Below are 72089 nucleotides of genomic sequence, written 5' to 3' on the forward strand. Positions count from 1 at the left end.
GGACGCCAACGCTCTGTCTTTGACGAGCACCGCTAGGAATGAAGCTGCCACTTCACTGCCGTAGTTCAACCTGTTCACCGTCAGACGTTCGATGACCCGTGACTCCTGCTTTAAAGGGAGGGCACTCAAGAAGGGCTGTCGATTCCCCGACACGAACGCCGAGTTCCTCGACACCTCTCGACGATCCTTGGCTCCTGCCTTAAAGGGAGTCACTCAAGAAGGATCGGTCGACGCATCGTCTGAGAACTCTACTCCACCAGGTACATTGGGGGGTAAAACCTTAATAGGAGGAAGTAAGACTATTGAACATTATATGGACTGGGCTTGTGCTATATATCTTTATTTACAGGTTGCCCAGGTGGGGGGATCTCCGCACAGAACTGTGCCTAGTGGTAGGGGTCAGCATTCTGCCTACTGTTTCAAACATCTTGCGTTCCTTCCTATCTCTATTGCTGGTTTCCTCGTTATTAATCTGTGTGACATTTTAACCGTACAGTTGATGCACTTTAATGAGATTCGATAACATTGGTGGTACCACTTTAGAATTGTATATATTTATCATTATTGACTTCCGAGTACAAAGTGCGTTATTGTGATCGTGTACATACTTTTGAATATTAATTATATAAAGACTGTGTTTTCAGTAATACAGTGTGTGGACATTCCTTTGTGGGGGCTCGGGGACTACACTGTACTTAAGAACCAGCCTGCATCACCTCCTGAGAAGCTAGGCCTTGATTGCTCGACCACGTACCAATAATAGAGAATCTTGGCTAGGGAGACTCTGTGCCTCTCCTCTACCATATAGAGAGCGGAAGTACAGACACCCCCTACCAGTCTTTACACCCTCATTGATAATGGTTGCTACGGATTTGTTGTGTTTACCACTGCGAGCGTTGCTCGCCATTTTGAATAGGACGATGTTTAGCCCTGTGTATATAAATTATGAGTAAATTGCAACCATATACTGATATGTGTGTTTGGAGACAAAAAGAATATACAAAAGAATTGTCACCACTGAATCTTACTGTAAATGCTAATGGGTTACGTTGTACTCCTGGTACGCCCACAACATCAGGTAATACAACATTACAACGGTAAATATCAACAATGTGATTTATCTGCTCATACTTTTAGTGGTAGTGACTCCAGAACTTAGATGATAGCTCTCACACTTACCGTGCATTAAGCACGCAATTCCTTATCACAGACCTGTTTGTTGGGATTGCGAAACAACTCACACGCCATTAGTTTGTAAGCACGGGAATGGAATTACGGGCGTGCTGCTCAGCTGCGCTGTGAGCAGCGGACAGCAGACAGCCCACTTCCGGCCCACTTTCTCGGGGCGCGCACGCAGGAGTGCGCGCTCTGATCAATTTAAAAGTTTTTTCGCAAAGGGGCGTGGCCTAAGAAAAAATTATATGAAAACAGTGTGTTTAGAACCTATAATTCGTAAATAGACCAGTTAATTATATGACAAGTGTTCTGTGATCCATACTCAAAGTCCATGAAGAAATAATCCCTGATTCAAGATCCAAAATTCAGACGAGCAGCGTTCCACAGCAGACAGACCACTTCCGGCCCACTTCCTTGGAGTGTGAGCGCAGGAGCGCGCGCTCTGATCAATTTAAACGTTTTCTTCACAAAGGGGCGTGGCTCAAAGTCTGTGCAGAAATAATCCCTGATTCAAGATCCAAAATTCAGACGACCAGTGTTCCACAGCAGACAGCCCACTTCCGGCCCATTTCCTCGGAGCGCGCCAAGGGATTGATTTCACCATTGAGCACAGGTCAGGATGTCACCACCAAAATGCTGATGGTCTCTCTAGGATGTTTATAACCGACTAGAGTGAAGAGATTCATCCAGGAGTGGATTAAATCCTCCTGTCCCTTAGTCTGGTGGGGGGGGCGAGTGTTAGGGAGAATTCTCCAGAACGGCTAATTTCCCTTACCTACTGAGTACCTCAGCAGCTTTGCTGGATTTATAGGATTTATTTTTTCACCTGGTAAGAGTGTGAGCCTTTTTTCCCACTCTTACATGTGTTTTGCTGTGTGTTTAACCTTTTTGTGTTCATAGACTCTGGAGCTTCACCTACTCGATAGGCATCATCTTTTTACTGTGGGTCACACAGCACCTTTACTGCAGTGACACAGGGTTGTCTTTTTCAGACTTCCCACTCTAAACTCCATTTTCTGGGGCTGACTACTGTCTCCCAGAACATGTAAAGTTGCCATTGACTTTATTAGTCTTTTTAAATTCACAGACCCAGTACAACCTATCTTACATAGAGTACTGGAAAGGGTTAATAGTTATCCCTTTTTGTCTGTCTCTAATGGAACATTATTTCGTTAACCTTTCTTTAAGATTTGGCTTGTGGCAGTGGTATCTACCATATTTTTCCTACCGCGGTTTATTTAAATAGCCTTGGTACTGTTTTAGACTAAGTTAGTAGCCGGCTGGGTTTATTCACCATTTCTTTTTGTAAAGGTCTTTCTCGTGTTTTACTCTGCGTGCCAAACCAGGTTTGGTTCCTTTGTTCGCCCTCCTTTGGCGGGTTTCTACACAGAAGCCCTCCTTAGGCACCTGAATGTCTGAGGGGGACAGGGTGTGAGGGAGGGGTTTGAGACTCCCTGCACATGGTCTCCTTGGAGACCCATGTCGCACTCGGTATGATTAGCTGTGGTGATTGTCCCACCAGGACCGCCACCCTGCTGTGTGATTGACAGCCAGGCTGTGTAAATGGGGGAAAACTGCATAAAAAGCAGCTCTCTGGGACTAGGAAGGCAGAGTCGCCACTGGATTGGGAGAACCTAGAGAAGCTGAAAGAAGAGGACCACTACCACGACTGAACCTCCTGATGAAGCCCTGCTGCGGGTCCGAGTCTCCAAACTTCGACGACAGAGAAGATCTGCAAGGAATCTTCTTCCCTTGATCTGGTGGGACCAACCAGTTCATCAAACACCAATCAAGGCCTACTTACGTGTTGGTGCTTCTTAATTTTGTATAACTTTGTCTTTCCCTCCCTTTTAAATTGCTGGAGTGCCATTTTGCTCACAATTCATTTTGAGCTTAAATTGTCCAGAATGCATTGGGTGTGGTGTAGTTTATTAAGAGTGTCATTTTTCTGTTGCTTTACTTAGTGAACTGTTTTACAACTGATGTGTAAATAAATGTATATTCTTTTAATCAGAAACCTTGAGTCAGTGTTTGTTTGAACCATAGTAATTTGCTGTCCTTTGTGTAACTATTGATATTGCTCACTTTACTCTTGAGATAAGTCTGGCTGCTCAGCCATCGCTACCACTTTACTGTGTAGTACAGGCTTGTATCAAAGGTGAATTTGTACTTGCACTTGTAGTCTTAATTGTGTGTGGTGTTCCCAAAGGGTACTGCACATGATTCTGCCTAACAACCCTAAGGATTCCCTATTTGTTTCAGTGCAAAGGGGGGTGTGAATGAAGATCTGGAATTGTAATAATTTTGTTTAGGAAAATAAATGTCTAAATTCATAGATGGTGCACAATTTAATGCCTTTATGGTTTTTATTGTCTTTGTCTAATGATGTCTGAGGATGACAACTAGTGTACATACAGAAAATGTTAATGTGTCTAGTTTTGTGAAATAGAGGAAATAAAAGCAAGAGATCAAATACATGCTGATAATGACCTTTTTGATAATGTTGATGATCTAGATCCCACAGCAAATGCAAATGGTTTTGCTGCAGATAACATATGATATAGCCATATGAGGATGCTGGGGAAAGGGAGAGATCTGTAGGATATTGCTACATCTGCTCTCTCATCCCCCATGTTTCTGGTGAACCTAGCGTGTTTATCCTGAGTGAGGTAGAGGTAGCAGAAGAGCCATGTCTAGTGCACCTGGCCCTGTGCAGTGTCCAAAGGCAGTTTAAAGGCAGTCAATTACAACATCAGTTGCACTAATTGATGAAGACTGTTCAGTTACTGAGAGTAAAGAGCAGAAAAACATACAGTGGGCCTCATTACGACCCTTGCGGAAATGGAAAAATGATGGCGGAAATGCAATACCGCCATCGAACACCGCTCGTTGCGATCATGACCCGTCACCGTAAAGTACGATGCCATTAGCGACACCGCAGTGAACGGCAACGCTAACTGCACCAAGTACGCGCACGCGCGCCTTGCAAAACCGGAATCACCGCCATGGCGCAACGGTACGCGAATTCTGACCCTAGCGGACATGTACTGAACGCCATCAAGCACGTCGTAAAGTACCATTCCGCCATGGCGAGAAATACGGCAACGCGAACCAACCGTAAATGGCCCACTGAGTGCCTGTACTCCACTCCCTGGCCTCATTGCACAACTCCTGGCAGGCGCAATGTACTCACACTATGCAACCAGTGAAATCCACGATTCACCCATGCATGCCAACGTAGAAAAGCATGCAGGGGCTCAAAGCGCCCCGTGAGTGGGCATCCATGTACGGCATGTCACCATAGCCGTACTGACGCAGCACAGGCATGTGAAGGTACAACACATCAAAATGAAAATCAAGAACACATGACACAAAACAACAGTAGTCCCCCATCGCTTGCCACCAGCGCAAGGCAACATCCACAACAGCATCCTGAGGGGGATTGCACCAGCCCTGTACTCATGCCAGTAAACAAACCAACCATCAGCAGAAGCATGTACCACACAAGTCGGCAGAGTGACTGAGCAGCCAGGCTCATCCCAAGAGGGGCCGATGGGAGCTGCAGGGCACAGATGGCATCAATACAGAAGCTATTCCAATGGACATGACCCCAGTCCCCCTCCAACAAACGCACGCAAACACAGTCACCTGTGACCAGCCACATTCTGAACAACCCATCATTCCACCAATCGACCTGGCTGACAGGCACCAGTCGGCCAAAAGCCAATCCCCCGCCCCTGAACAGCACATCATGTAAACAGACACAATGGCAGCCTCTATCCGTGACCATACTGTGCTACGTAGGCAAACGCGGCCAGTACTGTACCACACAACTCAACTCAGAAGGCGGAACACAAAGCAGATCAACACGCAATACATACCGCCACAAAGCGAAAATCGCCACATCACCTTCAAAGAACAACGCAACACGACAAATATCGGAATACAATTTAAATGCACATCCAAATGACAAAGGCCCCACATCAATTTGCAAAATCCCACCAAAACAACCATCATCACCGAGGGCTGCATCTGCAATAATTGACCGGCTTCCACTTGTGTGACGCCCTGTACCATCATGGCACACAGGGCTTACATCAACGTTCCAAAAGGCAACATGGAAGCGGCAAGAACCGCAGGTCCGTCCCATGAGGCAGGCACTAGTCGAGCTGAAAGGCCGAAATGTTGCACCTAGCCACCAGTACAGCGTAAGGGCATGTGGCCCATTGGCGATCGTCCCATATGATCGAAATGGTGCTCCACTGATTCACCCGAAGCTGCAGGAGTCGAGAGTAAAAACCATCTGGAGGAGTGGCGTAGAGATGGCATCTGCAATAGGGCAGGAGATACCTGTCACCCAAAAGAAACACAAATCAACCGATTGCATTACGGGACTCATGATGCATTACAATCTTCATTCAACACACCAAATCCACACCCATATGCATGCTAGCCCACTCCAAAGGAATATACACACCCCTAATCCAGTATCGAATCACAACGAAACCAATCGAGCTAAATACACCATTGGCAACGTCGGTTACTGTGCATGCGTCCGTCAAGATAGAACCCATGACATGGGATTAGTAACGTGCCTAGACACAAGTGTATGAAGGCGCGTCGAGACAGGGAGGATCCGACAAGGGCAGAGAGACGTATGTCCCACTATGGCAGCCTTGCATCACATAACGCAGGGCAAGGGGAGTGAACCAAAAAACCCATGTACATGGCAGACCCTAAACGGATTCATCAGTCCATGCATCCACACATCATTCCCTCATCCCGCAATGAAAACGCATGAATATTCACTCACATAATATGTGAAACTTCCATCGCGTCTGTGCGTAATGCAGTCCGCAAAAACCACTGTGCCCCTGGCCGGATCTGTAGTGTTGTGAAGCAAGATGGATTTGGGAACGTCCTGCCTCATCGTCCACTACGCTATTGCGCATCCCCTTCAATTCATATCATTCATTGCCTGCTCGTTATGGGCCATGTCCCAAGGACATTCTACAATAGAACGTTACATTTCCAGCCAGACCTGTGGGCGTATCCTCGCCGCTACTTCAAAACCCAAAATGCTGGCCTTCGAATTCCTCACTTGCAACATTACGTCGAAAAGGCTTCTGTGAACGCTTGCATTCACAATTACATCAATGTAGTGCGGCTGTGTGTCATGATGCTAACTGGCTGCAATCACAAATGGGACGCCACGCCCGTCGGTGAAGTACGTTACTGTGCTGCATGAGGGTCGGCCATCGATCGAGCCCTACATACCACTGACTCTTCACAGGTATGTAAGCGGCTGCAATCATAGCATGTGTAACAATGGGAGCATAGCATGAAAATCAGTCAAAGTACATCACACTGCCATCGGGATTTGATACATGATTCCAATCCCAAGATGCCATGCGGCCAAATGCAGCCTTACGTGCGGGTCGTGGTCGACCAGAAGGGATTGCATCTGCCACAGATTCATTCAATCAGCACAGGTGGAGGCCATACAGGCCGACAGCACATATATTGCAGACCCAAACCCCTCCCACAACCACTCCCACTCCAAAATGCTACCGGCAGGACTAGCGATGTTGGGCCTGGGGTACCAGATAGCACTGCAAGTGCTACAACTACAAGAAGACGACGAACAACAACAGGTACAACAACCGGGCGCACAGGGGAGACGGAGGAGGAGGAGGAGGAGGAGGGCAAGGCAGGGTCAGCAAGGCCCACAAGCACTGCCACTACCACCACGCAGGCGGCCCGCAATCCCACGCCTCCGAGCCGATCCGTTCAACCTCACTGCTGAGCAGATCCACACCCTCTACCGTTTGGACCGGGACACCATAATCGCCATTGTGGACATGACACATGCTGACCTCGTGAGCATGATAGATAGCCCAACCGCCATCCCACCCCTACTGAAGGTGGTGTCTGCACTCCACTTCCTGGCCACAGGCACCTACCAGCACACAGTGGGACAGTTGCATGGCATTTCACAGCCACTGTTCTCACGGACACTCTTCCAAGTGCACGATGCCCTCCTGAAGCACGCCGACGACCACATCACACTACCACGCACGTACCAGGAGATTACCAACGCTAAAGTGGGATTCCATGCACTTGGCGGCATCCCGGGTTGCATTGGTGCCATCGACTGCACCCATGTTGAATTGGTTGTCCCACATGCCATGGAGGTCCAGTACCGCAACCGGAAACAATTTCATTCAATCAATGTGCAAATGGTGTGTGACTCCAACAAGATATTTACGCATTGTTGTGCCAGATTTCCAGGATCTACCCATGATTCTATGGTCCTGAGGAACACAAGAATACCACGCTACATGGAGCGACACGCAGGGCACAGATCCTGGCTACTCGGTGAGTCTCATTCCATGCATGACATCGTGGCCCATTTGATGCGTCAATGACCTTGCAGGGGGGGGGGGGGCTACTTAGCACTATCATTCCACTGACACCCTTTATTCGTCTCATACAGGTGATGCCGGGTATCCACTGAAGAGATGGCTCCTTACACCAATCCGGAACCCACAGGACGAGCATGAGGAGGACTACAACCATGCCCACTCACGTACCCGTGTGGTCATTGAACAGGCATTCGGCCTACTGAAGGCTCGTTTCCGCAGCCTCAGCAGGTCTGGCGGGGCACTCATATACAGCCATGAGAAGGTTTCTAAGATGGTCATGGCATGTGTCATGCTGCACAACATGTGCATACGTAGGAATGTGCCCATGCCCCCTGACGCTGTACTGCATGCACCTGAAGATGATGATGATGATGAGGGTGGGGATGTGGAGGCACCTCAAGGAGTCCATGAGGCACAGGATGCACGTGCAATCCGACAGAGCATCATAGATGCATGCTTCTAGCAACCACGCATGGTGCCTATTACACGGAAAGGGGACCTGTGGCACTGTGTGTGTGTAGTACAGGCACATTGTGGACTGTACGCCTATGAAGGCCTCGTACGCAAATATCAATGTCCACACATGTCATTGGATGATAATGAGGTGCTGTATTGTTGATGTGATTTGATTTATACACCCTATGGACCCGCCACCCAGTGAAGCCCAACACACCCCCTCCACCCTACTACCTCCCCCCCCAACACCAGTGTCCAAATATGCATGCTGTCCGTGGGTAGACGCTATTGCAAGCCCCCTCTACGGGTATCAGGGGCACCCCTGCCCGTGGAGCGCAGGTTCCTGCCAGATCTGCGTTGGGGGCTGCCCTGGACGGAACTTGCCACGGATGAGGTCTCTGCCTGCTCGCGTCCATGCATGTCTCTGAGGGTTTGTGAGAGCTCCGAGAGCACACGGCGCACAGCAGCAAGTTCAGCACAGACGTCTTTGGACGTCGCATGCAGTTCCCCCCTCAGGCTCTCGGTGCTTTTCTCCATTTGTGCTCTCAGGCTCTCGGTGCTTCTCTCCATTTCTCCCCTGAGGCTCTCACTACTTTTCTCTATTTGTGCCCTGAGTGTCTCGGTGGATGTTTCCATGGCTGCCCTGGAACCCCCGCATTCATTTGCATGGTCCTTGAGTAGCGTGGACGCTTCCTGCTGTTGCTCGATCAGCAGGTCGAGGGACTGTTGCCTCTGCTGGGCCATGGACATTTGCGGTGGTGTGACAGGGGGGCTGCTCAACACATGTTGCCTTGGCACAGGACTTGTGGGGGTTGGCCAGTCGTCGTCTTCAGGGTGCCCCTGCGTGGTTTCGTCATGGTGTAGGGGATGGAACATGCAGGGGGATTGGGAAAGGTCATGGATGGTACCTACGTCGCCAGCACTGTTTTCCGTGTCGGAGCATGCTGGCATGACAGCTGTGTCACCTATGGTGCTGCTACCACCAGAGGCAGTGCCATCAGATACGTTCTTTGGGGGGACCTGTGGTGCTGGGGTTGTGGACTTGCTGGCTGCTGGGGTGCCTGTTGCAGTCCCCTCCAGTGTGCTGCCACTTGATTCCTGCTGCTGCCGTGTCTTGATCCTTGCACCTGAGGTGGAGGCTCTTGGGACGTTGGTCCTGGCCCTCTTTGCAGGCGTGCTGGTAGGGGTGTCCTGCAGCTCGTCGTTGGTATCGGACCCTGTGGTGGAGTAAAGAGGGGCGAGCGTTAGTTATGGGTCTGTCGGATTCGGAATGGCAACGTATCAAATGCATTGGGGTGGTACATGAGGCTGATTTGGGACTGGGCCTTGGAGGTGGTCTCATTTTCGTGTGGATTGAGGATGCATTCATTTGGCTGCCTGCAGTTAGGGGGTGCATGCTGCACATGTAGGGGTTGTTTATGGCTTCTTGATTGATTTGTTTGTTCATTCTGACTTTTAGAGGGCGCTGTCAGGGCTAAGTATGTATTGCACTATGGGGTCACATGGTACTGCACATGTTCGTGGTTTGTGGATTTCGCATTGTTTCTCTTGGCCAACCTACCTGATTCTCCGGATGTCGGCACTCCTTTCTCCATCCCTCCGACTCCCTCTATGCTCTCCATTCCTATGGTGGAGGCGCAGATTTCCTCCCAGGGGGTCAACTTGATGGGCGACTCTGAACCCCCCCCGGTAGCTGTGGCGATGTTCCTGTTCGCAGAAAGTATGCTGCGTACGCGGATCCGCAGGTCGTCCCACCGCTTGCGACATTGCTGTGGCGTGCGGGGTGTTGTCCCCACCGCACTTACGCGCTGTGCCACCAGGACCCATATGGCCTTCTTGTTGGCAAGGGCCGTCCTGGTCATTTGACTGGAGAAGACGACGGCGGAATTTTCCTGTAGGGTCTCGGTGAGCACGGTCAGTTCCTCTCGGGAGAAGTGTACCTGCCGCTTGCGGTCACACGCTTTCTTGGCTACCTTTCCCATATTTATTTTTTTAACTGGGGTTGCTAACGGGTTGGGATGTGTGTCAGGGTCGGATTTTTTATGGTTGTGTTGGGATTCGGATTTTATAGTTGTGCGGCGTGCTGTTTCCCGTTCCGGCCACATGCTTTTACTTCCGTTTCCGTATATTTACGGTGGCCGTAATTTGCGGTGCACGCTCGTTACGGTGACCGCTCATTACGGTGACCGCTAAGATGGGTGGCGGTATTGCACCTGGTGCAGCGTACGGCGGCGGTAAGGGCCGTTTTGGGGTCATTTCCGCCATCGCAGCCTTTCGGATTCCGCCATGGCGTAATGCTCGTGCCCGATGGGTCGTGATTGGCCGCACTTTGCTCCTTCGTGCTATGGCGGAAACGCTATTTACGCTGTTGCGGTCCGGTCAGTCAATTTCCGCCAGGGTCGTAATGAGGGCCAGTGTATTCAAAGAGACCAATTGACTGTGGGAGGGGCTATTTTTTCTAAACAATGGATAATAGCAAAAGGTGAAGAGTTGCAGAGCTGGAGTAATGAGGGGTTTCTCTGAAGAAGGGGTCACACAAATAAATCAAGAGTGTGGGGAAGTGTGGAGAAATCACTTGCAGCATCTGACGTGGCTCAAGGAGACAGAAAAACATGTTAAGATACAGACACTCACCCAATTCTCTCTATCTTTTAAGGGTGCTGGAATAGTGCCCATTGGCACAAATGTAAACTTAAGTCACATGCTTTGCATCACAGATCTGGCTGGAGGTACGGCTACTTTTCAAGGTAACTTCTGGACCTTTGGACAAAATGCATACAGGCAGTTGCCTCAAGCCTTGTGAGGTGTGTGCAGTCTCTCTACCTTTATCCCAGAGGAACATTTAGTTTTGGCATGTCCCCTGTGCCTCTTGCATCCCTTGCATCACCTTATATGGACAAACCAAAGGCTATATTTGATGGTGAAAATCAGGAACAATTGCAATGTAGGAGGTGATCTAACTACCGTTCAGCAGCATCACCAAAGGCTTTAGCTGACATTTCCAAACAATGGTGGCTGTTTAGCTAGAGCAAGACTTTCTTCGCCTCCCTTCTGGCACCTGGCGCCCAAGCAGCAGCCAATGGCAAATGGCTCCAGATTACTAGATATGAACTTTTGCTTTTCATGAACACTTCTGAGTCAGCTTTAGTGCCATCAGGGAAGAGTTGCGGGCATTAAGGCTCATGACTTTGCATACCTGGTACATACTCAACTTCCTGACAGCAATGGAGATCAGAATATGCCAGAAAATCTGGAGTACTTGCTGCATATTTGTGCCTCTTAATGACACAGAGAACGGCACCCTATGCGAACCATCGCTGCCCTGCATAAACCCAAAGTGTTCTTAGAGACTGAGGCTGGAATCACCAACGAGTCGTGGTTAGACTCTCTGTTTTCTTGGGGACCTTCTTGGTTGAGCCTCACTGTGAAAATTCTGTTCCCTTTTTTTGTCTTTTTTCTTGCCCTTTTCTATTCCTGTCAATTGCTTTTATGATGTTGCTCTGCCCCGGTACCAATAGCTGCTGCCATGGTGACTGTAACCCTGTACAAGGCTAGGGCCACCACCATGTCATCCCATATGGGTACTCAAACTGAAGTTGTCTTGTGTCCTCCACCAAATTGGCATGATTGTTTGGAGCAGTGGGTAGATTGCAGAAATGGTGGGGGGACGAGTTGAGAATATTTGGTGGAGGAGTAAGCCCATATTGGGATGGTTATGGGGGATAGTTCTAGGGTAGTTCGCCAAGAAGATGATTAGGATTGGTCAGTTAAAATATTAACTAAAAGGGGGAATGTTGGAGTGGTCAGGAAGGGTCCCCATGATTACAAAGGGTTCATGTTGCGCATGCCGTATTGATGACTACGAGTGTGGTGAACTGAGCACGATGTTGCAATTTTTCATATATCGAGTGCATTTAATTGTGGATAGGATATGTTACTTTTTAGTGTTACTTTTGTTTAGAACTGATGCATATTAGCTTGCATGTGCGCAGAAAGATAACATGTTAAAACCACCAAATGTAACATAAACACGATTCACAGATGGGGTACTTTGAAGTACATGGAAACTAAGAGACTGGGAACGGTTGTAATGTACATGCAAGGAAGAGGACTGGGTATAGAAACAGGTATTAAACATACATGCACATTGATACAAATACATGGGGAATTCATGAATCTCAATATAGTGGGTGTTTTACAAATGAATAAAAACACAGTAGTTACGGATGTTTGCAAAGTCAACTTTGACTGTTGAGAAACTGATTCTGTGAGGTTTCAGAGGCCAGGGAACAGGTGAATAAGTAACTTCACAATCGTCGCGGTCAGCTCAACTGCAGAAACTAGCCATGAGTTGTATAGTCTGATCAATACCACAGACCACATAGGTAATCTCTTGATGCAGGGGAGTGGGACAGAAGGGGTTTCACTATTTGTTTTGACTAGCAGTAAAACACAGGGTGAGGTAATGCCCAAGGCCTATGTAATGGGAAACAAGGAGTTTCAGTTGTATTTTCAGATGTACTTGTACTACATGCTATGTGACATGGGGAATGAGATAGTATTGCTAGCTCAAAGAGAACTTATTTACCCTGCCTTCCTCATATCGCTTGAAATAAGTTTGCAAACTATGTGCAATTAAAAATTAAGGTTAAAAAGGCTTAGGCCAGTTATTGCTAGTAATGAATTATGTTTTGTTTAACTGAATAATGATGTCATGACTCACCACAAACGAATCCTAAGAAGAGGTGTGTTCTACACATGAGCTGAAGATGGTAGGTAAGATAAGAGCTGCAAATGAGAATGTAGGAATTGGAGAAAGATGGGATTTCTTTGAAGAGGTTTTTGTCCGATCATGCGTGGGGGTGGATTGTAATAAAGTATCGGAGAGTGTTTTAACTGTTGCACAAATGTATATAAAATGTCAACTGATGTGGTTTGTTGAGATTTGGGTTAGTTTGGTCCACCAGTACCATCTAACTGCTCTCTGTACAGTAAACTTGATTTATGTAATAAACATGCACTCGTTCTTCAAGTGGTGGGCCCGCTTGGGTTGAGGTGATTCAGGGGCCCACCCTTACAATAATAAATGTGTTCAAATGCTTTCCAAGAAAGAAGACTGCACAGTATTCCCCTGGCTTTGCCCACTGAGACACCTTCTATTTTGAACCCTAGAAATGACGCTCCCTAGCACTACTGCATGCTCTATCATACTGCTTCTTTGTCTCTCTGATAGGGAAAGTGCTTTTATGCCATAAACTATGTCAGGAGGCACTAAATAAATGCAGGATAACATAACATCAAGGCATCTGCTGATCCTCACTGGCTTGAATACTTGTGAGTGATGTGCTGGAGATGAATTACCAGGGTGGTGAAAGCAAAGGTCTAAGTGGGATGGAACTAAATGGTACGACGTTCCCTTACTTCTCAAGGAAACCTGCCATTGTTCACTTACTTCATGTAATGTGGGGTATAGGAGAGTAGGAAAGGAACAAAAAGAAACAAAATTACTTTTCCCCTGCTGGGGATTGAAACCTGAGCTCTGCCAGTAAAAGTCTATTGCCATATCTCATTACTGGGCGGCTTTGTTTATTTCAACAGACTGCTGAGGACCTAAATCCCATTCCTAAGAAGTCAAAAAGACCAGCTTGGCAGCGATCTGCGAATTGGTGTAGGTGCAGTGGTGTTTGCAGGTAATGGGAGGTAGTGTGTCAGTGGCTTTAGTCCTGGGTATGTCCCTCCAGTGAGGTGAGGTGCGAATGGTGGGTAATTGGAAGGAGACGCTGAGTAAGGCTGCATGCAGAGGAGGACAATGACACCTTAATGATGGTCATTTGTATGAATATTCTTTCACAATGTCTTGCTAGAACTGTTGTAAAATACTGCTTGTGAGGTACAGTGGAGTAAATGAAGAACCCATGTATGTGGTATGAATTGGGGGCAGTGGCGTAGGAGAGTGACAGTAAGTATGATAGAGTGGAGGGAGCAGAAAAGGGGGGAGCAGAAAAGGGGTCAGGGAGGAGGGAAAATTGTTCTACTACTTTTTTTTTACACGTGACCAGTGGCTGAAAGTGAAGGTAGGGGTAAATACAGCGGCAGATGTAAGGCAAAAGGCGCTGTCAGTCAAAATGACAAAGGGCCTCAGGTGGGTGGCTCATGGAGGCGTAGCCTAGAGTGACCGGAGTTGTGCAACAATGAACTTAAAGGATACATGCATCTTTATTTTAGAGTTGTGTTTTTCTTTTACATTTGTCTGTGTTTGGGGGTCTGACTCTAGCTCGAGACAGATGGGCCTCCTCGCCAGGTTTTGTTGTCAATGGTTATAATATTGAAAGATCACGCCTGAAGCTAATGTTGGAAATAATAGGGTTCAAGGCAATGGGCAATAACATGGGCAATGGGAGGGGACATTACAAGAGGTGATATCACAGGATCATTCCTACAGCATGTAGTACCATTTTGTACATGTCCCCTGTGTTCTAACTCCACACACATAAAATGTCATTGAACATCACAGACCTAAAGGACTTCACCTTTTAATCTCAAAACATACACTCGGTTACCTTTTTATGTGGGTGCTACTTGTGGCACTTAAAAGACTCCTTAACTCCAACCGACCACCCCCATATGTCCTCCAGCTCCACAGGGGCCCTGATGCAGGGCACTGAATGGAAATGGAGAGGGAATAGGGGCAGGATAGTGAAGAAGAACATTAGAGAATGAACAGGTAAAATGAACACAGATGGGGCTGTAGAGTGGAGAATGACGGAGGGCGGGAGCATGAAGGAGCGATTGGAAGTGAGGGAAGGCAGCAGAATAGGTGATTGAAGGGAGCCAGGTGAGGGTAAAAGGGTGAACGGGAACAGAGAATGAACGAGGGCAGGAGCATGGGGGAATAGTTAATGAGGCACAAGAGTGAGGGGAAATGCAGGGTAAAGAGGATTAAAGGAAGGGGAAATAGAGTGCAGGGGGTTCAGGAGTGTAAGGAGAATGGGGAAAAATGGAGGTCTAAAGAGTCAGGGAGAAATGAAGAGTGAGGGAGGGCAGGAGAAGGGGGGAGAAGGGAGACACGTGAGTGAGGAATGGGAGTGTAGGTGGAGCAATGTAAAGGCAAATAGTGTGGCGTGGGTATACGAGGGAGGGTAAACTGAGTGAAGGAAAGCAGGTGAGTATTCGAATAGCAGCAAAATGAGGAAGCGAGCGGTATCTTTATAACAAAGAACTTTTGGCAGAAATGGATAAAGGAAGAGGCAGGATAATTAAGGGAATGAGGCAAGAACAGGGGACAACCTAATGTTCAAAAAGAGCTTGAAATAGTAGGATAGAAGAGGGGAAATTGCTGGTCAGGAAAAAAGAGCGGGGGCAAAAAGAATGTTGTCTGGAAGAAAAGGGAAGCAGGAGGGAAAGGAGTAAAGGGAAGCATATTTGTGATGCAAGGGGAGCAGGTGCTTGCCCCAGCTGTCCACCTATACGCAGTCACAGCTGCAATAGATAAATGAGCAGGTGAACAATTAAAATGCAGTCACTTAGATAAGGTTGTATTGAAATGGGCCAAACAGATCCACATAGATGATAAAAATCCCCTTTGTGTGAGTTCTCCGTGTTCACCTTATACCAAGTTGGCAGCTAAACAAGCCCAGGTAAAACCCAAGGTCGAGGAACAAGTCTGGGTGTGTCTGTAGGGTGGCCAGCCATCCTGCATTTTGCAGGACCTTCCCAATGTCATGTCCCGTGTCTGGCACACAGCCCACTTGGGACAGTAATAAGGACTGACTTTTCTCCTCTGAAGCAGGATCAGCTGTCCAAAGTCTTCCCAGCTCACACTTTTTGTGTGACAGTTGAAAGCTCAGGGAAGCACAGAGCCTTTCTCAAAGCTCCCCCAGCAGCCCCAGGCTCAGCTTTGTATCAACCTCAATTCAATAAACCTATTAGAAGTTGATGACCCCGACACATGGGCACCTGGGTAAGGACTGTTGTCCCTTCGAAGGTGCAATTGGTGGGTGATAATAAACAGGAGGGGAGTATAACGCCGTATGCTGTGTAAAATAATGGCTCAAGCATAATACCTTATATTGAATTTTCTTTCACTGTGAACACCTTTTTTAAAACCAAATGATATTGTGTTTAGGTCCACGTTGCTTTGCAGGCTGCTACTGCAATCGTGCATTCAGGGAGGTGAAAATAAAGCTATACATGTCTTTTTGCTTGACCTATTTCTATAACAATGTATATAACATCAGGTTGGTTTCTTATAGGATATGTGTACTTTTCAAGGCATTGATAGAAAAACGAATTATTTCATTTTTGTAATCCCAACCTTAATAAATGTGTGTGACCTATCACTAGGAAAATATGTAGACAAGTACTTAAATCAATGCCTGGGTCAAAATACTGATTTCATCCCTTGAACAAAATGTCTGATCCTGGGCAAATCATTTAATGTCACTGTGCTTGATCAGCTGGCATTGGGTGCCACTAGAAGTGATTTAGTTTACAATTTTTCCTATGAAGAAAACCCTCATGGTTTACTTAACTATTGAGTTGATTAATAATAGTGAATATTTATATATTACACAACACATTATTCCCTTGGCTTACATGTGAAAACGTCTTTTAATGTATTTACCAATGGTGTCCTAGAGTACTGAAGACTGATGCCACTGCTTGTAACGTTATTTACTGTGATGTTCTTCTGATCATGTCAATCCATATTGTGTAAATTAGGGTTCTGCATTTCTTATTCTGGACAGGTCCAAAAGACAAATTAGAACATAACAGTGCCTTGTATGACTAACAGTGACACAGTGTTGTGATTTGCTTGTTCTGGGAAGGGCAGGGTGGGTGGGGGGGAGGTGCCCAAACAGCTGTCCATATCGGGACTACTACACAGCAACATATTTCTTTCATGGCATTAAATGTGCACTTTGCCTTGTGTGCATGTTACATGCTGCCCTTTGCTGGCTGCTATCGCCTTAACTGAGGACTTTAAATGTGTGCTTTGCAGCAGGTTACAAACTGGCTCTAATAGCATCCAGCAGTGTTATCACCTCTTTGCCTTTATTCTGGTTTCATCTGCGTTAGCACCTTGCTGACAGAGCAATTGCTAATTTTTAGTGGCAGTTTAGTGTTTCAGCTCCCCTCAGGCTGTCTGCCACAAAAGATTAAAGAGCATTCCTTTGTATCCATCCAATCTTATTTAAGCAACACAAGGGGGTCCACCCCTCCTTTGTAGGCAAAGGGGTGCCCAATCATGTTGAAATGGGCCACCACAAACTTTGTCAAATGTTTAGCCGGGCACTGTGAACCAGCGCTAAGACTGCTCTTTCGTATTCCAATGTTCCTGACTGCCAGCAAGGAGGCATGAGGGTGTGTGTGTGTTGTGGATAGTGTGAAGAGAATGGGAAGGTGTCGGACACGTCAGATCCCCCTCGTTATTTGTCCATCATCCAAGTGCTAAATCTGCCTCTGGGTAAATACATCGAACTGTATTCCTGGACAGGCAACGGTAGAAGGTGCAGGAAAGCATTGAGACTGCATTGAGGGACACCTTATGAAAGTGGCATCTAACAGAGTGCAATGACGAGCTTCTCTGAAACATCAAGTGCTTAAAATGTAGCCATCCGTTTTTGTCAGAATGGACCAGGGTAAACTGTGTATGTGTCATTGGGACAAAGGGCCTCCTTAAGAGTTTGCCGGTATTCTGCTGGTAAATCTGCCAGAATACCACCCAATGGAATTACTGTCACCGCCACTTAATCCGCCAGATTTACCGCTGGATTACCAGTGGTTGTGGCAGTGTCAGTCCCCATTAATTTGATGTCCATTGTACTCCATGCAGGATTGCTGCGGAATTACTGCAGCAGTAATTCCACCAGCCTTAATTTCCGCAGATTTTTACCGATTTTTCATGGGAAGGTCCGGGGCCAAACTCGTAGTAAGGCGGAGCAGGAAAAGTGGCAGAAATGTTGTTACTACAACTTTTTACCCCCCGCCATACTCGTAAGCAGCCCAATATCTTTTAGATATATTTCGGTAGTGTGCTGAGAAGGATCAGCCTGGGGAGAGACGAATTACATGATTTCATACCTCCTTCACTGGGAGTGATTCTGTACCTGCCAAATGTCAGTATGAGTGATTGCATACCTAATGCAAGTGTTCACATATCTATTACGTGAACTAATGTTGGTAATTCTGTACCCTTTAATTGATACTTACAACGAGCGATGCCATTGCTGTCAAATTGTACCTGCTGTGGCTCATTCCCCACCTGCGAAGTGTCCCTGTCTATGAGTGATTCTATGTATTCCAAGTGTCACTGCTGTAAGGTTTACCAAATCTGCCCTTTGTGACACCAAGGAATCCAATGCTTGCCACTGGTCACTCATGGTGAGTAACCGGTACCTTCTCGTTTTGAATGGTTCCTAATTCACAGAAGCGTTTCATATTGACAAAACCCCATTGGAAAACGTTCTGTGAATTAGGCCCTTAGCATCCCTCAATGGGAGCAATTCCATACCTTTTCACTTATTGCGAGTATAAATGTTGTTCACTATAAATGATGCTACGTTATGTTAATGTGATTTATACCGCGCACCGCTGCCATTTTCATGGTCTGCAGGTGCTCTGGAATTAAATAAGGGCTGTGGCTGCACACAAAGTGCAACAGTGCCACTCAAGTCTGAAGGGCCTGCCTGAGTTCAGCTTCATAGGCACTTCCACCGACACAGCTACGGCACTTTCAAAAACGGACCCACTTACCACACTTCCAGAGGTACAGATAAACCCACACAGAAAGAAAGTGAGCGAAGACAAAGTTTACAAAAATACATAACATCCATTTATTTCATGTTAAAAAAAACAATTTACCCATATAAATAAATAAATATATCAGTCACACTGTTGTAAAATGATATTTAAAAAATCTCCTTCACAGATAAGAGTGGGGCAGTAAGCACTTCAGTTTGTTCCTTTCATTGACCGCACGCATTCTAGTGAAAGGACTTCCCTCCTGGTTTCCCATCATTAAATTGTACAAGTGCAGCAAGGGATTTCTTTGGCTAAGGACTAAACAACATTATTTGATGACGTCAACCCGGCTTTTTAAAACCATGACCTGAAATTGGCATTCGGCCCCAGTCTTCTTTCCTATGGAAGGTTTAAACACTGGGCCGTCCTTGGAAGTAGCACAGTAAAATAGGAAGTAGGGCGACCCACGCGGTTCTAATGCAAACCTCTGGAGTGCGTGTTAAAAAGCAACACACGTGGCCCTGCTTGTGATCTTGGACTAACACGTCATGTAATGAAGCAATAGCACAGACACAAGTAAAGTATGAAGTGAGCACCGCCTCGTTTTTGGTCTACTTCCGGGCTGCAGCCTCTAAACATGCCGTCCTGTTGTTCCTGTCAACGCTTTGGCCTATTGAAAGAGTCAGGGCCCGTGGGAGATAGACAAGAAGCCCTGCTATGGCTTTAGCTGGCTCCTGCTACACATCACGGGGTAGGAGGGCGAAGATTCTGAGACATCTAGTCTGGTCATGGAGTCGCAAAGTCGTCGCTGCCACAATATGTCAAGTTAATCCACAAAATACAAGTCTTCTGTTGGATGTGCGCTATCTTTTGTGTATTCCTGGCACTATTTACACCTGTACACCTATTGATTTATTATTATTATTATTATTATTATTATTATTATTATTATTAGTAGTAGTTTTTATAATTATTATGAATATACTTATTAATAGTAGAATAAATATCATTCTTGGTAGTCGTACAAATAATTACTAACCCTGATGTCACCTGAGTGGCGGAGCAGCTGCTTCCGTCTGCTTGCGCGCACACACACGAAGACAGACTGCCTCCTTACTTTGGTTTCTCAATGGCGAAAGTCCCAGGTTTTGCAATATTTGGCACCGCTATTCGCTCTCCATCCAGCACGTCTCTTGAGTAATACATCCAACAGAGGTGCAGGTTTCTCTGGAAGGCGAGGGCGGCTGAAAGCGTTGCACTGGCAGCAATAGTTACTGGCAGGCGCAGCTTTGCTCTTTCTGCCCAGCCTATTTCCAGAAAAACCGACACAGCTCATAGCTCAACAGTCCTTAGGAATTCTATCCTGACAAGGGGCCAAGATGTTTTTGTAAATGCACTGTCATGATGATACCGTTAGTAGCTGGTGAAACAGCTCAGTAGGAGCATTACATGTCTTTATAACGCATTCATTAAAAACGAATGAACATACAATGAAAAATAAATAACAAATATTTTTCTTTTTTTTTGGGAGGGGGCGCAAACCCCGTTTGCCCTGGCTGAAAACCCACCCAACCGCTTCCCCACAAGATGTAACCCTTGAGCCCACCCCACATACATTTTCATCATTTTTTTTTCATTATTTATTTTTCGTTATAAAGACTGTATACCAGTGGGAGAATAAACTCTCTTGGGCATCACCTGCCAACCAGAAAGCTGCGGGTTCCAAATTCTACCCAATTCATGCAAATTGTCCATCGTCCTTGTGTTTATAAAACGAGAACGGATTGGCAGGTTAATAACAGCTCTTGCCTGCAAACTCCAGATATCTATCTATGAATCTGCGGTTCCCACTGCTCCAGATAACATTTTGAAGTGGGAGTGTTTTGCTGCCACGTTTTAAAGTTGGGAGTTAAATGATTTTTTTAGGGAGTAAAAATGTAAGTCCGATTCCCAATGGGGGTATTTTATAAACGAGTAAAAATATGTTTTAACTGGAAAACTGAAATGTTTTTGTAATAATTATTCCTTTGCACCTAAAAGATGGATGTTTATTTCTTCTGGTCAGGCAGTAATTTTAGTAGTTTCTTCTTGTGGTACACAACATGCACTACTGGTCCAAACATATCCATGGAGCTGTGTGGGTGAAAACAGGGGCGCAATGTCCTACATTTCATATTTTTTGTTGGGGGTATTTTTTTACTCCCTATTTTTATTTGTTGGCAGTATTTGCCTATTTTCAGGCAGTAAACGTGGCGATACACCCCTTTTCTGTAGGGCTGGCTGCTCTGTTCGCCAGTACTCAGTCTCATTTGGTTTTGCAGTCATAATCTCAATGTTGTCATTGGTTTGTACTTTGCGTACCATTTAGCAGAAGATATCTAGACCTGTGGCTAATTATCCGGCTCTGGGGTCAGGGAGCCAAATTTGTTTCTTGGCCTCGTGTTCCCTTATCTGCCACGGGTCTAGTCTATGCGTTATTGTGGTACCAAATGAAGTGACATTGTGCCCTGCCCCTCCTCCCACCCATGTAGAGTCAACAGTTATAAACATCTGCTGTTTGTGATGGTCCGTCTTTGATGTCTGAGTCTGGCCCGGTTTCCTTCGTTGCCACCTGGTCGTTCCCCAATATTAAACATTTGGCCTGCTCTGGCCTTGATAGAACTGGCAGCTGATGGGACAGTCTTGAGGTTTAAATAAGTCCATAATGTCACCCTTTCTGTTGTTGCTGTGGCTGTCAGTGACTGTCTCGTTTAAGACATTCAGGCAGGTTTAGCAAACATCAACATTTTATGATAAGCTTTGGCACGTGCCATCTCCACTGAAAGCAGAGTAGGCCACACACATTGACCTTGATTTATTATAATTAAAGTGTTGGCAATACACAGTCTCTATAGCCCAGACAGTGGCTCCTGAGCCCTACCTGCCTTGATATACACCTACATTTATAGACCTCTTTTGAGAAAAACAAGACATATTGTAAACAAACAATAACACCCGTGGTAATAGAACTCCATAAAATAAATAAATACATAAATAAATAAATAACAGCTTTTTCTGAAGTTTGCTGTAGGGCCCCAGCTGGAAGCCTCACTGCAGCCAAAGTGGTTGAGTCTCCACCCCCATTGCTGCAAACCGTTGACACATTTCTAGATTCAAGTAGTTGGGACTCCCCATGGACAAGCAGGGATAGGTAGGCAATATCCTGGACATGGGTCTGGTGTTACAGTTTTAGTCCTGCTCTGGCTCAGCACGCCAGTGAATTCCTTTGGCTTCAAAGAGTGGTTAAACAGGTGCCTTGCTTTGGTGAAACCTGCCACTGGCACTCTTCATGATACCACTCTCAGGCGTATTCCAAAGAGTGTGGTAACTGACAGCAATAGTTCCATCTGTCGGCTTCCTGCTGTCAGTTGTTCAGTCAGTGACCATGAGAACGTGAGTGCACCGGAGGGTGCCTAGCCACGTCAGCTATGAACTGTCTGTACCCGTTCAGCACTTGGCAACCTTTTTTCTTCTGTTCGAAAATCTTATGAGCTGGTTCTCCATAGTATAGGTCCACTTCTGTAACCCCAAAGTGGTTGCAGAGGAGGCAGGTCAGGTTGGAGAGGACTGCCTTGATGATGGCTGTGGTGTTCCCCAGCTGGTCAATCAGACTCTGCGCATGTGGATGCAGCACCCTCTGTTGTTGAGTGATGTTCCCGAGTGATGTATTCAGGTACACAAAGACCTTGTACAGCCCCACCGCTCTTTTCCCCTGAGCAGTCTCACTGGCATTGAAGCCAGGGAAATCACTGAAATGGGCATTGCAGAGAGCAGGCACGTCTTCTGTGTTAAATTCTTGAAAGGCAACCTAGGAAAAAAAGAATATGTTACCTACACATGTTTCCTGTCACATAAATATACACTGCTCCTTGTTCCTAAAATTGGCTACAACTGGAGTATGTTGCTTGAATGTAGTTGCTTGGGCAGAGAACACAGCCATCCTTGGCACAGGCGATAACTGCTAATGGGGGTCTGCTCGGGCACTTGGCATGGGCAATATGGAAGGATGCCCCATAGCATGTGAAGAAGGCATTATCCGGGAGGCAAATTACTGTGGGAACATGGTGAATCGTAGTGTGTGTGCATTCATGTTCGTGCTTGAACATGTGTAGGCATGACAATGAAAAAACAAGCAGTACAAAGGGCGTTGTCTTTGCCACAGGGCGAGAATTCCAGTTCATATGGGAGGCACAGTGATTCTCTCAAGAACAACAGCACTACCACTGACCTCTCGCCACATAGGCTGTGAGCTCAGCCCACAGGCCCCGGCTATCACCAGAGCACAGTAGGTCAGATCTTTTTTTGTTTTAGTTTGAACTGTTTTATTTGAAAGGAACAATGCATGGCAATATAACAGTGGAACCGGGTAAAGGTTAAGTCAACAATTAACCAAGACTGAACTGAGCCCAAGCAAAGATGACACTTGAAACCAGGCACACATATACTGCCAAATAATAAATATAAACATTTAAAACATAAAGCGGGGAAAGACATAGATGAAAAATACAAAACAGACACATACATAGGGAAGGGGAAGAGAAGGAACATGATAATATAATATGAATGTAAACTAAAATAATATATGAAACAAAACATATTATCAAATTGGGGCGACAGATAGAAAACTAAGGAACTTAGAAAACTAGGGAACTTAATAGGTCGGATCTTAACTTCCTAGCGTTCAAGGTAATCTTCCTGGCCATGAAATTGTACCACGTGTCTTTTCAGGGCCAGGCGGTCATTGCACGTATCTAGAAAGGCCACTGCTGTTTTATATTTTATAAAACCACAAGGGGATTTCCCTGCTCCCTATCACTGTACCTAGAGACCATGGAGGCATACAAATAGGTCTAACAGCACGCTTTTCCTCATGATGCTGAAGGGAGTATATGTTTTATTCCGAAACAAACGTCAAAAGAGGTGTACTCCCTGAAAGTGAAAATGCATTTTGTTAGTAATTATGAAACTGCGCTCAATAAACCATCCAGACATAGTGGATTTTGTAGCTGGAAGGCGGTGGGAAGTGGGGCTCAATTATGTGCAGGGTACAGGGGTGCGTCCATGAATACATGTGGTGGGCGACTTTTAAAACAAAATCAATTTTAGTTAAAGAAATTTGGGGAAAAAGGTTCTTAAAAATCCAAAAATGTTGGTGAGTGAGGAATCCAAATGCAAGTGTGCTAGATGGGGTGCATCGTACATCCAGTGAATCGGGGTGGGTTTGCGGGGGGGTGGCGTGAGACTTGAGCTGATCATTTATCCATCCAGTACATGCGATATCTACCTACTCACCCTCACCGGGAATTCCAGACCTCCACATCTCATCTTGGGTGAGTAGGGTTTCTAGAAGATGCCTGGTTTTGTTAATGTCTGAAGGCCTCACTGTTACTTCCCGCCACCTTTTCTCATCCAAGGGGGGGCTGAGGCAGTTTATCAAATCACCTACCTATTCTGGGGTACACTCTAAAGATGCCTTTACAGAATAGCTACTGTCTAACAGCATTTGCAAGAGCTGATCTTTTCTCCATGTTTGCTAGGTTTGTAATTTGTAGAGATCATCCCATTTCTGTTTTAATTTAACACAACCAAATTGCCTCTCGATTCCCCATTTTAAAAGCAATTCTGTGAACCTTGATGGACAGCTCGAATTTGGCATTACATTACATCGAACATAAAGCAAAATACTCTAGCAAACTGAACTGAAATGATCATATTGTACCAGAATGTGGAGTGGTGAAATAGAAAAAATAGAATCGGAGGAATCCTTAAAGGGATGGGAAATGAGAGATGCCCATGGTAACCTTGACTGGGGAAGACCAGACGCCCCATCTTAAACATGTGTGTTTGTGTCAGTTATCATCATGCGTAATCGCCTACAAAGAGGAACATGTCCTTGAGACCCTTAGAAAGTGCAAGGACAGCTTACAGCCAACATATAGCCAGGCAAACGTCAGGGAAGTCATTTCACCAAAATGCCAGGTGTAGCGGAAGTGACCTCACACAACCCTTGACCCCTGATGACATTGCAGGAAGTGATGTCATTTGACCCCACCCCGAAGTGATATCGCGGGAAGCGATGGAACACAACCTTTCACCCGTTGGCAAAACAGGAAGTGGCATCACATAGCATTGTACACTACTAAAAATATGGTTACGAGATCACTATAATGTGATGTACATTTCATACAAGAATGGATCGCCATATGTATCGTTAAGATCAGTGTGTATAGGCCCATATTACCAAATTACTGTGAATGCAAGCAGACGTCCATGGCCAAATGATAATGATGTGTTATTATATTGCACTTACACTTAAGCGCTTTATATAGAAAAAATATACACCCAATATCACCCAACCTGTGTTGGTACTCATTTTTCGACCTCAGAAAGATGAAAGGCTGAGTTGAGGCGTTTAAGAACAGACTAAATCAATGAGTCATCACCTGAAGTGTGCCTGAAATAAACCTTTAATGAGCCTAGCAATTATTGTATAGAATTCCAGAATGACACATTATTTGGTATTCCTGTTCTTTCTTACTTAGTGTCAGTGCTGAAAGTGTTAGACTTGTGGCACCACTCCTGCTCTTATTTTTCTTATTTTTTTAAGGGGCCTGAACAAGAAGCTAGCCACTCCAGAAGCAAAGAGCCACATGGTGCTGGCAAGAGGCCAGGAACTTGCATTAAGAGGTCGCAAGGGAGTCCACAGAGGTCGCAAGGGAGACCTCAGTGGTCGCAGTTGCAACCTCTGGCGACCCCTAAATGACGTCCCTGGCAAAGGTGTTCCTTAGAGCAGGCGCGCCATGCCGTGGCACTGAGCAGGCTTGCCACGCCGTTGAGCTGGCTGGGCTTCAGCCCCCGCCCGAAATTTGAGCTGGGGGTAGGGCTTTTTGTTTCTCAGAGGGGAGAGAAGTCTTTCCTAAAACCAGCGGCTTTAAAGTGTTACTGTGTTCGGATGCAAGCGAACATATAACACTGTTATGTGTTCTTTCACATCCGAGGGGAGGGGGCTGATGTGCACAACTGCTTTTTGTTGGGCAGAGAGGCCAGGGAAGCCTTTTCTCAAACTAGCATTGTGAAAGATTGTTGCATGTTAGCTCATTATGTATGTATGCATGTGTGCAAGGAGTGTGTATGCAATGTATGCATGAGTGAGTGTGTGTGAATGAGTGTATGATGTATGGGTTCTGGGTGCGCATGTAAACGAGCGAGTGTATGGTCAATGGGATTTTTAAATAAGTGGATGAGCGAATGTGTAATTATGTGTGTGTGTGTATATATATATGTGTGATGCTGGACTGAGGAGCTGATTCCGGGGGTAGAGCGTGGGAGGTGTGGTGGTAGGTAGGAGAGGGGCGGGTGGGGAAAGGGGGATAGGATATATGGGATCCCTGACAACAATTGGGGTAGAATAGAGGGGGTGGGGGGAGCCTCTAACTTTACCCTGCCCTGTTTCTAAAGTGACCTCGTCCATAACCAGTTAGCCCCAGCCCCCCCACCCTCACCCCTCGAAATGTAGGTTTCGCTGCACTCCTGCCTTACAGTATAAACTATCAACACTTGTACAGCTCACCCTGACCCTGCTGGGTACAGCTTCCGTCCTGCTCCCAGAGGTGGGGGCATAGTGGGAAGGCCTACTTCCTGGTTCTAAAGTGGTTCTACAGTAATGCACTGAAGGTCACACCATTTAAAATAAAGGTTGAGGAAGCAATCAAGGGGGCAGAAAGGAGGAAGCAGGACATCACCACAGGGCCAGCGCCCCAACCACAGGATCCCGCCACTGCCAAATACCGACCTTTGGAGAGAGATCGTTAAGCATGTTCATCTCCTGAGGTCTATCCACCTCCACTCTCCCTTGGAAGCCGTGCTCTTTAGCCAAACAGGGAAGCCCTTGGGGAGAGACTTTCTGCAGGCTCGGAGGCGCTGGCTGTGTTTCCCTTCTGGGGCTTTGACTGGCAGGCGGGTTACCATTAAAGCACATGTTTGGGTACTTGGCTCATAGCTGCATCTCTTGAAGCGAGTTTGAACGGACATCAGAGAGCATCCAAGAAGCAATCATCAACGAACAGAGTGCATGAGTGGGAGGATGTGACCAAAGATGATCACAGAACCATAAAGGATGGGTGGGCGGAGGCTAAAACATTTCAAACCACTTGGCCTTTAGCTGTGTTTGCATTCTTTCCAGACCCTGTACGTAGGCTTTCCTAAAGCCAGACACAGGACATTATAACAGACCTCTCTGAATCAGAGCCAGTTCAAAGAGCGAGAAAAGGGGCGCCTTGTCCAGTCACAGATAGTGAGATCCGCCATTCAACTTGGGACACTTCCTGGCAAGCTAATTCCTAGCATTTCACTGCAGAAGCAACTGTGGACAAAGAAGGAGTCGCCAGTGGTGCAGTCCACTGGTTCGCCACGTGTTTGCTATCCTGGCTGTGAAGATCATATGTTCTCTGCATACTGATATCCTTTCTTTTGAGACCTTTTCTTTTTCTATATCTCTTACGTCCCTGTAGATTTTGCTTTTGCATGTTTAAAAGTGTCTCCTTCCAACCCTCTATCCCTGAAAACACTTTTTCTGAATTTCAATGTGCATGACAAGAGGCCCCAGTCTCTGCTTAATTTCACAGCACAAGGCCATCCAAGAAGAGGCAACTTACGTAGGTTTTGAAGAGATGGTCCGCTGACATGTTGAGCCTCCTCACTTGCCTCTGAAGCTGGTTTTGGATATGGTCGCCGCAACTGTGAAGGCCTTGGCAGATAGGGCTCGAGGAATCCAATGGCATCGCCCAGACAGCCACCAGCCCACAATGGTGAAGAGTCAAGATTGGTAAAACCACTGTGGCAAGAGAAGAAAAGCAGGAGTGAAATAGAGACAGGGCAGGGTCTGCAAGCAGGCCAGGGATTGGTGGGACACTGTCATTACATCTTGTACCCCCCTGCAATTTGTATCAGTGCTGTTATCTCATAGTTAGTGTGCACAGTGCACACCATGTTTTACTGTAGTTACTAGGGCTAAAAGTGGAGTACACAATTGCATGATACTAGAAAAGTGTGGAGCACCCTTCAGCAGCCTACAGTAAGTCTACCATGGGTTACACCTTTGCATGGTCTCATGAACTGGTTGCCACACAGCATGGTGCCGCATGAGCTTACTTCGGGGCACTGCACTGTGTCATTAGTAGATTAGTGTGGAGCAGACTGTAGTCGGTTATTGTAATAAGTTTGCTGGAGCATACTTTTGCAGCGTGCCAAAGAGAGCTTAGCTTGGAGCACACAGTGAAGAGTCCCTGAGGACGCGAGGTGTATCGCACATTACTGCAGAGTGTCGTGAAGACTAGAGTGCTACGGGATGCCTAGTGTGGTACAGAGTGCTGCCGGATGCACACTGTGGAGCACACTAAAGCAGACTGAGATGGGAAGCTCAGGGAGTAGTACACGACTGGAAGCTCCCATGGAAAGTACATTGTGGAGAACATGAAGGCAGAGTAGCAGAAAGAGCGCAGTAATGAGCCCACCAATGCAGAGGGCCATACGAAGCTTAGTGCGACCCACTGCTAGGGCAGAGTTCTGTGGACAACTTATTACGCAGAACATTAATACAGAGTCTCATAGGGAGCTGAGTGTGGACCACAATAGTGCAGAGCACCATGGAGAGTGGAGTGTTGGCACACTTATGCAGAGTGCATTGAAGAGAGAAGTGTCAAGCAAAGAAGTGCAGAAGGCCCTGGGGAGCTTATTATGGAATAAACGAACGCAAAGTGCCATGGGAAACCTAGTGTCCAGCACACCAGCGCAGAATACCACATAGCATAGGGCGTATGGTTGGTATACTAATATAGATCAGGATATCGGCCACACTAATGCCGAGTGCAATGATTTGTGTAGTGTGGAGCACTTTAATTAGAGTGCCATGGAAAGCATAATCGGCAGAAACTAATTCAGAATGCCATTGGTAGAGGTGTGTGGAGCACACTAATACAGAGTACTATGGAGAGTGCAATATGAAGTACGCTAATGCAGGGTGCCTTATGCAGCAATTTAGGAACACACAAATGCAGTGTGCCATGGGCCGCTTGGCGAGATACCGGTCGGGAGGGGTGGACAGGAGGCAAAGAGTGGTGCACACTAATACAGAGATCCGAGGGCTATGGAGTACACTAATGCACACTCTATGGATTGCTGATTACGATACATACTAATGCAAAGGACACGAGGAGTTTTGCAAGGAGCACATGAAAGCAGATTGCTATGGGGAGTACAATGTGGAGCAGAATGATGCGCAGTGCCATGGGGAGCAAAGTGTGGAGGCCATTATTGCACAGTTTCACAGAGCGCGCAGTATGGATTACACAGAGTGCCAAAGACCACAATAATGCGGCACACCGTGGCATGCTTTCATGGAGCACATTAAAGCAGGAGGCCATGCAGCGTGGTGCTCAGACGATGTTGAACCATACTAATGCAGATTGCCACAGGCATTGTGGTACACACCGCTGTAGACGCCAGGGGCAACAAAGTACGACTCACACTAATTCGGAGTGCAGTTTGAGAGTAGTGTGGAGGCCATCTTTTTTTAATTACTATCTGCACCTAAATGGAGAGCAGCCTGAGCTTTATGTTGAGAGTGTTATTGCTTAATTAGAATCCTGGTACATTATACCACTCTAATATGCAGGGTTTGCTGTCATTACTGTTGAGTACTGTAAGAGTTTAGTGTTCATCACCCCCCATAGTACTTCACATATAGTGGCTGTTCCGAGCACCTCAGATAGGCTGCTCAGGAGACCAAGTCCTGACATGCAACTGACTGTGCCATAGTCCTACAGGTTTCAAAGGCATTGCTCTATCCTCAGTTCTCCCTATTTGCCTGTATCTCGGCCTGCCCCCCACCCTACAGCCCGGACACGGGTTCTATGGTCACATTCCAGAGAAGGCGCAACCAGTTCACGGTGAGCGGGAGCTCTATGTCTCGGGAACGGCGTGTCTGCCTCAGGGCATCCCTGGGTCCTCATCTCTTAGTCAATCAGAGTTGGTTCTCTTCGACAGAAGGATGTCTTTAGTAACAGAGACTTCGTGGTCACCGTGAGGAGGAGATGAAGAAAACTGCGCTGACTAGCAGCGATGCCGTTCTGATCGAGGGACAATGCCTGGACGCTCTTAACTACTAGAAACTCAATGGTGGCCCTCGAGAACAGGTTTAACCACTTTTGGGGTTTAAGCAGTACTGTGGCCATCCTGGAGGAATGTTGTGCTAATCATTTGTGACATGATTTCTATGGTGAAATGGAAAGTTGGTTATCACCCTCGAGAGCATTGCTTGTAGGCTGTATGGATGAGTGACTGTGTGATCTGAACACCACTAGCGTACCAAACAAGCATTGAAACAATCCAATAGTGTGGGTTTTGCCATTAATTGCCTAGGACTTGACATTAAATGCCAGGTGTTCCCAACAAATGCTCAGGTTTCGCATCACATCAATTTCCATCAAATGGCAAGTGCTGACATTGCCTGATGCCCTGCCATTCAAATCATATGCTAGGTATTGAGATCAAATTCCTGGTGGTAACATTACATGGCAGGTATTGCCAATAGATTGCAGTTCCCCGCACAACAGACCTGCATTGCCATCAAGTTCCCATTTACTCAAATCATGTACCAAGTATTTCCATCAAATCTTCCCAATATATGCGAGTATTGTCAGCTACTCACATCACATGCTAAATGTTGTAATTAAATATCAGGTATCCGCATCAAACTTTGTGCTCTCGCATCTCAATCCGAGTATGATTAATAGAAAATGTTTGGCACTCAAGATATATGCCAGCTGTCGCCATCACTTTCTCCGAAACCCACATCACAGGGCAAGCATTGCCATCCAGTATCCAAGTACTCATATAATATGCCAGGTAAAGCCATTAAATACCCAGGTACTATCATCATATGCAGAGGGGCGTGGGATGTAAAAGAGGCGCATGCAAAATAACGAAGAGTGCATTGTCCACATCCTGTAGCAGCATTTGCCTTGTCTCGTTTGGGGCGGCGTTAAAGCACCACCAGGAGCCACATCATTCAAGAATCAGTCGTGTGCATGCAATGAGTGTCGATACATGCTCATTTTGGGAAAACTTTTTTCCTGCATATAGCAAACTTCTTTTGTTGCCACAAAACCTCCTCTATTTCTGCTTCTTTTGTTAAAAACTTTGACAGACCTGTACATTTGTTCCGCCTCCCAGTATCTCCTGGAAATTTGGCAAGGGCTGGAGGCAGGCCCCTATTCTGTCAAGTATCATAAGCAGTACGTGGGATTTCCCCAGCATCCCAATGGGAGACCCCTTGTATGCAGCTGCTTTCAACCAAATCGTATGGCATCCTCTTAGTGGTTGAGGTGGTTGTCTCCTCTTAGACCGAGCTCTGGGGCCCGCAGTGGTTGGGGACTACGCTGGCCAAGATCACTCTTCACCACCTAATACATTGATCTTTGTGGCCAAGCTCCACCAGGCACAAGGACCAGTGTCCAGTCACAGGTTTGGAGTCTGTTTCCAATCCCATGCCTGGGTTCAGCCAATGCTATTTCTCTCGGGGGTTGGGGGGGATAGGCTCAGTGGCAACGCGTTCGCATTAGGAGCCAAAATGACACAGAGCAACACAGGTTCGATCCCTTGGTCCGCGCGTTATAAATAACCTATCAGAAAGCAGGGGCAGTTCAGGATAATGGCAACACTCTGCTTTTGCTGCTAACATTCAATATCCTTTCATTAATAATATAATTGTTGTGGAGTTCACTGGAGCTAACAAAGCCTATACATTGAACATTTTAGTGCAATAAAAAAACACTTTTAATTTGTAGGTAGCCCTTTCTCTGATGAGAAGAATATTCTAAATGGACACATGAATTCCGCACAGTGTTTCAAAGGACTTCAGACAGAGGTAAGGGGCCCTGGGCTTTCTTGCAGAAAAAGAATATTCCTGAAGCACACCCTGGAAAGGTGCTGGCGCATTTGCATTAGAACAGCACCGCTCACCGTTCTAACACGCAGAGGGCCCCAGGGGAACGTGGCCCGCAGTTGACAGGCGGGCTGCGCCTCAGCTCTCAGCCGCACGCAGCGTCTCGCCAAATTCCCCCACATCTTCCTTATTGTGAAAGGCAGGAGTGGCGCTCGATGACAGCAGCACTTGGAAGTCTCTCTCTCAGATGCCTCCCGGCCGGGCCCTCGCTCGAACGCGGTCTCTGGAGGCAGGCGCAGCAAAAGAGGAAGCGCTGCCGTGCCAAGTCCCAGCCCAGCAGAGGCCCGGCTGCGCCGCCTGCCTGCCGCTGGCCACGCTGCTGATGTCACTGACGCGGAGCCACGCCGCCGCTGCCGGCCCACTCTTACATGCCCGGGCACAGCCGCGCAAGGCACAGGAAGCAGCCAAAGCTGAAACAGTACACAAGGGGACGTTACCTGCCAAGATCCTCATGGTGAGCAAAGGTCCCGCGCGGAGGCAACTTTTGGGAGATGGAGCCTTCCTGAGTGGCTTGTGCTCAATTAGGGCAACATGCCTGATATATATACCCACTGAAGTGAATGAAAAAAAAAAACCCAACATCTTTCAGATCAGCCCCGTGACTCGCAGGAAGTAACTGGAAAATATGAATCGAAGGCAGACCTCCGAAGTTTTGATAATTTCATGATGTCATTAAGAGTGTAGACTTGCGGTCAGAATAATTTTCCCTGCTAGAAAACTTTCTCATTTCTAGATTGCTGTACCAAAAAGGGAGGGGAAGGAAACAAAAGGCGGGCAGTTAAGATAAGGAACGCTGAAATAAGTCTGCTGAAGTGGTGTTGAATCTTTGCCAGGGGAGGGCTGCCTGTATCACGCCATGTAGGGGGTCGCCCATCTTGAATCATCATTGCATGTCCTGGAAGCTGGCCTGACCACAGTTTTCCCTTCTAATAGTCGCGTGGGTGTCAAGGATGACTTGTGTGGGTGAGCAGCCTTCTAAAGTGGCCCGTCTCCAGAGGGGGGCGCTCGGTGAGCACACGTGGGGACTGCACACAGCTACACATCTGTGCGCTACCTACAACGCAACATGTTCTTATTATACGTGAACCTGGAGCACGTGTGCCCGGTGCCGAGGGCCATTCCCCTAATACCATTATTACCATTCTCGAGACTAGTCACGTGGTGTGCTTCCACAGATAGTCAGGTTAACTGCGATTCCATCATTTCCCCCAAAATTCCACCGAAAGCGGGATAGCACATTTTCTTGAATAATGATGATTCCCCTTCCTGCAGAGGCGTCCAGGTTTTATTGAGTATCCCGCGGCATGCATGGACATGCTTTGCTGCCCTCTCTGCTGTTTTTGGCAGACTTTCAGCGATGAGACGATGCTCTTCTTCTGTTTTACTGACAAAAAAAACAACTTTATTTTACTCTCACAAAACGGGGATAGTAAGTGCTCCCAGTTGCGCCGGTCTGTGTGTGCCGGGACATACCTATTGAGTGACCTTGTCAATTGCACGATGTGGCCAGAAATGGGCCCGCCCCTCAGCGGCTCCCACGGGTGCCCTCCGCAGGTGGAATCGCGCAATTTATGCATTGAATAAGGGACGAACGAGCGTCGTCAAGGGGGCAATGAAGCCACGCTGTCGTTTTAATAACTACTGGAGTTCGGCACAGATGAGAAACGTTTATGGCTATCGGCGCCACCGCCAACATGTGTAAAATAGATCATGCTACCTGTTTATCCTCCAGCTTGGCAAAGAAGGATTTCTCCATTCTCGGGCAGGCAACCACAGAGGAGGCACCCCAAGTTTGGCCACATAGCGGGGCTAACCCCTACTCCTTGGCCCCTTACATCACATTGGTAAAATCATAACACCCCCGCTTGCGTGCCCCAATGATGGAGTCAGAGACATTCTGAAAGTTGGAAACATATATAACATTTTATTTGGAAAACATATGGTCGCATAATTTGGAGTCATCTTATGAGGGCGGCCCCACCCATCCGTGCTCAGGTCTTATGACTGCCTGGCACCAACCATGCTCCTTAGCCGGGTGGCTCCGCCAATCCCGCCTTACAAGAAGTCCCTTGTCCAAAAGCCTGTGAGCCATCTCACACCAATCCGTTCTTGCGAGAACGGCCCGCCCTGGATTCCACTGCCAGTTCAGTCATTCCTCCAGAGATTATGGAGCGAATAAGGCCACTGCATCGGTTGTTGAGGAGTCCCAACCGTCCCTAGTGGAATCAGCGCCCGTGTCACCCCATCCTGCCTGAAGCAGCCAGTGATTGTAGCTCACGGACCAGACCGCAGCGTGCCTCCTTCTCTAGGACCGCCCTCGTAACTCCGCCTGCGACAGAAACATTCGTTAGTACAGTAAATTGCCACCATCATCCCTGAAAAACAATTTTGTTCAAAACATTCAATTCGTGCCACCTTCACCTTACTCCACCCTGTGATTTACAAGACAAATCCTTCTTCCCCAAAAACACACTAAGCCCTTATCCCTTCCCGGTGGACCAACCCTTGGTCCTCAGTTACCTGTCGCAGTTCTCAGCAGCTTGGGTGGGAGGGTGGATGTCGCTGCTGCTGGGGCTGGATGAGAGGACTTGCTCTCTCCGCCCTGGGCTATTTAAGCCCCCAGGGGTGCAGGCCGTTTCCGGCCGGACCCCCGAGGGCACCCTGACTGCGTCCTCCATAGAGGAGGCGAGTCCACGCAGGGGGCGGCCAGAGGGGCGGCCCGCTATGTGAGCTGCGCCTCTAGCGCCCCCTGCGTGGGCTGGCGCATCTGCTTAGCGGGGCTAACCCCTACTCCTTGGCCCCTTACATCACATTGGTAAAATCATAACACCCCCGCTTGCGTGCCCCAATGATGGAGTCAGAGACATTCTGAAAGTTGGAAACATATATAACATTTTATTTGGAAAACATATGGTCGCATAATTTGGAGTCATCTTATGAGGGCGGCCCCACCCATCCCTGCTCAGGTCTTATGACTGCCTGGCACCAACCATGCTCCTTAGCCGGGTGGCTCTGCCAATCCCGCCTTACAAGAAGTCCCTTGTCCAAAAGCCTGTGAGCCATCTCACACCAATCCGTTCTTGCGAGAACGGCCCGCCCTGGATTCCACTGCCAGTTCAGTCATTCCTCCAGAGATTATGGAGCGAATAAGGCCACTGCATCGGTTGTTGAGGAGTCCCAACCGTCCCTAGTGGAATCAGCGCCCGTGTCACCCCATCCTGCCTGAAGCAGCCAGTGATTGTAGCTCACGGACCAGACCGCAGCGTGCCTCCTTCTCTAGGACCGCCCTCGTAACTCTGCCACGCTTTGGGGTGGCCCCCCCGCGACCCCAAATGCCCCCACACCAAATTCCCACTCCTGCTAATCCTCACCAATCCCTATTTACACCCAGTTCTTGCCATCAGTCCCCATAGTCCCAAATTGAAATGGCCCATCCCGTGCTCTGAAAGATGCACTCCATCTGGTGCAAAGTCTATTGGTTTTCCCTCACATAATTCCAGGTGTCTGACAAAACCCAGCCCTTCCTGCTTCATGAAGCGCTCCATGCTCTTGTTCACCCTCCTCCTAGACCTTTCCATTGCAGCGTTGGACTCTGCTCCCCGCCATACTTTCCTTGGGATCAGCTCTGACCAGGCTATTTCCGTTGCAGGCAGCATTCTTGCTAAGATCCTAATGCCCTCCTGCATTACTCTCAATAATCTGCCCCTTCCCAAGTCTGCAAGGTCATTCCCCCCAAGGTGCACCAACAACAACCTTGGGTGGGCCTTCTTGGTGATCTGCCTGCGCAGCGCGGGGAGAAGTGAGTGCCAGCGCATGCCTGGGGTGCCTAGCCACACCAGCTCGGTGTCCCGAAAACCCAAATTGGCCCCCCGCACCGGCTTCGTGCGGGCGCATTTCTCCGCTCTGCTGATAAACGAGTGGCCAATTATCCAGACGGTACTCCCAGCTGCAACAAATCAAAATTGCATAGTTGTTACAACCATTCTCCTTTCCTCCACCCGAGACCCCACCCACCCCCATTCTGTCGCCCCCTTGTGACCTGACCTATTCAGCTGAAGGGGCTGGGTTGTCCTGCCCACCTGGGCGAATGTACAGTTTGTACCTGTTGGATTGCCATCTACCCAACCTCTGGATTGCTGAGCCGTGCATCCCTGCTTGAAATGCTGTAGTTGCTGCCCCTATCCGGAAGCCATGCGTGGACCATCCTTGCCCATGACACCCTGCTCTCTTAAAAGCCACGGCCAGTACCTTCCGGAATTGGAATATTGTCAGTGGGGACCCGTCCCTGTGTATTAAGAGGTACTTCCCCCCGGCTGGCCTCATTGTCATGTAGTGGGACAGTAGCCAAGTGGGGCAGCTGGCCTGTTCCGCTGCCCTTCGCAATTTGATTGAGGCGCCTTTTCCGGCCTGATCGGTCTTTGATTTCCTGACCTTTACCATGAGGCCATCTTCCATGAATGTGACGTCCCCTGGCGCCAGTGCCCGCCCAGAGTCATCAGCCTTCCCTGTTGCCACCAATTCACTCACCCGGAGGGCCCCAAAAAATGCCAATGCAAATGCCGCCCTGAAAAGGCAGAGCTCAAAACCGTCTGTGCATACACCTTCCAGTACCTTAAGTAACTTCCCCAGCACTTCAAAGTTAATGGGCTTACGTACATCCTTCTTGCGCCCTTCGAGTTTCCCCCAACCTTTGATTGCTGCCCTTATTGAGAATTCCCTAGTTGGGTCCCCCTCTCCTTTTAGTTTGGAATGGAACGCTACAGCGGCTAAATGGCTTGTGACCCAGCTCCTGCTCTGCCCCTGGTTGTGTGCCCATAGCACGAACCGTTCTACCTGTGCTGCAAGACCCAGGTTTGAATGTCCCTCTTCCTGAATTACCCTTACAAACTTACTGTAGCCTTTCTGATACCTGGACCGCACTCCTGGTGAGAGCGACTGCTCCCCAAGTTTCCAGAGCGTCGGGTCCACGACATCAGGTGCCACCATTCCTGCATGAACTCTGTGCCCCTCTGTTGTGCCCCTGGGTGGGCCTTCCGGAATCGCTCCCACTGAAAACGAGAAAGAGCGTCAGCAGCCACATTCACAATTCCTGGTACATGTCTCGCCCTAAATTCAATATTCTGGTACAAGCATATTTCCACAAGTTTCCTTAGCAGCCCCAGAACCACCGGGCATGAAGCGGACTGTAAGTTGATGGCCTGGACCACTGCTTTGTTGTCCGACCAAAAGCGGACCCTCCTGTTGCACAACTCACCTGGCCACAACAGGAGGGCTATCACGATTGGGAACAGCTCTAGCGCCATAATGTTCCCCAACCTCCCTTTCTTTCTCCATTCTGTTGGCCACCTCTGCGCACACCAGCGCGTGCCCAAGATCACACCAAACCCTTCCTTTCCTGAGGCGTCTGAGTACATTTGCAACTCCCTGCTGGTAACCCATGCGTCCCGCCAAAGGCTTACCCCGTTGAAGTTCTTCAGAAACCCCCGCCACATGACTAGGTCCTCCTTGAGTGCGGCGCTCAGCCTGATGTGGTGGTGTTTGTTAGTTACCCCCGCTGTGGCTCTTGCTAACCTTCTGGCAAACACCCTCCCCGCTGGAACCACCCTGGCTGCAAAGTTGAGCTTCCCAAGCAGCTGCTGCACTTGACCCAAAGTTGTCTTTTCTTTAGCTAGAATACTGGAAATCAACTCCGTTAGCCCTTCCACCTTTTCTGTCGGTAACCTGCATGTGCCCTGGCAAGTATCTATTTCTATGCCTAGAAATGTGAGGACATGAACTGGGGTTTGTGTTTTCTCTTTGGCTAAGGGTATTCCTAATTCTTTCATTAGAACCTGAAAGGATGCTAATGCCGAACCGCAGTCCTCCGTACCCTCCCTACCAATAAACAAAAAATCATCCAGGTAATGCATGATTGCCCCCCTTGGTTCTTTTTCTTTTGCTGCCCATTCCAAAAAGGAGCTGAATTGTTCAAAGTAGGCACATGAAACAGCACACCCCATTGGCATGCATCTGTCAAAGAAAAATTGGCCTGCCCATTTGAATCCCAGCAAATGAAAACTATCGGGGTGGACTGGTAGGAGCCTGAAAGCAGACTCAATGTCGACCTTTGCCAACCATGCCCTTCTTCCCATCTGGTCCAGTAGCTCCATTGCTTTGTCAAAGGAAGCATATGTAACGGAGCAATAGTCGGGGTCCAGCCAATCATTCACAGAATCCCCATCTGGGTAAGACAGGTGGTGAATTAACCTGTACTTTCCTTCCTCTTTTTTAGGGACAACCCCCAATGGGGACACAATGAAGTTAGGGAGGGGAGCCACCCAAAATGGACCCGCTATTCTCCCCAATGCTCTTTCTTTGGCCAGTTTTTTGCTCACAATCCCTGGTAGCTTGTCTGCTGAAGGTAGGTTCCTTGCCCCTCATGAAGTTAGGGGTCCTTCGTAAGGGATCCTAAACCCTTCCCTGAAACCCTGTGAGATCAACCTTCCTTCGCCAATTTTGGGATATTCCGTTAGCCATTGTTGTACTGTTGTGATCTTTATGGGTGAGGGTCCCTTCCCCCAGCTCCCCTCATTGGGTGCTCTTACCTCGGCCCCTGCCCCGTGGTCCCCTGGACCCTTGATAGCATGAAGAGGCGGGGTGGGACCCTTTGCATTTTTCACAGGCATGGGCAAATATACATTCCCGGCCGAAGCGGCAGTACCCTGCATTAAAACCCCTGCACGTGCCCTTGGGTGTGTCGGCCCCTGAGGTGGCCCTGCCGCTCCCCCGTGCCCTCGGTCTGATCCCGCCGTCTCTCCCCCTGCCCCTCTGCCTGTTCCGAAAGGGCTGCCAAGCTTCCTTCTTGTCCTCGTTGTACCTGCCCGACCCGGACTTGGTAGTATCCCTGATTGGCACGCTGGACCTCTCCTGGCCACCCATGAATGCGAACCAACCCTCCGTGTCCTTCTGAGCCCAAGACATTGAGGGCAACTCCTCCATCTTATGCCTGAAACCCCTATCATAATCTATCCATCCCGTCGTCCCATATGTCTTATGCTCTGCCACTATGGTATCCCTGTAATTCCATAGGTCAGTCCCTTGTTCTGGGAACTTTTCCATCATCACTGTAGCATAGAGGGAGAAAGCTTTTGACCAGTTATCAATGGTCTCCTCCGGCCTGTACCGTTTTTTCCTCTTTTTCTCCTCCTCTTTTGATACATTAACATCTGGGCCCTCACTTTCAGATGTCAGCATAGAAAATATATCAAAATAATCCCTCGCCCATATCCGTTCTTTTACCTGTTTATGAATGTACCAAGACAACGTACTTCTCCCTGTTAGTACTGGGGCTATTGTTACCAATGGCACCCCACCGCTTACAGTGGATGTCCCCGCACCCAATGAGGTCACTGGTAGTCCCTCAGGTGGTGCCACCCTATCGGACCCCAGGGAACCCGCGGGCAGCCCCTCTGGTGGTATTACCTCTGCTGCTTGGGGTATCCCCTTGGCTGGTGCCCCTGTCCCGCTGACCTGGCCTGGGCGTCCTACCTGTGCCTCTGCGACTGCAGCCGGCCCTGATGGTTGCCCCCAGACGGCGAGTGGGCCCACCCCGTTCCCCACCTGCGGCGCCACTGGTACCTGTCCCAACCGGAGCATCATCTGGTCCATGAATCTAGTCATTTCCAATTTTGCCCACTCCATGGTCTGCCCGTTTACCCCGGGCTGTGCCACCTCCTGGGCGGATGTCCCCGTGTTTGCTACCGTCCCCATAGGCCCAGTGTTTACAAATACTGCTGGCTGAATCCCCTGGCTTGCCCCATGTGCCTGGTCAGTACTTGTGCTTGGGGAAGTTTCTGTAGTGAGCGGCGGAATGGATACATTTGGAGATGCATTCACTACAGTGTTATGCTCCTTACCCTTCTGCTTCCTGGGCGCGCGCTTTCTCTTGGTGGGAGTGGGCGTCACTACCTCTGGTCCTGTTGGAGGTACCCCTGTGTCTGGTGATCCCGTTGGTGCCGATCCTTCCAGAGACTGCTCCACCATTCTTTGCGCCCATTCCGCACCTTTATTCCGGACCCTTTCTTGGAACCATGCCACCATCTGAGCCTCTTCCTGGCTCTCATAGGACCTTCCACTCTCGGAAGTGCCCTCCCCACTGTCAAACAAACTTGGCGATCCCAGGCTGGACATGTTGTCTGTTGTCACTGGGTAAGAAAGTAAATAAATTAGTGCAAACAGATTTTGTCGGTTAATATATCGTTGACTAGTTTTTTCTCTTTAAAACCCTTTCCGTTACTCCTTCTGGCGTCCCATGTTATTGCTACCCTGTATAATGCCAGTGCCGTGGCCCTTCGCTCATGCCAGTTGTCCCTCCTGCCCTTGATCACGTTACCTGTGGCAGTCCATTGGCTGCCTGTTTCAGTTGCTAGCCACTTCCAGCCCCCAATAGGCCCATTTCCTTACCACAGCTCTTTTCTTTCTTCCTTCCAACAAACCACCTCTGTTGCCGTACCTGGAAGATACTAGCTGTGATCTGCAAATACAGACATAATGTGTTAAACATTGCACTTTGGATTGAGCCATATGCGTGCCCCCGATACCTTGTACATTGTCTGTGTCTTGCCGCAGCACCCCTACGGCCGCCCCAAAAAAGTGGAGGTGAAACAGATGTCCTCCTAGCCACTCGCCGTGTATGTCTAAAAATTGTACTACTGTGTGCATGAAATCCCCTCCCGACCGCAATCCCCTACTCTGCTCCAGCCGGTCCATCTTTGTGTATATGCGCGTTATAAGTAGTTTTCTGGAATAACCCGAAAACACCTGACAAAAGTTATTAATTTCCTCGTCCTCCTCCAATAATATCAAACAAAACAGTTCCTTCCCCATACTGCGTTGTAAGTTCCTTTCTGAAAATAACCGGGACATTCCTCATCTTTCCCAAAGTATTTCTGCAAACCAACAGTTCCTTCCCCATGAACCGTGCATTTCTGCCCCCACATCGTACGCTCTCATGCGTAAGTACATTGCCCGGTCCTTCTTTTTTAAATTGTCCTGCGCATTTAAAAGTTCCCTGCCTCGCCCATGTTGTACTTTATGCGGCGTCCCCGCGACCAGCGCGGCTTCCTACCGCTTATACTCCTCCCCGCCCATTATCCTTCGGGAACAAAGGCAACCTGTTTCAGGCAAAAGTTCCAAAGTTGCTCCGGGTGGGGCCTGAAATCACAACCTCGGCATTGCTCACTGCATGTCTTGCTGTATAAGTACCGCACGCTAACCGATTGCCCCACTGGAGCTGTTAAATAACGCCCGAAAGCAACACAAAAAATTGGCCACTCCTTGGTGTGCCTGGTAATTGCCCGGTGTCACCTCGTAGCACTTTTATAAAATTAAAAACTTTAAACAGCCCGCCCTGCAAAACTTGTGAATTCTGACTGCTGCCTAGAACCTGACCTCATGCACCGTAGTCAGCAGCTCTACAGTTACACCAACGCTTTGTATCCCTATGAACATTACTTTTTCATTTTTACATCAAATTTCCCCCCTGCTCGGAGACATGCACCCTTCCCGGGGCCCCCCATAAATGCAACAAAAAGATATGTACCCGCCGGGGATTGAACCCGGGGCCTCATACCTGCACCGCGTGCGCTCTTACCACTGCGCTACCTCCCCTCACGACACCCACCCCTGTGCCCTGCGCACCAGTAAACAACCTCCATTTCCGGCCCCTTTGTGCCCTCCAACTACCGAGGTGGGAATGCCGTGAGTGAGGTCCATAAAACAACGAAAGAAGACATGCGCCCGCCGTGGATTGCACCCGGAGCCTCATCCTTGGAAAGCGTGCGCTCTATCACTGAGCTACATCCCCTCACGAAAGTATATCTAACAAGTATATGTGCTGGGGAAGCAAGCACCACGCATCCATAAATAAAATAAATTTTCAACAGTAAATTAAATAAACCTCCATTCGCGGCCCCTTCGTGCCATCTAAGCACTGAGGCGGGAAATGCCGTGAGTGGGCCCCATAAAGTTATCAAACGACATGCAACCCCCGGGGATTGAACCCGGGGCCTCAACCTTGCAAAGCGTGCGCTCTACCACCGAGCTCCATCACCTCGCGACACCTATCCGTGCGCCATGCGCCTAAGTAAATCAACTTCCATTCCCGGCCCCTTTGTGCCCTCTAAGCACCGCGGCCGGAAAGCCGTGCGTGGGCTCCATACCCCCGGCACGGACCAACAACTCTTTGCAAAGCGTGCGCGAGTAAATACACCTCCCTTCCCTGCCCCTGTGGCGGGAATGCCGCGAGTGGGCTCCATACAGCAAAAAAGAAATGCAACATAAAGAAATGCAACCTCCGGTGATTGAACCCGGGGCCTAGACCTTGAAAAGCGTGCGCGAGTAAATAAAGCCTCCCTTCCCGGCCCCCTTGTGCCCTCAAAGCACGGAGGCGGGAATGCCGTGCGTGGGCTCCATACAAGAAGAAATGCAACCGCCGGGGATTGAACCCGGGGCTTCAACCTTGCGAAGCGTGCGCTCTACCACCGAGCTCCATCCCCTCGCGACACCCATCCGTGCGCCATGCGGCACCCATCCGCACAGGCAAATAAACTTCCATTCCTGGCCCCTTTGTGCCCTGAGGCACTGTTGAGGAAAGCCGTGGGCTCTATGAATTAAACCGAGGCCCACGGCACAGACCAGCGCCCCCGCGCTGTCCCTCTACTCCACACCTTACCGTAACACGATAAAATTCACTCGTCCTGCTCGTCGTGTCGCGTCCTCGTCCTGATGTCGCTGCTGCTGGGGCTGGATGAGAGGCAACCCCCAACGCTGCTGCTGGGGCTGGATGAGAGGACTTGCTCTCTCCGCCCTGGGCTATTTAAGCCCCCAGGGGTGCAGGCCGTTTCCGGCCGGACCCCCGAGGGCACCCTGACTGCGTCCTCCATAGAGGAGGCGAGTCCACGCAGGGGGCGGCCAGAGGGGCGGCCCGCTATGTGAGCTGCGCCTCTAGCGCCCCCTGCGTGGGCTGGCGCATCTGCTGAGTGTGTGACCTGTGAGAGAGGAGCAGTGGCATGGGTCTTGACCAGGGGCGCAACAGAACCTACATTTGGGCAGGGTGTTAACAGCTGGTGATGGGAAGGGTCCCTTCAGAATCTGGGTGGGGCAAACTTGGAAGCTCCGCCCCTCTGTTAAACACCAAGGGTTGCCTGACGTGGGGCTCAAGTATCATTTAAAGCGGTTTGCCAGTAAGAATGACTTAGTTATTGGATTCAAAGATAACATACACATCTAGTTGGCTTTGATCATTTTTATATCTAAAGCCCAGGTATCCTATCAGGCATTGTCAACCTTTAAGCAAAAGCGACCACCAGGGGACCAGGCGGAAGTACAGTGTGCCACTAATCCAACTTCCACATAAAATACAAGCCATACATTTCTGTTCATTATACTATTGCATGACAGTGTACAAATTATTTTCACGCTTACTCTGCCCGTGTATTTTCGTTCTGGACGCACCAAAATATGCTAATATTCCCATATATGAACATACTCAGGGAACAAACAACCTACCGACTGAGGACCACGTTTACACCCAGGCACTAAGCTGTTAAGAAGCACTAAGTGCACCCACTCATCCTTGGCGAGATGTCATTCAACACTATAGTCAGGAAATATATCACAATTTCCTTGATAAAGACCTTGAAAGGTCGAAACACGTGTCTGCACCCATGGTGATAATAAAAGACCTAATGGCACTAATTTACGAGTGGACTATGTTTTCCCCATCGTTGCAGGACTCCACAGATTACAGGAACTAATTTATGGAATTTATGTGTCATGCCAGCATTGTAGGAATCCAACACACATCCACCTATGAACATACTCATGTTTGCTTTGTGCATAATGCCAGTACTAATACTATAAGAAAACATGTCCAACCCGGTAAAAAATGTTAAACCACAGAAAGAAATATCTAGACTGGTTGCACCAAAACCTTAGGCTAGCCACGTAATAACTGTTAAGACGGAATTCTGAACTCTGACTTGGCGGGTGGAGGGTCAGAAGGCCATCCTAGTTTCTTGGAACGGGGTAACCTCCTGGACAAGCCAGACCAATCAAGGTAGCTTGGCTGCGGTCAAGACTAGGTCTCAGGAGGGGTGTGGGTGACTGAAAGACCTCAATGAGCACACAGATTAAAGGACACTTACAAATCACTCCCATTCAGGTATATATATATCAAAAATACAAATACATTTATTCCAAGGCCTTTGCAATTCAACACACAGTAAGAAAATCACAGCAATACTATTAAACCAATACAATCCTAGCTATACACATATATACAAGACCAGTGGGGTCTAAAGGGTTAATGCGCGAAATGGGTCCACGACCTAAAACAGGGAAGGAAGCAGACAGTGCTAATAGTCTTTAGTCCCTTCTGCATTAAACACAATCCTAACTGAAAGGCAGTCCAATCCCTAAGAAGTGTGGAACCTATTGCTCAAATGTACTTGCAATGCTGGCGCACGCGGTAATGCAGATGGGCAAAATGGGGTCTCTTCAAGGGTTTGTAGCAGCTCAGAAAGGTGGGTGAGGTGATGCAGAATAAGTTCCCACTATTCGTGGAGGGTCTCCCCAACAGGGCCAGGCAGATTCCAGAATTCGGGAATATTTCGCTAGTTTGCACTAGCAGTGGAAAGGAGAGGGGCCCTCAGTGGCCACTCATGTGTAAAAAAAAGATGGATGCGCTAGGGGTCAACTGTAAGAGTTGCAATTACTCACTGACCTCCGGCACTCTCCGGACCAAACTTCGGCAGTCGAGGCCACCTAACTGTGCCAAACGTGGTAATCGTGGTTTACCTGGCAAGAAAGGGTTAAAAATATACTAAAAGATAAGCTGCCACCAGCCCTGTCCAAGGCACATCTGCACTTCTCCTAAATCCTTCGAGAGTAGCTAGGGCCTTTAGAAATGACAGGAAGACCCAAGTGCACTGTACTGTAAGGTACTTCGTGCACTTGCAACATGTTGCAGAAAAGTTACAACATTGACAAGGACTAAGGGAAACAAAGTCTCCCTGTACTGACTGTCTTTAAGGGCATGTCAGTTTCCCCATAAGAAGTGAGTGAAAAGCCCAGGTGAGTCAGACTTTGGTGTTTAAACAAAGCAAAAAGTTGGGAGGTACACAACTGGAGGGAAAATTACACATGAAAGGGAAATCTTTCGTAACACTCGCCCCTCCCAGATCAAGGACATGGGGAATTAATCCACCCCTGGATGAGTCTCATGTTCAGGTCGGTTAAACATTCTGGACAACCCATTAGCATTGCTATGTTGGACACCTGACCTATGCTCAATAGTGAAATCAAAGCCTTGACGGCTTATGGACCACCTGAGCAACTTTGGATTCTCTCCCTTCATGTTCATTAGCCACTTTAAGGGCTTATGGTCAGTTTGCACAGTGAAGTGGGTCCCATAGGGGTAGGGCCTCAGCTTCCGTAGGGCCCACACAACAGAGAAACATTCTTTTTCTACTATGGACCATCTGAGCTCTCTGTCCTTAAGCTGGCGACTAATGAAGCCAATAGGGTGTTCCTTACCCTTCTCATCTACTTGTGATATTACAGATCCTACCCCAGTGTCAGATGCATCTGTCTGCACAATAAAAGGTCTTTGGTAATCAGGGACCCTGAGGACAGGGGCCTGGCACAAGGAGTCTTTTAAGACATTGAAGGCCTTGCTGCACTTTTCAGACCAAGTTACCTTCTTGCGTTTCTTAGGAGTTGTGAGAGCAGTCAGAGGGGCAGCTATGGTGCCATAGTCTGCCATGAAGTTCTGTAGTACCCAGTGAGTCCTAAACAGGCTCTGACTTGGGTTTGAGTTGTGTGGGGTAGGCCAGTCTTGTACTGCTTGTAGTGTACTGGGTAGAGGCTGTATCCTCCCTCCACCTACTTCATGTCCAAGGTAGACCCCGGATCCTTGTCCAATCTGGCACTTACTGGACTTTATGGTCAAGTGGGCCTTCTGAAGAGCCTGCAATACAATCTTAAGGTGTTTCACATGATCCTCCCAGGTGGCACTGGAAACTGCTATATCATCCAGATACGCAAGACAGAATTCATCCAACCCATTAAGGACACGATTCACAAGCCTATGGAAAGTGGCAGGGGCATTCTTCAACCCAAAAGGCATTACCCTGAACTGGTAAAGGCTCTCTGGTGTTGAGAAAGCTGTCTTCTCCTTGGAATGTTCAGCAAGTGATATGTGCCAATAGCCTGCAGTGAGGTCAAATGTGCTGAGGTATTTGGAGGCACCCTAAGTATCCACCACCTCATCTGTTGTAGGCAAGGGATGTGAATCTGCTTTGGTGACAGAATTCAGAGCCTTGTAATCCACACAGAACCTCAACTCAGAGGTGCCTGCCTTTGGAGCCAAAACCACAGGGCTGGACCAAGGACTACTGGAGGGTTCAATCACCCCAAGATCCAACATCTTTTTTTTTTATCTCTGTCTTGATGTAAGACCTTACATTGTCTGACATCCTGTATCCCCTACTCTTGATAGGTACACTGTCTCCTGTGTCAATGTCATGTTTGCACCAAGGTGTCAAACCAGGAGACTGTGTGAACAAGGGGGAAAATTGCTTCAGCAAACTGTTCACCTCTGCTTGTTGATCAGCAGTCAGGTGAGGGGCCACTGGGACACCCTCAATGGAGCTATCTGAAGGACTGCCCTGGAACAGGTCAGGGAGGGGTTCTGACTCCTTCTCCTCAGCATATGAAGCCAGCAGCAGTGCAGTGATTTCAACTTTTGGGATGAAAGCTTTCAGTCTATTTACATGGAGCACTTTTGCAGCCTGATCAGCCCTTCCAAGGTCCACCAGGGTCGGACTGGGACAAGAAATAGGCCCGGATACCCCAACAAAAAGTCACCCACCCCTCGCCTCAAAAAAGTGTCCCACCCGTCGCCTCAAAAAAGTGGCACACCCCTCGCCTCAAAAAAAGTGACCCACCCCTCGCCTCAAAAAAGTGTCTCACCCGTTGCCTCAAAAAAGTGGCACACCCCTCGCCTCTAAAAAAGTGGCCCACCCCTCGCCTCAAAAAAAGTGGCCCTCAAACCATCATCCGTGAATCGCATCAATTCATGACTTTACAGAAAATGCTACTTATGGAGGGTTCATGTGTCTGTTACATCACAACACAACTCATAAAATAACATAACTGCGTGCAAGAATGGAACACCATATGTTTAATTAATATCTGTGTGTCTAGATCCATATTGTCAAATTACTGTGAATGCAAGCAGACATCCAAGGCCAAATGCTATGTTATTGTATAGCACTTATGCTTAAGCTCTTTTTTATAGAGCAAATATGCATACAATATCACCCAAATTGTGTTGGTACTCGTTTATCGGCCTCAGAAAGTTTGAAAGGCTGAGATGGCCTTGCTGGGATTCGAACCTGCAACCTGCCGATCATATACACACATTGCAGTAGCAAGCGCTCAACCCACTGAGCTATCATATCAGCTATAGTACAATGAGCAATTATTACGTAGTTGATACCATTAAACTGGTAACTGAGGTTAAACAGCAGACGAGTTAAGTTCTGTTTGGCACGCCCTCTGCCAAACCTTTGTCAAATACCAACGTGTCCCAGCTCCCCCACTCCATCCCAGCTGGAAGGGTCAGCATTTCATCAGTTCTGCGCTTACCTTCTGCTTGCACTGCACATGACGCACGCTTATCTGCTTCCGCTTGGGTAACAGAGGCACAGCATTATTTGCACCAAGAGTACACATGCACTAAGGATCTGGGCAGGGATTTGAAATAATTGCCAGTTGGCTCTAAACCCAGAGACCTAAATTGCAAGCTGTACCCTGGACCCTGGGTATATACCTCCAGCATGGCAGATTTCGTGTCATATTATGGGTCCCAGAAGCTGTCGCCGGCCATATCTTTCACGATAAGTCAGTGAAAGGTGTGAATCTGGTTTATGAACTTCTACTCTACGTGGCTAAAGGCTGTATTCAGGGAATATGGCCTGACAGGAAGTAAACATATGTCGACCATCAAGCCCAAACAAACAGTATAGAAATTCTATATGATCTGCAAGGGGACAACGTAATGTGTCCATACGGTGCTGGCTAGTATCAGGGTGGCGCATCTCTTACCTCAGCTCAGGGCCGGTTGCGTCTCTCTTTCTCTCCGCTGCCAGCAGCAGCAGGTAGGCAGTCTCAGCTTCAGGTGCGCGCCTGTGGTGGTGGTGGTGAGTGGGCTCTGGGGAAGGGGTTTGGCGGGTCGCCTCTGTGCCAGCTGGCTGGCCTGGGTGGCTGCCTGAGTCAGTGCGGCTCTGTGCCCTTGTGGTGTTCTTCGGCATCCCGCTCTTTGACAGCCCCTGCACAGATGGGTGGTCCTCACCCACCATGGAAGAGACAGGTGTATAAGACTACCCGCCCATCCCTTCCTATTTGATGTAAAGTGCTGCGGTGGAGGGAGGGATGGGTGCATTGGTGGATGGATAAATAGGATGGGTACGAGGGAGGGATGGGGGGTACGTGGATGGATGTATTGGTGGATGAAGGATGGAACTTGAAGCTTGATAGATGGACAGAGGAACGGACGGGGCACATGGATGGATGGATTGGATGATGTATGGACTCATGGATAGATAGAAAGACAGACGGATGAATGGATGGACGAATGGAGAGATAAAAAGATGGATAGATGGATAGGTGGATGAAGGATGGATGAATTGACGTACCGATGGACGGATGGATCCAGGATGAATGGATGGATAGGTGGATGGATAGAAAGACGGATAGATGGATAGGTGGATGAAGGATGGATGGACGGACGGGAAAGTGAATAGATGGATAAATGGGTGGATAGGTGGATGGTTGGATGGACAGCTAGGGTATGTGAATGGATGTGGTGATGGAGGGATACTTTGGGTACTGTAGTGGGGGGAGTATGGATGTAAATATGATCGGGGTGTGGCAAGAGAAAGAATGGGCAGTTGATTGGACTTGGGTGGGGGTGGATTGATGGATGCTTGGATAAATCGATGGATTGATGGGTGTATGGATGGCAGGATGGGCAACGGGACAGATAGACTGGACACACATCCATTAACCCTATATTGGGAGAGCAATCTTTCAGGCTCAGCCTATCACATACCTGCCAGCACAGAATCCACAAGCACAGAAGGCCTCGCCACATCATTATAAGGGAAGCCTCCTCTTATATATGCCTCTGCTATACCAGTGAAGTGACAGGGGCGCCGCCCAAGCCCGTGCCAGCACACCCTGCCCTGGCCACACGTCCAATCCTGGGGCATCTCGGCCTTCCCTGGTGTACCTGTTCAGAGCTGATCTGCATGCACAGTCAATCACCGCTTGAACCACCGTGCTGACAGTAAACACTGCATGTGGGAAAAGGGCCGAGGGCGGAGAGCGGAGGCCAGGGCCACAGGGAAGTGTTCGGACAAGTGCTTTCCGATCGCCTCGGCATCACATCCGAGGATCATGGCGTCGGTGCCCCCTCCGTGGTGGGTTCAGAGAGTTAGTGAACGGGTGTGTGTGGGTGGACGGTTGAGGTGCCCTTCAAGGTACCACCAGTGCTGCCATGATGTGCCTTCTTACATATATCAAATGGCAGACATTGCTGTCATATAACCTATAATGCCATCTTGGGCCCCAGCCGAGGTAAATACATCATCAGAAGACGCTGCCATCACAGGCACGGGTACTCATAGCATTTTCAAGTGAATGTCATCATATGCCAAGTTTCTCCTGCAAGAAGTCGTATTTTCACATCATACGCCTCAGTGCCCTGACTGTTTACCATGCAGTGCTAGCACACATCAGGAATTGTCAGGCAAAAGCGTAGGTACTCCCATCGTTAGCTAGGTCATTCATGATATGGCCAGGTGTGCAGGTCAAAGGGTAAGCATTCCTACCATATAGCATGCATCGCCATCATCCTGGCATGTTCTTGCATGCGTGTCAGATTGTGCCCCCATTTGGCAAGTAATATATGATACACACAGGTACTTACATCATTCACTCAGCATTTATTTCAACAACGTGCCTAAATGCACCATATGACACGGCTTGCCATCATGTTCCCAGCCACCCACACCGTATGCCAAAAATGCCTGGACAAACACATCACTTACACAATGTGTGCCATGCTATGCCTTGTGCACATGCCGCATGAAAGGCTCTGCTGTCAAATGCACAGGTATTCACGCCATTCACCACGTTTCTGCCATGTGTCACAAATGGGAGCGCATTGCTAGCAAAAGCGTATTTATTTCATTCTCTTTCAAATGTTTCTTTAGCGCAAACAGGGCTGATGAAAGCATCACAGCGCTTTACAAAACACATATACAATGTAGTACAACAGAGTGAAAAAACAGCAAATCCATCAATGCATTTTGCCTATCCTAAAACACCACACACCCTGCAATTCAGTTAAGAAACGATTTTAAGAACACATGTATAGAAAGTCTCAAAAATTCATGAAAGCTATTCCTGAAAGCGTATAACTACAATATATGAAATAAATAAATATCTACCATCCCGTGGATCTAAAAGTACCCAACACCATGCTTCACTTTCATCCTGAACTTAACATCATTTTCAATTAGTAGAACATCTTCTGGAAGTGAGTTCCAGAGTTTAACAGCCTCCCCTGAGAACGATCTGTTCTGAGTGAACTATTCTTTCGAAGTTGGAACCTGGAGCTGCAAACACCTCTGGCTCCCTAGCCGTTTTAGGCCACCAGATCATTTTAATTGTCGACCTAAATACTATGGGGATCGAGCTTGAAGTGCTTTATGCACAATGCATAAGAGTTTAAAAAGTATCTGAAAATCAATGGGGAGCCGATGCAATTTAATGAATCATTTTCGAGCCCCACAGACGGGCAGCTGCCTGAAGACTGACTTTAGTGGAAACAGACAATTACTGGGGAGTCGGATTAACAAAGAGTTGTCAGTGTCAATCCGAGAAATGACCAAGGACTGGACAAAAGTGCTGCAATGACACTTCCGTGATTAAAAGGCTTCACTGCTCACTGAAAATAAGTGAAAATGAGCAGATTTGACCATAGCATGTATATATGTAGTACATGTGAATGCAGATAAAAACCTAGAGAATTTACTGACGTAGCTGTTAAGAAGGATTTCTGAACTCTGACCAGGAGGGGCAGAGGTTCAGAAGGCCAACCTAGTTTCTTGGAACAGGGTAACCTCTGGACAAGCCAGACCAATCAGGGTAGCTATGGCAGGCAGTCAAAACTAGGTCTCAGGAGGGGTGAGGTTGACTGAAAGACCTCAATGAGCACAAAGAGCAAGGACACTTACACATTACTCCAGACAGGTGTTATATTAAAAATATAGACACATTTATTACAAGGCCTTTGTAACATTGACCATAGCAAAGAATCACAGTAACACTAAAGTACCCAATACATCATTATCAACACAATCTATATACAAGACCAATGGGCTCCAAGGGGTTAAAATCACAAAATATGTAGACCGCCTAGAGGGGAAGGAAAACAGGCAGTGCAAGTGATCTTTAGACCCAGTTCTACATTCAGAATACACCTAACTAAGAGGTAGTCCAAGCCCTACGAAGAGAGGAGCTGTATGCTCAATAGTACCTGCACGCGCTGGTGCCAATGGACAAAATAGGGTCTCTTCAAGGGTCTCTAGCAGCTCAGGAAGGTGGATAAGGCGATGAAGAACAAGTTCCCACTATTCAAGGACCTCCACTTGAGGGCAGAGGCAGTTTGAGAGTGTGGGATGGAGTCGCTATTTTGCAATAGCCGTGGAAAGGAAAGGGGCCCTCAGGGGCCACTTCGTGCATAAAAATGTGCTCCTGCGCTAGGGGCCACCAGTTGGGGTAATGACTACTCACTGGTCCTCAAACGCAGGAAGACCCAAACTTCACCAGTACAGTCCACTTCACTGGCAGGTTCGAATGTGACAATCAGGACGTCTCGACACCGTGTAATTTCTGAGATACAGCGAGGATTTCCAAACGGGACAGTGGCGATTTCTCCGCTCTGGGTGGAGGAATCAGCCCAATTCCACTGCAGCAGACTTCAAGGGCAAGGGGGTCACAAATGCAGTGAACCTGCACAGGTTGTTGCCACAGCAGGGCAACATGGTAACTGCGTTTACTCCGGTCCGGGCGAACTCGTCTCACTTCAGACCTGGGAATGCCAAGTGTATGACATTTGGTGTGAGGGTGCCGTGGACACAGAGCAAGCAGTATACCGTGTTTCGAGGGTCTCCTCAAAATGGCGGTGGAAATAGAGGAAACGTCCCGTGTAAGCTGGTCAGCCCACTGGTTGGCCCAGGGACAATTCCGAAGATGCTTACTTGCAGGGTTTGGTGAAGGTGCCGAGAATAGTTGATCCCACTATTCCAATGGGTTGAAGCATCTTCGCAGACCTTCTAGGACGATCAGATGCAGAGGGGTCCCACGGGATGACAGCGGGCTCAGGGTGCCAAACATTCCAGCGGGTCACCAGCGGTTCCTTGACTTGGCTTCTTGTTGCAGGATACTTGGCTCCTTATCCATCGTTTGGTGTGAACTCAGGAGATCGACATGGTAGTGGTGTTTTCAGCCTCCTCTTATCCAAAGTTCCCTTTGCGCCAAAATGGAGGGACCCAATGGGAGATCTGCTCACAAACACTCACTCCATACGTGGACCAATCATGGACCATGGTGGTCCCAGGCATTCAGGACACTACAGACTCTCTGGCACCCAGGATGTGTATTGAGAACAGACATCCCAGCCCACATCCTTGAGGCACACACACAAGGCATGCAGAAGCCTGCAAAAGCATTGGGTTTCACAGGAAAGTGCATGACCAAATAAGGACTGACCCGGGTCGTCTAGACCTGGGGAAGATGAAGGGGCAAGATGGCCAAAGTCAGGACAAAGAACCTGGTGGCATGGCTATTTTGGAGACAGGCCACCTATTTGTGTCAAACGCGGTAAATGCGGTTAACATGGCAAGAAAGGGTTAAAAATATATGAACGTGATAGCTGCCACCAGTCCTGTCCATGACACATCTGCACAGTGCATAAAACGTCCAGCGAGAGTTTCTAGGGCCTTTGGAATGACTAGCGACCCACGTATGCTGTAAGGTAAGTTACATTGCACACTTGTTACATGTTGCACAACAGCTGCAACGTGACGAAAGGACTAAGGGAAACAAAGTCTCCCCGTACTGACTGTCCTACGGGAATGTCAGTTTCCCCATAAAAAGTGAGCGAAAGCCCAGAGGAGTGCAGCTGTGGTCTGTGCTTCTCTGGCAAAGTATGTCAATGGTCTAAAACAGCAGCAAAAAGTTTAGGGGTTGACACATGGAGATAAAATTACATACAATTATGAAATCGTTCCTAACACTCGCCCTCCCCAGACTAAGGACAGGGGAAACTAATCCACCCTTGGATGAGTTTCTTTGTCAGGTCGGTTAAATATTCTGGACAACCCATCAGCATTGCTATGTTGGACACCTGGCCTATGCTCAATAGTGAAGTCAAATCCTTGCAGACTTATGGACCACCTAAGCAACTTTGGATTCTCTCCCTTCATGTTCATTAGCCACTTTAAGGGCTTATGGTCAGTTTGCACAGTGAAGAGGGTCCCATAGAGGTAGGGCCTCAGCTTCCTCAGGGCCCACACAACAGAGAAACATTCTTTCTCTACTGTGGACCACCTGAGCTCTCTGTCCTTAAGCTGGCGACTAATGAAGCCAATAGGGTGTTCCTTACCCTTCTCATCTGCTTGTGATAGTACAGCTCCTATTCCAGTGTCAGAGGCATCTGTCTGCACAATAAAAGATCTTTGGTAACAGGGGCCCTGAGAACAGGGGCCTGGCACAAGGAGTCTTTTAAGCCATTGAAGGCCTTCTCACACTCTTCAGTCCAAGTTACATTCTTGGGTTTCTTTGGAGTAGTGAGAGCAGTCAGAGGGGCAGCTATGTTACCATAGTCTGCCATGAAATTTCTGTAGTACCCAGTGAGTCCTAAGAAGGCTCTCACTTGGGTCTGTGTGGTGGGGGTAGGCCAGTCTTGTACTGCTTGTACTTTACTGGGTAGAGGCTGTATCCTCCCTCCACCTACTTCATGTCCAAGGTAAACCACTGATCCTTGTCCAATCTGGTACTTACTTGCTTCTATGGTCAAGTGGGCTTTCTGAAGAGCCTGTTACACAATCCCAAGGTGTTTCACATGGTCTTCTCAGGTGGCACTGAAAACTGCTATATCATCCAGAAATGCAAGACAGAATTCATCCAACCCATTCAACACATGATTCACAAGTCTCCGAAAAGTGGCAGGGGCATTCTTCCACCCAAAAGGCATTACCCTGAACTGGTAAAGGCCCTCTGGAGTTGAGAAAGCTGTCTTCCCCATGGCATGTTCTGCAAGGGCTATTTGCCAATAGCCTGCAGTGAGGTCAAACTTGCTGAGGTACTTGGAGGCACCCAGGGTATCCACCAGCTCGTCTTTTCTTGTCAAGGGGTGTGCATCTGTCCTGGTGACAGCATTCAGAGCCCTGTAATCCACACAGAACCTCAATTCAGAAGTACCTGCTTTTGGAACCAAAACCACAGGGCTGGACCAAGGACTACTAGAGGGTTCAATCACCCCAAGAGCCAAGATTTTGTTGACCTCTGTCTTAATGTAAGACCTTACGTTGTCTGACATTCTGTATCCCCTACTTTTGGTAGGTACACTGACTCCTGTGTGTGTCTATGTTATGTTTGCACCAAGGTGTCAAACCAGGGGACTGTGAAAACAGGGGGGAAAATTGCCTAAGCAAACATTTCACCTCAGCCTGCTGACCAGAAGTCAGGTGAAGGGCCACTCGGACACCCTCAATGGATCTATCTGAAGGACTGCTTTGGAATAGGGCAGGAAGCGGTTCAGACTCCTCTTCCACAACATCTGAAGCCAATAGCAGTGCTGCAATTTCAACTCTTGGGATGAAAGCCTTCAGCCTATTTACATGAACACTTTTGGAGCCTGTCCAGGCCTTCCAAGGGCCACTAAATAGTTGACCTCACCCAGTGACTCCACCACTCTGTAAGGGCCTAACCATTTATCCTGTAGAGCTCTAGGCCTTATGGGATTCATGATCAGGACTTTCTGACCAGGTGTGAAGTTGATGAGGGAAGCTTTCTGGTCATACCAATGTTTCACCAGGACTTGTCCTGCCTTCAACTTGTCACTAGCCAGACCCATCAGGAGTACCATCCTTTTCTGAGCCCTAGTACATAGTCTACTATGTTGGTAGTAATGGGGGGAGTGGGCATCTCCCATAACTCCTTGACTATGGCTAAGGGTCCCCTTACAGGGTGACCAAACAGAAGTTCAAAGGGGCTGAAGCCAACACCCTCTTGTGGTACCTCTCTGTAGGCAAACAGTAAGCATGGTAATAGAAGATCCCATTTTCGTCTTTGAGGTTCTTCCAGAGCCCCAATGATACTTTTCAAGGTCCTGTTAAACCTTTCCACCAGACCATTGGTCTGAGGTTGGTATGCGGAAGAAAACTTATAGGTGACCCCACATTCCTTCCACATAGCCTGTATATACTTTGACATAAAGTTGCTGCCTCTGTCAGTCACAACTTCTTTAGGGAAGCCAACCCTAGTAAAGATGCCAAATAAGGCTTTTGCAACTGACTTGGCAGTTACAGTTTTCAATGGGATGGCCTCATGTCATGGTCGACCAGCACCAGGATAAACCTATTGCCTGCGGATATTTGGGGGTCAAGGGGACCAACAATGTCAATCCCTACCCTCTCAAATGGTACCCCCACAACTGGGAGTGGTACCAATGGAGCTTGGATTGTTGGGCCACTCTTACCAGATAACTGGCAGGAGGCACAACTCCTGCAGTGGCTTTCTACTTGCACCCCCATCTTGGGCCAGTAGAAGTGCTTGGATAACTTTTGCGCTTGGTCCTCTTAATTCCAAGGTGACCAGCAAGGGGCACTTCATGCGCCAGCTGCAGGAGGAAGGGTCTTGCAGCAAGGGGAACCACCAACCTTCTATGGTCTCCTTCTGTAGACTCTGTAGGCTCACTATACAGGAGCCCATCTTCCAAATAAATCCGATGCTTCCCAGGAGGTTCACCCTCAAGCTGGGAGCAGGCCTGTCTCCTTAGGCCTTCCAGAGATGGGCACTCACGTTAGCCTTTACTGAATTCTTCCCTGTCAGGACCACCTTCTACTAACAAATCTTTTAGTTTAGGATGGTCATTGGGGTCAAAGACTTCAGGCATCACCACCTCCTCGTCAGGTCCTGGTGATTGACCAACTACCTCCACCTCAGCGGTAGGTGAGTTAGGGGGAATAATGTATTTCCCCCTTTTTGATTTTCTGACTCCTTTAGCCTTGGGTTTCCCCTTTGGCTGGGGGGGGCATTGGTCTTGGCCAGTGCTGCCCTTGTTTGCGACCTTGTGCAGGGTCTGTCAGTAGTGTCTCCCACAAGCCCTAAAGCTCTGAGATCATTGCCCAACAATACCTTTCCTGGGACACTCCTCTGAATGCTCACTGGAATCCTGACTGCTGTACCATTGATAGTAAGATTTACAGGTATTACTGGGAACATGAGAGGTGGGCCATCAGCCAACTTAGTGGGCATCAGAGTAGCTCTGGCAACTTCCTCTGGGTCTACCAAGGTAGAATCCACTACAGTTTGACTGCACCCACTATCCCTAAGAGCTGGAGTATCTACTCCATTGATACGCACACTGTCTTTAAAGTAGTGCTTGGTGTTATCTGGAATCCTAGCATAAGCCTCTGAGATTTTAGGCTCCCAGGAACCCAGGGAAACTAAAACTACTCCAGCTTCTATCCCACTGGGGAAGGAGTCTGAGGAGAAGAATGCTCCTGTAATCTCTTCTTCCTCATAGGAGGAGAAGGCCAGATTAGCAGAATGGACCCCCAAGGGTTTGACCTTACATCTGGGATCCCCCTTCACATGGTCAGTTGCTCCACAAGCAAAACAAGATCCACTGGCTCTGTTTACGTAGCGAGGCTTACTATAACCAGAGTTCTGTTTTGGAGGCTGACCTCCACTACCCTGTGAGTTCTCTTGTGTCTTACCCTTATTTTTCTTTTTGTGGCCCTTATGGGAGGAAGATTTATCAGTTTCCCCACCCTCTTTATCTTTGGACTTTTTCCCTTCCTCCTGCTTACCAGGATGAGTCTTGTCCTTATGGGACACTCTATGTGACACCCACAAATCTGCTGCAATGGCTAGCTTCTTAGGATCTATCTCCTTTGAATCTGCCAAATGCTGCTTTAGCTCAGGGGAAGAAGATGCAAAAATATATTCCAGCATGACAAGACTTATCATACCTTCAAAGGTAGAAACTTTGTAACCTTCAACCCAGCCAGTCAAGTTCTTTAAGGATTCAGTTACATAAGATACCCAAGTACCACCTTCTTTCTTCTTATACTCTCTGAATCTCTTTAAGTATTGGGCAGGAGTCTTTCCAAACTTTAAGATGAGAGTTTGCTTCAACATTGCAAAATCTGCTCTCTCAGCTTTCGACATTTCCCTAATAGCACTGCAGCCAGAATGGGGTAGCCTGCTGAGCAACCATGCAATCCTATTAGCATTCACAACCTCTTGAACTTCACATGCATACTCACATGCATTCAACCTGTCCATAATGCCATTCCTTTCATCATACACACTGAGCAGATCTTTAGGAAATCTTGGTTGAGAGAAGGACCCAGACCCATGTCCAGATCCCTTGGATCCATTTGAAACTTGAAGCTTGACCAGTTCCAACTGGTGATCCGTGTCCTTCTGTTTTTCTGCCTGCTTTATCTTCAGCTTAGCCATGTGAACGTCAAGCTCCTTCTGCCTAAACAGCAGCTCTTGCTTCTTGAATTCCAGCATGGCCTCAGCATCAGAGCTTGCAGAGTAAACATTGAACATTACATTATCCACATCCTCATGGGCACCATGGATGAGGGCAGCAACATAACTGTCAGTTCTGTCAGTGGGAGCAGCCCCACCTCCTTCTGCCCTCTCATCAGAAGCTATGGCACTGAGTTGCATCTCTTACCATTCCATGATTTTATAGATAATGTCCATGTTTGTACATTGAGCAGGTAACCCTCTCTCAGTACACATCTTTCTCAATGTTTCTGACTTAGAAGCTTTTGAGGTTAACAAGGTATTTGTTTCCATTATATAAGATAGGTCTATGGCCTTTTAAAGTTATCACTACAAATTTCTCTATGTGTCCTGGGTTGGGGTAATCTGAAATGCCTTCACCAGTGTGCAACACTGGATAACTTCAGTCCTATCCCACTGCTGTACACCAATTTGTTAAGACGGATTTCTGAACTCTGACCTGGTGGGCAGAGGTTCAGAAGGCCAGCCTAGTTTCTTGGAACAGGGTAACCTTCTGGACAAGCCAACCAATCAAGGTAGTTTAGCGGCGGTCAAGACTAGGTCTCAGGAGGGGTGAGTGTGACTGAAAGACCTCAAATAACACACAGAGTAAAGGACACTTACAAATCACTCCCAGTCAGGTGTATGTATATATGTATCCAAAATACAAATCCATTTGTTGCAAGGCCTTTGCAATTCAACACACAGTAAGAAAATCACAGCAATAGTATTAAACCAATACAATCCTATCTATACACATATATACAAGACCAATGAGGTCTAAAGGGTTAATGCATGAAATAGGTCCACAACCTAAAACAGGGAAGGACGCAGGCAGTGCAAATAGTCTTTAGTCCCTTCTGCATCAAACACAATCCTAACTGAAAGGCAGTCCAATCCCTAAGAAGAGTGGAGCCTATTGCTCAAGTGTACTTGGAATGCCGGTGCACGGGGTAATGCAGATGGGCAAAACGGGGTCTCTTCAAGGGTCTGTAGCAGCTCAGAAAGGTGGGTGAGGTGATGCAGAATAAGTTCCCACTATTCGTGGAGTGTCTCCCCAACAGGGCAGAGCAGGTTCCAGAGTTCTGGAATAGTTTGCTAGTTTGCACTAGCAGTTGAAAGGAGAGGGGCCCTCAGTGGCCACTCGTGTAAAAATGGATGGATGCGCTAGGGGCCACTGGTAAGGGTTGTAATTACTCACCGACCCCGGTGCACTCCGGACCATACTTTGGCAGTCAAGTCCACTTCGGTTGCAGGTTCAAATGCGGCAATCTCGCGGCTCTTCGTCTTTCAGCGATGAAGATACAGCATTGATTCCCAAATGGGACAGTGTCGATTTCTCCGCTCCTGGTGGATGGATCAGGCCAGTTCCGCTGTAGCAGGCTTCATGTCATTCTCTCCCTTCATGTTCATTAGCCACTTTAAGGGCTTATGGTCAGTTTGCACAGTGAAGTGGGTCCCATAGGGGTAGGGCCTCAGCTTCCGTAGTGCCCACACAACAGAGAAACATTCTTTTTCTACTGTGGACCATCTGAGCTCTCTGTCCTTAAGCTGGCGACTAATGAAGCCAATAGGGTGTTCCTTACCCTTCTCATCTACTTGTGATATTACAGCTCCTACCCCAGTGTCAGATGCATCTGTCTGCACAATAAAAGGTCTTTGGTAATCAGGGACCCTGAGGACAGGGGCCTGGCACAAGGAGTCTTTTAAGACATTGAAGGCCTTCCTGCACTTTTCAGACCAAGTTACCTTCTTGCGTTTCTTAGGAGTTGTGAGAGCAGTCAGAGGGGCAGCTATGGTGCCATAGTCTGCCATGAAGTTTCTGTAGTACCCAGTGAGTCCTAAACAGGCTCTCACTTGGGTTTGAGTTGTGGGTGGTCGGCCAGTCTTGTACTGCTTGTAGTTTACTGGGTAGAGGCTGTATCCTCCTTCCACCTACTTCATGTCCAAGGTAGACCCCGGATCCTTGTCCAATCTGGCACTTACTGGACTTTATGGTCAAGTGGGCCTTCTGAAGAGCCTGCAATACAATCTTAAGGTGTTTCACATGATCCTCCCAGGTGGCACTGGAAACTGCTATATCATCCAGATACGCAAGACAGAATTCATCCAACCCATTAAGGACACGATTCACAAGCCTATGGAAAGTGGCAGGGGCATTCTTCAACCCAAAAGGCATTACCCTGAACTGGTAAAGGCTCTCTGGTGTTGAGAAAGCTGTCTTCTCCTTGGAATGTTCAGCAAGTGCTATGTGCCAATAGCCTGCAGTGAGGTCAAATGTGCTGAGGTATTTGGAGGCACCCTAAGTATCCACCACCTCATCTGTTGTAGGCAAGGGATGTGAATCTGCTTTGGTGACAGAATTCAGAGCCTTGTAATCCACACAGAACCTCACCTCAGAGGTGCCTGCCTTTGGAACCAAAACCACAGGGCTGGACCAAGGACTACTGGAGGGTTCAATCACCCCAAGATCCAACATCTTTTTTTTACCTCTGTCTTGATGTAAGACCTTACATTTTCTGACATCCTGTATCCCCTACTCTTGATAGGTACACTGTCTCCTGTGTCAATGTCATGTTTGCACCAAGGTGTCAAACCAGGAGACTGTGTGAAAAAGGGGGAAAATTGCTTCAGCAAACTGTTCACCTCTGCTTGTTGATCAGCAGTCAGGTGAGGGGCCACTGGGACACCCTCAATGGAGCTATCTGAAGGACTGCCCTGGAACAGGTCAGGGAGGGGTTCTGACTCCTTCTCCTCAGCATATGAAGCCAGCAGCAGTGCAGTGATTTCAACTTTTGGGATGAAAGCTTTCAGTCTATTTACATGGAGCACTTTTGCAGCCTGATCAGCCCTTCCAAGTCCACCAGGGTCGGACTGGGACAAGAAATAGGCCCGGACACCCCAACAAAAAGTCACCCACCCGTCGCCTCAAAAAAGTGTCCCACCCGTCGCCTCAAAAAAGTGACACACCCCTCGCCTCAAAAAAAGTGGCCCACCCCTCGCCTCAAAAAAGTGTCTCACCCGTTGCCTCAAAAAAGTGGCACACCCCTCACCTCTAAAAAAGTGGCCCACCCCTTGCCTCAAAAAAAGTGGCCCACCCCTCGCCTCAAAAAAAGTGGCACACCCCTCGCCTCTAAAAAAGTGGCCCACCCCTCGCCTCTAAAAAAGTGGCCCACCCCTCGCCTCAAAAAAAGTGGCCCTCAAACCATCATCCGTGAATCGCATCAATTCATGACATTACAGAAAATGCTACTTATGGAGGGTTCATGTGTCTGTTACATCACAACACAACTCATAAAATAACATAACTGCATGCAAGAATGGAACACCATATGTTTAATTAATATCTGTGTGTCTAGATCCATATTGTCAAATTACTGTGAATGCAAGCAGACATCCAATGTTATTGTATAGCACTTATGCTTAAGCTCTTTTTTATAGAGCAAATATGCATACACTATCACTCAAATTGTGTTGGTACTCGTTTATCGCCCTCAGAAGGATGAAAGGCTGAGATGGCCTTGCTGGGATTCGAACCTGCAACCTGCCGATCATATACACACATTGCAGCAGCAAGCGCTCAACCCACTGAGCTATCAAATCAGCTATAGTACAATGAGCAATTATTACGTAGTTGATACCATTAAACTGGTAACTGAGGTTAAACAGCAGACCAGTTAAGTTCTGTTTGGCACGCCCTCTGCCAAACCTTTGTCAAATACCAACGTGTCCCAGCTCCCCCACTCCATCCCAGCTGGAAGGGTCAGCATTTCATCAGTTCTGCGCTTACCTTCTGCTTGCACTGCACATGACGCACGCTTATCTACTTCCGCTTGGGTAACAGAGGCACAGCATTATTTGCACCAAGAGTACACATGCACTAAGGATCTGGGCAGGGATTTGAATTAATTGCCAGTTGGCTCTAAACCCAGAGACCTAAATTGCAAGCTCTACCCTGGACCCTGGGTATATACCTCCAGCATGGCAGATTTCGTGTCATATTATGGGTCCCAGAAGCTGTCGCCGGCCATATCTTTCACGATAAGTCAGTGAAAGGTGTGAATCTGGTTTATGAACTTCTACTCTACGTGGCTAAAGGCTGTATTCAGGGAATATGGCCTGACAGGAAGTAAACATATGTCGACCATCAAGCCCAAACAAACACTATAGAAATTCTATATGATCTGCAAGGGGACAACGTAATGTGTCCATACGGTGCTGGCTAGTATCAGGGTGGCGCATCTCTTACCTCAGCTCAGGGCCGGTTGCGTCTCTCTTTCTCTCCGCTGCCAGCAGGCGCGCACCTGTGGTGGTGGTGAGTGTGCTCTGGGGAAGGGGTTTGGCGGGTTGCCTCTGTGCCAGCTGGCTGACCTGGGTGGCTGGTGGCTGCCTGAGTCAGTGCCGCTCTGTGCCCTCGTGGTGTTCTTCGGCATCCCGCTCCTTGGCAGCCCTGCACAGATGGGTGGTCCTCACCCACCATGGAAGAGACAGGTGTATAAGACTACCCGCCCATCCCTTCCTATTTGATGTAAAGTGCTGCGGTGGAGGGAGGGATGGGTGCATTGGTGGATGGATAAATAGGATGGGTACGAGGGAGGGATGGGGGGTACGTGGATGGATGTATTGGTGGATGAAGGATGGAACTTGAAGCTTGATGGATGGACAGAGGAACGGACGGGGCACATGGATGGATGGATTGGATGATGTATGGACTCATGGATAGATAGAAAGACAGACGGATGAATGGATGGACGAATGGAGAGATAGAAAGACGGATAGATGGATAGGTGGATGAAGGATGGATGAATTGACGTACCGATGGACGGATGGATCCAGGATGAATGGATGGATAGGTGGATGGATAGAAAGACGGATAGATGGATAGGTGGATGAAGGATGGATGGACGGACGGGAAAGTGAATAGATGGATAAATGGGTGGATAGGTGGATGGTTGGATGGACAGCTAGGGTATGTGAATGGATGTGGTGATGGAGGGATACTTTGGGTACTGTAGTGGGGGGAGTATGGATGTAAATATGATCGGGGTGTGGCAAGAGAAAGAATGGGCAGTTGATTGGACTTGGGTGGGGGTGGATTGATGGATGCTTGGATAAATCGATGGATTGATGGGTGTATGGATGGCAGGATGGGCAACGGGACAGATAGACTGGACACACATCCATTAACCCTATATTGGGAAAGCAATCTTTCAGGCTCAGCCTATCACATACCTGCCAGCACAGAATCCACAAGCACAGAAGGCCTCGCCACATCATTATAAGGGAAGCCTCCTCTTATATATGCCTCTGCTATACCAGTGAAGTGACAGGGGCGCCGCCCATGCCCGTGCCAGCACACCCTGCCCTGGCCACACGTCCAATCCTGGGGCATCTCGGCCTTCCCTGGTGTACCTGTTCAGAGCGGATCTGCATGCACAGTCAATCACCGCTTGAACCACCGTGCTGACAGTAAACACTGCATGTGGGAAAAGGGCCGAGGGCGGAGAGCGGAGGCCAGGGCCACAGGGAAGTGTTCGGACAAGTGCTTTCCGATCGCCTCGGCATTCATGGCGTCGGTGCCCCCTCCGTGGTGGGTTCAGAGAGTTAGTGAACGGGTGTGTGTGGGTGGACGGTTGAGGTGCCCTTCAAGGTACCACCAGTGCTGCCATGATGTGCCTTCTTACATATATCAAATGGCAGACATTGCTGTCATATAACCTATAATGCCATCTTGGGCCCCAGCCGAGGTAAATACATCATCAGAAGACGCTGCCATCACAGGCACGGGTACTCATAGCATTTTCAAGTGAATATCATCATATGCCAAGTTTCTCCTGCAAGAAGTCGTATTTTCACATCATACGCCTCAGTGCCCTGACTGTTTACCATGCAGTGCTAGCACACATCAGGAATTGTCAGGCAAAAGCGTAGGTACTCCCATCGTTAGCTAGGTCATTCATGATATGGCCAGGTGTGCAGGTCAAAGGGTAAGCATTCCTACCATATAGCATGCATCGCCATCATCCTGGCATGTTCTTGCATGCGTGTCAGATTGTGCCCCCATTTGGCAAGTAATATATGATACACACAGGTACTTACAACATTCACTCAGCATTTATTTCCACAACGTGCCTAAATGCACCATATGACACGGCTTGCCATCATGTTCCCAGCCACCCACACCGTATGCCAAAAATGCCTGGACAAACACATCACTTACACAATGTGTGCCATGCTATGCCTTGTGCACATGCCGCATGAAAGGCTCTGCTGTCAAATGCACAGGTATTCACGCCATTCACCACGTTTCTGCCATGTGTCACAAATGGGAGCGCATTGCTAGCAAAAGCGTATTTATTTCATTCTCTTTCAAATGTTTCTTTAGCGCAAACAAGGCTGATGAAAGCATCACAGCGCTTTACAAAACACATATACAATGTAGTACAACAGAGTGAAAAAACAGCAAATCCATCAATGCATTTTGCCTATCCTAAAACACCACACACATTGCAATTCAGTTAAGAAACGATTTTAAGAACACATGTATAGAAAGTCTCAAAAATTCATGAAAGCTATTCCTGAAAGCGTATAACTACAATATATGAAATAAATAAATAACTACCATCCCGTGGATCTAAAAGTACCCAACACCATGCTTCACTTTCATCCTGAACTTAACATCATTTTCAATTAGTAGAACATCTTCTGGAAGTGAGTTCCAGAGTTTAACAGCCTCCCCTGAGAACGATCTGTTCTGAGTGAACTATCCTTTCGAAGTTGGAACCTGGAGCTGCAAACACCTCTGGCTCCCTAGCCGTTTTAGGCCACCAGATCATTTTAATTGTCGACCTAAATACTATGGGGATCGAGCTTGAAGTGCTTTATGCACAATGCATAAGAGTTTAAAAAGTATCTGAAAATCAATGGGGAGCCGATGCAATTTAATGAATCATTTTCGAGCCCCACAGACGGGCAGCTGCCTGAAGACTGACTTTAGTGGAAACAGACAATTACTGGGGAGTCGGATTAACAAAGAGTTGTCAGTGTCAATCCGAGAAATGACCAAGGACTGGACAAAAGTGCTGCAATGACACTTCCGTGATTAAAAGGCTTCACTGCTCACTGAAAATAAGTGAAAATGAGCAGATTTGACCATAGCATGTATATATGTGGTACATGTCTATGCAGATAAAAACCTAGAGAATTTACTGACGTAGCTGTTAAGAAGGATTTCTGAACTCTGACCAGGAGGGGCAGTGGTTCAGAAGGCCAACCTAGTTTCTTGGAACAGGGTAACCTCTGGACAAGCCAGACCAATCAGGGTAGCTATGGCAGGCGGTCAAAACTAAGTCTCAGGAGGGGTGAGGTTGACTGAAAGACCTCAATGAGCACACAGAGCAAGGACACTTACACATTACTCCAGACAGGTGTTATATTAAAAATATAGACACATTTATTACAAGGCCTTTGTAACATTGACTATAGCAAAGAATCACAGTAACACTAAAGTACCCAATACATCATTATCAACACAATCTATATACAAGACCAATGGCCTCTAAGTGGTTAAAATAACGAAATATGTAGACCGCCTAGAGGGGAAGGAAAACAGGCAGTGCAAGTGATCTTTAGACCCAGTTCTACATTCAGAATACACCTAACTAAGAGGTAGTCCAAGACCTACGAAGAGAGGAGCTGTATGCTCAATAGTACCTGCACGCGCTGGTGCCAATGGACAAAATAGGGTCTCTTCAAGGGTCTCTAACAGGAAGGTGGATAAGGCGATGAAGAACAAGTTCCCACTATTCAAGGACCTCCACTTGAGGGCAGAGGCAGTTTGAGAGTGTGGGATGGAGTCGCTATTTTGCAATAGCCGTGGAAAGGAAAGGGGCCCTCAGGGGCCACTTCGTGCATAAAAATGTGCTCCTGCGCTAGGGGCCACCGGTTGGGGTAATGACTACTCACTGGTCCCCAATGCAGGAAGACCCAAACTTCACCAGTACAGTCCACTTCACTGGCAGGTTCGAATGTGACAATCAGGACGTCTCGACACCGTGTAATTTCTGAGATACAGCGAGGATTTCCAAACGGGACAGTGGCGATTTCTCCGCTCTGGGTGGAGGAATCAGCCCAATTCCACTGCAGCAGACTTCAAGGGCAAGAGGGTCACAAATGCAGTGAACTTGCACAGGTTGTTGCCACAGTAGGGCAACACGGTAACTGCGTTTACTCCGGTCCGGGCGAACTCGTCTCACTTCAGACCTGGGAATGCCAAGTGTATGACATTTGGTGTGAGGGTGCCGTGGACACAGAGCAAGCAGTATACCAAGTTTCAATGGTCTCCTCAAAATGGCGGTGGTAATAGAGCAAACGTCCCGTGTAAGCTGGTCAGCCCACTGGTTGGCCCAGGGACACTTCCGAAGAGGCTTACTTGCAGGGTTTGTTGAAGGTGCCGAGAATAGTTGATCCCACTATTCCAATGGGTTGAAGCATCTTCGCAGACCTTCTAGGACGATCAGATGCAAAGGGGTCCCACGGGATGACAGCGGGCTCAGGGTGCCAAACATTCCAGCGGGTCACCAGCGGTTCCTTGACTTGGCTTCTTGTTGCAGGATACTTGGCTCCTTATCCCTCGTTTGGTGTGAACTCAGGAGATCGACAAGGTAGTGGTGTTTTCAGCCTCCTCTTATCCAAAGTTCCCTTTGCGCCAAAATGGAGGGACCCAATGGGAGATCTGCTCACAAACACTCACTCCATACGTGGACCAATCATGGACCATGGTGGTCCCAGGCATTCAGGACACTCCAGACTCTCTGGCACCCAGGATGTGTATTGGGAACAGACATCCCAGCCCACATCCTGGAGGCACACACACAAGGCATGCAGAAGCCTGCAAAAGCATTGGGTTTCACGGGAAAGTGCATGACCAAATAAGGACTGACCCGGGTCGTCTAGACCTGGGGAAGATGAAGGGGCAAGATGGCCAAAGGACAAGACAAAGAACCTGGTGGCATGGCCATTTTGGAGACAGGCCACCTATTTGTGTCAAATGCGGTAAATGCGGTTAACATGGCAAGAAAGGGTTAAAAATATATGAAAGTGATAGCTGCCACCAGTCCTGTCCATGACACATCTGCACAGTGCATAAAACGTCCAGCGAGAGTTTGTAGGGCCTTTGGAATGACTAGCGACCCACGTATGCTGTAAGGTAAGTTACATTGCACACTTGTTACATGTTGCACAACAGCTGCAACGTGACGAAAGGACTAAGGGAACCAAAGTCTCCCCGTACTGACTGTCCTACGGGAATGTCAGTTTCCCCATAATAGGTGAGCGAAAGCCCAGAGGAGTGCAGCTGTGGTCTGTGCTTCTCTGGCAAAGTATGTCAATGGTCTAAAACAGCAGCAAAAAGTTTAGGGGTTGACACATGGAGATAAAATTACATACAATTATGAAATCGTTCCTAACACTCGCCCTCCCCAGACTAAGGACAGGGGAAACTAATCCACCCTTGGATGAGTTTCTTTGTCAGGTCGGTTAAATATTCTGGACAACCCATCAGCATTGCTATGTTGGACACCTGGCCTATGCTCAATAGTGAAGTCAAAGCCTTGTAGACTTATGGACCACCTAAGCAACTTTGGATTCTCTCCCTTCATGTTCATTAGCCACTTTAAGGGCTTATGGTCAGTTTGCACAGTGAAGAGGGTCCCATAGAGGCAGGGCCTCAGCTTCCTGAGGGCTCACACAACAGAGAAACATTCTTTCTCTACTGTGGACCACCTGAGCCTTCTGTCCTTAAGCCGGCGACTAATGAAGCCAATAGGGTGTTCCTTACCCTTCTCATCTACTTGTGATAGTACAGCTCCTATCCCAGTGTCAGAGGCATCTGTCTGCACAATAAAAGATCTTTGGTAACAGGGGCCCTGAGAACAGGGGCCTGGCACAAGGAGTCTTTTAAGCCATTGAATGCCTTCTCACACTCTTCAGTCCAAGTTACCTTCTTGGGTTTCTTTGGAGAAGTGAGAGCAGTCAGAGGGGCAGCTATGTTACCATAGTCTGCCATGAAATTTCTGTAGTACCCAGTGAGTCATAAGAAGGCTCTCACTTGGGTCTGTGTGGTGGGGGTAGGCCGGTCTTGTACTGCTTGTACTTTACTGGGTAGAGGCTGTATCCTCCCTCCACCTACTTCATGTCCAAGGTAAACCACTGATCCTTGTCCAGTCTGGTACTTACTTGCTTCTATGGTCAAGTGGGCTTTCTGAAGAGCCTGTTACACAATCCCAAGGTGTTTCACATGGTCTTCTCAGGTGGCACTGACAACTGCTATATCATCCAGAAATGCAAGACAGAATTCATCCAACCCATTCAACACATGATTCACAAGTCTCCGAAAAGTGGCAGGGGCATTCTTCAACCCAAAAGGCATTACCCTGAACTGGTAAAGGCCCTCTGGAGTTGAGAAAGCTGTCTTCTCCATGGCATGTTCTGCAAGGGCTATTTTCCAATAGCCTGCAGTGAGGTCAAACTTGCTGAGGTACTTGGAGGCACCTAAGGTATCCACCAGCTCGTCTGTTCTTGTCAAGGGGTGTGCATCTGTCCTGGTGACAGCATTCAGAGCCCTGTAATCCACACAGAACCTCAATTCAGAAGTACCTGCTTTTGGAACCAAAACCACAGGGCTGGACCAAGGACTACTAGAGGGTTCAATCACCCCAAGAGCCAACATTCTGTTGACCTCTGTCTTAATGTAAGACCTTACATTGTCTGACATTCTGTATCCCCTACTTCTGGTAGGTACACTGACTCCTGTGTGTGTCTATGTTATGTTTGCACCAAGGTGTCAAACCAGGGGACTGTGAAAACAGGGGGGGAAATTGCCTAAGCAAACATTTCACCTCAGCCTGCTGACCAGAAGTCAGGTGAAGGGCCACTCGGACACCCTCAATGGATCTATCTGAAGGACTGCTTTGGAATAGGGCAGGAAGCGGTTCAGACTCCTCTTCCACAACATCTGAAGCCAATAGCAGTGCTGCAATTTCAACTCTTGGGATGAAAGCCTTCAGCCTATTTACATGAACACTTTTGGAGCCTGTCCAGGCCTTCCAAGGGCCACTAAATAGTTGACCTCACCCAGTGACTCCACCACTGTGTAAGGGCCTAACCATTTATCCTGTAGAGCTCTAGGCCTTATGGAATTCATGATCAGGACTTTCAGACCAGGTGTGAAGTTGATGAGGGAAGCTTTCTGGTCATACCAATGTTTCACCAGGGCTTGTCCTGCCTTCAACTTGCCACTAGCCAGACCCATCAGGAGTACCATCCTTTTCTGAGCCCTAGTACATAGTCTACTTTGTTGGTAGTAATGGGGGGAGTGGGCATCTCCCATAACTCCTTGACTATGGCTAAGGGTCCCCTTACAGCATGACCAAACAGAGGTTCAAAGGGGCTGAAGCCAACACCCTCTTGTGGTACCTCTCTGTAGGCAAACAGTAAGCATGGTAATAGAAGATCACATTTTCGTCTTTGAGGTTCTTCCAGAGCCCCAATGATACTTTTCAAGGTCCTGTTAAACCTTTCCACCAGACCATTGGTCTGAGGTTGGTATGCGGAAGAAAACTTATAGGTGACCCCACATTCCTTCCACATAGCCTGTATATACTTTGACATAAAGTTGCTGCCTCTGTCAGTCACAACTTCTTTAGGGAAGCCAACCCTAGTAAAGATGCCAAATAAGGCTTTTGCAACTGACTTGGCAGTTACAGTTTTCAATGGGATGGCCTCATGTCATGGTCGACCAGCACCAGGATAAACCTATTGCCTGCGGATATTTGGGGGTCAAGGGGACCAACAATGTCAATTCCTACCCCCTCAAATGGTACCCCCACAACTGGGAGTGGTACCAATGGAGCTTGGATTGTTGGGCCACTCTTACCAGATAACTGGCAGGAGGGACAACTCCTGCAGTGGCTTTCTACTTGCACCCCCATCTTGGGCCAGTAGAAATGCATGGATAACCTTTGCTTGGTCCTCTTGATTCCAAGGTGACCAGCAAGGGGCACTTCATGTGCCAGCTGCAGGAGGAAGGGTCTTGCAGCAAGGGGAACCACCAACCTTCTATGGTCTCCTTCTGTAGACTCTGTAGGCTCACTATACAGGAGCCCACCTTCCCAATAAATCCGATGCTTCCCAGGAGGTTCACCCTCAAGCTGGGAGCAGGCCTGTCTCCTTAGGCCTTCCAGAGATGGGCACTCACGTTAGCCTTTACTGAATTCTTCCCTGTCAGGACCACCTTCTACTAACAAATCTTTTAGTTTAGGATGGTCATTGGGGTCAAAGACTTCAGGCATCACCACCTCCTCGTCAGGTCCTGGTGATTGACCAACTACCTCCACCTCAGTGGTAGGTGAATTAGGGGGAATAATTTCTTTCCCCCTTTTTGATTTTCTGACTCCTTTAGCCTTGGGTTTCCCCTTTGGCTGGGGGTGGGGGCATTGGTCTTGGCCGGTGCTGCCCTTGTTTGCGACCTTGTGCAGGGTCTGTCAGTAGTGTCTCCCACAAGCCCTAAAGCTCTGAGATCATTGCCCAACAAGACCTTTCCTGGGACACTCCTCTGAATGCTCACTGGAATCCTGACTGCTGTACCATTGATAGTAAGATTTACAGGTATTACTGGGAACATGAGAGGTGGGCCATCAGCCAACTTAGTGGGCTCAGAGTAGCTCTGGCAACTTCCTCTGGGTCTACCAAGGTAGAATCCACTACAGCTTGACTGCACCCACTATCCCTAAGAGCTGGAGTATCTACTCCATTGATCCGCACACTGTCTTTAAAGTAGTGCTTGGTGTTATCTGGAATCCTAGCATAAGCCTCTGAGATTTTAGGCTCCCAGGAACCCAGGGAAACTAAAACTACTCCAGCTTCTATCCCACCGGGGAAGGAGTCTGAGGAGAAGGATGCTCCTGTAATCTCTTCTTCCTCATAGGAGGAGAAGGCCAGATTAGCAGAATGGGCCCCCAAGGGTTTGACCTTACATCTGGGATCCCCCTTCACATGGTCAGTTGCTCCACAAGCAAAACAAGATCCACTGGCTCTGTTTACGTAGTGAGGCTTACTAAAACCAGAGTTCTGTTTTGGAGGCTGACCTCCACTACCCTGTGAGTTCTCTTGTGTCTTACCCTTATTTTTCTTTTTGTGGCCCTTATGGGAGGAAGATTTATCAGTTTCCCCACCCTCTTTATCTTTGGACTTTTTCCCTTCCTCCTGCTTACCAGGATGAGTCTTGTCCTTATGGGACACTCTATGTGACACCCACAAATCTGCTGCAATGGCTAGCTTCTTAGGATCTATCTCCTTTGAATCTGCCAAATGCTGCTTTAGCTCAGGGGAAGAAGATGCAAAAATATATTCCAGCATGACAAGACTTATCATACCTTCAAAGGTAGAAACTTTGTAACCTTCAACCCAGCCAGTCAAGTTCTTTAAGGATTCAGTTACATAAGATACCCAAGTACCACCTTCTTTCTTCTTATACTCTCTGAATCTCTTTAAGTATTGGGCAGGAGTCTTTCCAAACTTTAAGATGAGAGTTTGCTTCAACATTGCAAAATCTGCTCTCTCAGCTTTCGACATTTCCCTAATAGCACTGCAGCCAGAATGGGGTAGTCTGCTGAGCAACCATGCAATCCTATTAGCATTCACAACCTCTTGAACTTCACATGCACACTCACATGCATTCAACCTGTCCATAATGCCATTCCTTTCATCATACACACTGAGCAGATCTTTAGGAAATCTTGGTTGAGAGAAGGACCCAGACCCATGTCCAGATCCCTTGGATCCATTTGAAACTTGAAGCTTGACCAGTTCCAACTGGTGATCCGTGTCCTTCTGTTTTTCTGCCTGCTTTATCTTCAGCTTAGCCATGTGAACGTCAAGCTCCTTCTGCCTAAACAGCAGCTCTTGCTTCTTGAATTCCAGCATGGCCTCAGCATCAGAGCTTGCAGAGTAAACATTGAACATTACATCATCCACATCCTCATGGGCACCATGGATGAGGGCAGCAACATAACTGTCAGTTCTGTCAGTGGGAGCAGCCCCACCTCCTTCTGCCCTCTCATCAGAAGCTATGGCACTGAGTTGCATCTCTTACCATTCCATGATTTTATAGATAATGTCCATGTTTGTACATTGAGCAGGTAACCCTCTCTCAGTACACATCTTTCTCAATGTTTCTGACTTAGAAGCTTTTAAGGTTAACAAGGTATTTGCTTCCATTATATAAGATAGGTCTATGGCCTTTTAAAGTTATCACTACAAATTTC

General features: G+C 48.0%; 2 protein-coding genes across 4 annotated transcripts; both read right to left on the reverse strand.

The window, feature by feature from the left end:
- Window positions 1-18868: 18868 nt before the first annotated feature.
- LIF (LIF interleukin 6 family cytokine) lies at window positions 18869-32344 on the reverse strand. Of its 2 annotated transcripts, none has more exons than XM_069619298.1 (3): window positions 32280-32344; window positions 27494-27672; window positions 18869-22647 (listed from the first exon to the last, which is right to left on the reverse strand). In XM_069619298.1, the coding sequence occupies exons 1-3, from the start codon at window positions 32293-32295 to the stop codon at window positions 22216-22218; spliced, it is 627 nt and encodes a 208-aa protein (XP_069475399.1). In that variant the 5' UTR covers window positions 32296-32344; the 3' UTR covers window positions 18869-22215. The 2 variants fall into 2 exon arrangements, with proteins under 2 accessions (XP_069475399.1, XP_069475400.1); XM_069619299.1 differs by lacking the exon at window positions 32280-32344 and adding an exon at window positions 31860-32253.
- Window positions 32345-33672: 1328 nt separating this feature from the next.
- LOC138492258 (uncharacterized) lies at window positions 33673-40580 on the reverse strand. Of its 2 annotated transcripts, XM_069619301.1 has the most exons (3): window positions 39738-40580; window positions 36735-36890; window positions 33673-34171 (listed from the first exon to the last, which is right to left on the reverse strand). In XM_069619301.1, exons 1-3 carry the CDS (start codon window positions 40009-40011, stop codon window positions 34080-34082), a joined length of 522 nt encoding a protein of 173 aa, XP_069475402.1. In that variant the 5' UTR covers window positions 40012-40580; the 3' UTR covers window positions 33673-34079. The 2 variants fall into 2 exon arrangements, with proteins under 2 accessions (XP_069475402.1, XP_069475401.1); XM_069619300.1 differs by having other exon boundaries at window positions 33673-36890.
- Window positions 40581-72089: the final 31509 nt, after the last annotated feature.

Source organism: Ambystoma mexicanum, chromosome 10 (assembly GCF_040938575.1).
Source record: "Ambystoma mexicanum isolate Mex_15411 chromosome 10, UKY_AmexF1_1, whole genome shotgun sequence".
NCBI lineage: Eukaryota > Metazoa > Chordata > Amphibia > Caudata > Ambystomatidae > Ambystoma > Ambystoma mexicanum.

Coding starts and splice junctions, on each gene's coding strand:
- LIF (XM_069619298.1), bottom strand. Junction 22,648..27,493: donor ACCATCTCTTCAAAACCTAC/GTAAGTTGCCTC, acceptor TTTTTTTCCTAG/GTTGCCTTTCAAGAATTTAA.
- LOC138492258 (XM_069619300.1), bottom strand. CDS start 40,011: ATGTCCAGCCTGGGATCGCCAAGTTTGTTTGACAGTGGGGAGGGCACT. Junction 36,891..39,737: donor CGCGCCCAGGAAGCAGAAGG/GTAAGGAGCATA, acceptor TCTCGTTTTCAG/TGGGAGCGATTCCGGAAGGC.